The sequence below is a fragment of the Equus quagga genome, chromosome 6 (assembly GCF_021613505.1).
Source record: "Equus quagga isolate Etosha38 chromosome 6, UCLA_HA_Equagga_1.0, whole genome shotgun sequence".
Taxonomy (NCBI): domain Eukaryota; kingdom Metazoa; phylum Chordata; class Mammalia; order Perissodactyla; family Equidae; genus Equus; species Equus quagga.
This window is the reverse complement of record NC_060272.1, coordinates 35,782,603-35,854,691: the sequence shown is the minus strand read 5'-3', so window position 1 is coordinate 35,854,691 and position 72,089 is coordinate 35,782,603. Positions and strand designations below refer to the sequence as shown.

The 72,089-nt window shown below is 39.3% G+C and overlaps 1 long non-coding RNA gene across 2 annotated transcripts; it reads left to right on the top strand.

Moving 5' to 3' along the window:
* Window positions 1-18,484: 18,484 nt before the first annotated feature.
* On the top strand, window positions 18,485-66,790 carry LOC124240859 (uncharacterized). Of its 2 annotated transcripts, XR_006889036.1 has the most exons (4): window positions 18,485-18,609; window positions 33,595-33,842; window positions 33,989-34,122; window positions 66,509-66,790. It is a non-coding gene; the product is annotated as an uncharacterized LOC124240859 (long non-coding RNA). The 2 variants fall into 2 exon arrangements; XR_006889037.1 differs by lacking the exon at window positions 33,595-33,842.
* Window positions 66,791-72,089: the final 5,299 nt, after the last annotated feature.

Genomic DNA, 72,089 nt, shown 5'->3' with positions numbered 1-72,089 from the left:
AATAAACAAAAACCTTCCTCAACACTGCATTCCTCCATAGTTACAGTTTCTCATTGCAATTTTCTCATCACATTGCAGCCAAACTTTGCTAAAGAGGAATCTCTGCTTGCTTTCTCTGACTTCCCATTCAGTTCTCCACCCACTGAAGTTGGGGCTCTGCCCACCACAGCTACCACCACTGAAACTGCTCCCTTCAAGACCTTCTGGTTATAAATTTTTTTGGATACATTTCAGGCCCTTCATCACCTGGCCTCTAGACACCATTCAATTCTTGATCACTTCCTCATGAAGTTCTCGTCTCCTTTAGTTTCTGTGACACAACTATATCTATTAGTTCTGTTTCAGAAGAAAGTAGCAGAAAACTCAACCCGAATTGGTTTAAGCAGTAAGAAACTTCACAGGCCGCACAAATGGAAGTCTAGAGGTAAAGCAAGTATCAGGGTTGGCTCCAGCTCCGTATCTCTGTTTCTCCTGGCTTGGTTTTCTTCCTTCAGTTGGTTTCTTTCTCAGATTGGCAGGGAGAGAGGGCTGCAAGTCTGGGCTTAGTTACCTAGGATGACATCTGGAGGAAGGGAAAGCATTGCTTCTAGAAGTTCTTCTAAGAGAATAATGAGGAATTTGTCTGATGTCCCAATAAATTCGTCTTTCTTTTTTTATTTATATAAATATATAAATATTATATAAATTGTATATTTATATATAATTTACATATAATAAAAAATTATATATATAAAAATAATATTTTTCCAGTTTTATTAAAATACAATTGACATGCAAAGTCGTATAAGTTTAATGTGTACAATATAGTGATTTGATATATGTACATATTGTGAAATCATTGACATAATAAGTTTAGTTAACATCTATCACCCTACATAGTTACAATTTCTTGTCTTGTGATGAGAACTTTTTTTTTAATGTTTTGATTTTTCCTTTTTTTCCCCAAAGCCCCCCGGTACATAGCTGTGCATTTTTAGTTGTGGGTCCTTCTAGCTCTGGCATGTGGGATGCTGCCTCAGCATGGCCTGATGAGCAGTGCCATGTCTGTGCCCAGGATCTGAACAAGCAAAACCCTGGGCACCCAAAGTGGAGCGCGCAAACTTAACCACTTGGCCACGGACCCGGCCCCAAGATGAGAAGTTTTAACGTCTACTCTCTTAGCAACTTTCAAGTATACAATACAATGTTGTTAACTGTAGTCACCATCCTATATATTATATCCCCAGAACTTATTTATCTTATCATTGAAAGTTTGACTGCTTTCACCCATTTCGTCAAACTTTTCTTGAACCTCATTGGGTTACTTGCTCCTCATATGAAGTCTCTAACAAAGGGGATGGGATTATCTTTAGACTAGTTAGGTCAACCTTGGAACTAGAGACATTCAGCCTCCCTAGAGGCCCACGGACTTCATGGGGGGGAGGATTACGTGAAGAAGGAGAGCAGAAAATTGATACATATTAGGAAATCAACAATGTCCACCACAATTACTGTCTCTTGGTTTTTGTTTTCTTTTTTTTAAAAAAAACCCTCAGATTGCTCTTCTTGGTTCTCTAATGATTTCCTCTTCCTCTGCCCAGCCCTTCCATGTGGATGACCACCAGAGTGTCACTCTTGCTTTCTTCTCTTCTCACTGTTCATATTATTCCTGGGGCTATGCATTCTCTCTTGAGGCTGTGTATACTGATGATTCCCAAATCCACAACTCCAGTCCATGGAGCTCTTCTAAACTGTAGACTCTTTTATCCAATTGTGTATTGGACATCTCCACTTGATAATCACATATGCATCTCAAATTCAACATGTCCCAAACTGAATTAGTCAACACAGCCCAAAGATCAGCCCATCCTTCTGTATTCCCAACCTCAGTGACTGCCTTGATCAAACGCTATTCCCTAAGTCACTATAGACCCCTTTTACTTCTGACATTGAAGCAGTTACAAAGCCATTTTCATCCACCAAAATTTAACGGGGCCACAGGCTATAAGAAATCTTTTCTGTATTACCCTTTCTCTATAATTGGGGATGTGTTCTTATCTTATGTGATCCTATGGTGCTTTGTATATACAGTCATACGCTGCATAACGACGTTTTGGTCAACAAGGGATTGCATATACAATAATTGTCTCATAAGATTAGTACCACGCAGCCTAGATGGGTAGTAGGCTATACCATCTAGGTTTGTGTAAGCACACTCTATGATTGCAAACTGAGGAAAGTGCCTAAAGATGCATTTCTCAGAATGTATCCCTGTTAAGTGAACCATGACTATAACTCTATAAGAGCACTTCTGATGTTCACTATCTTCATGACTGTAGGTGCTGTATCTTACTAGTTTTTAATATCTCTGTTCTCAGCAGAGTACCTTGAACACTGTAGATGTTCAGGAAATGTTAGATGATTATTGAATGACTTTAGTCTTTAAACACTTATTGCACCACTATTATTTCCACATATTCTACCAAGCTCTGAATGTCTGATGCTCTTCCTTGACAGACTTTGTCCTGCCTTGTGATTGGGGTGGGTGGAGTCAGTAGGAAAATGCCAGAAGCTATGTCTTAAGGCAGTGAATGCCCGTTCAGGGCCAGTATAAACAATTTGAAACCAGGTCAGAGATCCAAATAAGGCTGGATGACTCTAGGAAGCTAAGGCATGAAGCCAATTGGATTGATGTCTGAGTTTTTGAAGCAGCCAGTGGGAAGAAAATCTTAGAGTTAATTCCAGGTCCGAGAGAGACATCTATGGCAGCTTTTCATCCAGTTCAAGATGCTCAGAGTGTCATAGTCATTGGGATACAAAGGTGAATAGGAAATGACTATTAACCAAGTAGGAACCCATAGTTAGGTGGGAAAATAGGTAACAAAAACTTACACTTCAATGTAAGAAGTGATATGGTAAAATATACATATACAGCCTTAGAATTCCAGAGGAAAAAGCTTAATGAATGTGCTTAGAAGAAATTGCAATGACCTTGAGGAGATCCTTGTTAAGGGAGGATTTTTTTTTTTTTATGATAACATCTCAAATTTGGCATTTAACTCCATAAATGTCCTCAGGAAAAACCACTTCCCTTAATACATGTGCAAAAGTTGGTTTGGTCCATTGTATCCATATGTCACATTTTTTTCCAGGGCTCTTGGGAATTCTACCTGTGGAATTCTTTTCAGTAGCTTGGTATTCAAACTATAAATAGGAGAGGTGTTTTTTAGGGTGATTTTTATGCAGAGAAAAGATTATTCAGAGTTTACTTTAGATATATAAAAATTAATATTCAATATATTAAGATTAAATTAACAACTATACATTTAAATTGAGAATTATAAATACTTGATTCTTCCTTAAGCTTTTAAGTTTAGCTCATAAATCTTATTCTACTTAAAAGTCTAAATTTTAGCCTCATTTTCTGAGAATTTAAATAATGTTTGTAAAATAAAAACCTTAAACATTTAAAACTGTATTTATAACTTAATATATGTGATTTTTTCTATTAAATGTTACAGTTGCATGATTTAATAAAGAAGATTCTTCCTAAATTGTTAAATAACTCTTCTAAATCTAATTGAACATAAATTTGGATAACCTTAAATCTTCTAAAATTATGCATAAAGTTAAGACTTCAACCAGCCTAAATATCTAATACAATTACATATTTTAAATTTACACAGTTGACCTTTTACTCTAATAGGTCAGATTTTCTTTCGCATTATGCCTACTTAGTGTAACCAAGTATGCTCAGATTTTTAGATGCAGAAATATTAATTGTAAGGTTTTGGTTTTCTTAACAATTTCTCTACTTAATTGGAAACTTTTCTGAGACTGGGAGATGCTTACTTTATGTGGACAAGATTATAGCTCTGTCTTTTTTTTTTTTCCTCAATGCAGGTCCATTCTTGGAGACTCTGGGACACACCAAGGCCATTTGTAGCTGGAGTGGTTTTGGGTTCCTAAACTCTGCCGTCAAGAGATGTATTTCCTAATTATTCCATCTATTCTTTTACTTCTGCAATCCCCATCTGGCTGGCTTTCATCACGTGCATCCAATCAGAATCCCAATGACATTCTTCACAGAAATAGAAAAAAGAATCCAAAAATTGATATGGAACAATAAAAGACCCTGAATAGCCAAAGCAATCCCAAGAAAAAAGAGCAAAGCTGGAGGCATCACAATCCCTTACTTCAAAACATACTACAAAGCTATAGTAATCAAAACAGCATGGTACTGGCACAAAAACACACAAGTTAATGGAGGGTCATGTTTCTATTTGCTGTGGGACAGTGTTAGTCATCGGAAGCAGGATGATGCAAAGGTCTCTCAAGTACAATAGTCTTTAGATCCAGTAGATGGCAAGACATTTAAGTATCTTATGAGTCAGAGCAATGCAAAATTCAATTACACATCTTCACACCACATAAAAATATCTGTGATTATTAATTACTCTACTTGTTAGTTATCTGCCTCTCCCAGTTGAGTACAATCTCCATGATAAAGGCTAGTCTTTTTTTTAATTAAGCATTTTATTCTGAAGTAATTTTAGGGTTACATGAAATTGAAAATACAGTAAAGAGTTCTGTGTACTCTTCATCCAGCTTCCCCAAAGAATAACATTCTTATGCAACTATTGTACGCTATCAAAACCAGGAAACTAACATTGCCGTGATACTATTGTCTAGGCTTACAGACCTCATGGGGGTATCACAAGTTTACATACACTCCCATGTACATGCGTGTGTGTATACGTGTGTAGTTCTATGAGATTTTATTCCATGTATAAATTCCTGTAACCACCACAGCCAGAATACAGAACTATCCATCACTACAAAGACACTCCCTCTTGCTATATCCGTATATGAAAACTAGTCTGTTTTATTCACTTCGTCCTGTCAGTGCCTGCATAGTGTCAGCTACATAACAGGCACCCAATAAGTGTTTGTTGAATATACTTGTATGTAGCCAAATATTACTAGAGGAATTTGCCTAATTTGTTTGGATAAAGAACTGTTAATCTGTTTACCGGACTTGAGTTACTAAGAGGATATTTGAGGATAAAAATGTCATCAAACTGCATCTCATAATGACTGATTTGCAAAGAACACAAAAAGTCCTCAGCTACCAAGTCCCATAGAAACGGTGCATCACCAACTAATCCAAAACTTATAATCCAGCCTTTGCCAACATGAAGAGGTTACAAGTCTTGAGAGGAGATATATATACACACACACATATGTGCTTCAGATCAATTATGTGAAATGTCATCTCGACATCCTCTGGAGTCCAGACGACAGAATGAAGGCAGCCTGACGGGGGGCACAGGGCTCCGGGGCTGCGAGGACGGGGCTCCAGGGCTGCGAGGTCTTGCTTCCTCCTGGTTCCGATGACTAACACTGTCCCAGAGTAAATAGAAACATGACCCTCCATTAACTTGTTTTAGACTGACTACAATAAAATTTCCCCTAATGGGACTAGGGGGAAATCGACTACTCCCGAAAGATATTTGCACATTGCTGGAGTTTCTTGACCTTGAGATATCTTTTTGGAAGCATTTAAAGAACTAAAGAAAGAAATTGCCCTTTAAGGAGACCTTACAGCAGAAGGAGGTGGGAAAATAATTACACTGCATACCAGCCCTTACCTTTGCACAGAATCACTACATGACAAATGCTAAAGCAAACACGCTGGGAGAATACCATTATAGCCATTCACCTCTCTTCTGATAAGAAAGGCATATGAATTTTATATCTTGAAGACTTTTGTTTTGCAGGGTTTGCTTTTGCAGGCTGCTTTTTACTCACGATGTGTGGAGATTGAGTCACTTTGGAATCCATTTTTGTTTAGTTACTTGAGGTAGAGCGTTTAGTGTATTTTGTGTTAGAAACCACAGGTAAGACCTGTTTCTGTAAATGATTTATTTCCATGGATCTGTTACTTTAATTGATTTGATATTTACTCAAGAACGTTCTTTCTTCGCTTGCCCTGTCAGCCCCCTTTGAGGGCTTTTGGAAAGTATGTGGCCATCATAAATAGGTTGACTCCTTCCCAGGCCAGTTACTTCTCTGAGGTTTATGCATGTTTAAATGGATTCTGGGCACCATTTCATACGGATTTTTTTTGAAGTTCTCTTTTGGAATAAAACCTGTGGCTTGGGAAAGCTTTAACCTATACCTCAACCAGCTCTACAAGTCCCCCCATAGTCACCAGAACAATAACATCAATCATAATAATTAAAAATATGGACTATTGACATATCCTCGATCTCATATGGATTTTAAACAGAGGCATCTTTAGAAACCTTTCCTAGTTTTATTTTATTGGTTTTAAAATTCAACCTAAAACTGGGGCTGGCCCCGTGGCCGAGTGGTTAAGTTCATGCGCTCCGCTGCAGGCGGCCCAGTGTTTCGTTAGTTCGAATCCTGGGCGCGGACATGGCACTGCTCATCAAACCACGCTGAGGCAGCATCCCACATGCCACAACTAGAAGGACCCACAAAGAAGAATATACAACTATGTACCGGGGGCTTTGGGGAGAAAAAGGAAAAAAACAAAATCTTTAAAAAAAAAAATTCAACCTAAACAAAAACAGGATGATTGCTAGGAAAACTCAGCTTTAAGACAAACCCTGTGCTGACTCTCCCAACCATGTTGCCAGCCTTAAGCCGTTCTGGAGTGGCCGCTGGATATGTAACCTGTGAGGCAAAGTTGTTTAGCGGGGCGGCCAGTAAGCCTAGAGCCTCAGTGTCCCCACCCTTCTGGGTAATGGGGATTCCCAGGTCTTTAAGTGGTTTTCGTGAGTTTCGTCTCAGGCCTGGTTCACTCTCTGGGAGTAAGGCAGGTATGGAGATGTACTGGAGTTGAATTTTTCAGCTCCATGGAGCTGGCTATGGGGGACTCAGGGCCAGGGACAAGGGCCTGGAGAAGGGTTGTCTCCATTCTGCACCCTGCCTCCCTTCCTCAGCAGCATCTAGAAGCTGTTCAGTCCCTTTTCACTGCCTTTTCTCTTCCAGTAGATAGAAAAATGCTGCCCTTCTGCAAAATATTATTTCAAGAAGCACCTGTACTGTTTGTCTCAAGCTCCCTAAAAAGAAGAGTGGTTTTTATATGGAAAGGAAAACCAAAGTCCAAGGTCACCAAATCAAAAGAGAGCTAAGAAAGAAAACTGCCTTTCAAAGCTTCCAGCCATTTCCAGTCAGTGGACCCCGTTGGTATCCAGAGTTTATGGTGCAAGCCACTCCAATGCAGAGGCCCTAGCTGCAGTCTTCTAGTTGGCCTGAGAACTGAAGGGAATCATTGAATTTCACCTTTGCTGGGGGGAGGCCACAATGCAGGGGAAACTCTGTTTAGCCTTCCAGGGAACTTCCAGAACTTATAGACTGGCTACGGAATGACTTGGTCAATTAAGTGTGCTTTCCGGGCTGTGGTGCTTCATTTTGCCCTTACCAACATGAATATTTGCCCAAATGTTGCTTTCTGCTTTACCCTTGCCTCTGAGGAGGAAAATATCGTTAATGGAGAGGGCAGACCAAGGGCAGAGAGTTGCTCATTTTTCTGCATCATGGAAAATGTAGGATGTGCAGGAAACTTATCCTTTCAACTAGCTTAATCCTTTCAGTGAGGCTCTTCAATGGGCTGCATTGTACTCAGTCTTTATTTGAACACGATAAAAATAGCACACTTAGGGGACTACGTGTAGAGAACCAGAGTGAAATGGAGAGTTGAAGTAATTGTCCAGATAATCCAAGCAAAAACAAAACGAAACAAAATAAAACCAACCACTGGTGAGAAAAAAGCGGCTTTAGAGCCTGAACGATCCAGTCTGGTTCTCCACATTGTTCAAATTCACTAGCTCTGCAACTATATTTACTTTTTCTACATAAACTGAGCCTAAGTTATGTTGAAGAGATTTTTTTTCCTCCAATGTCATCTCAAGTACTACCTCAACAAATGCCTTTGCTCTAAAGTCTCTCTCTCTGCCCTATTTTCCAGGAAGAAAGAAAGTAGTTCTCGCGATAGAATTACACGTTTTTATATGAGACAACAGTCTGAAGACTAGATGGCTCTGGAGTTTGGGGAGATTTTTTCTCATTTGTTTCTGTGAATTCCCCTTAGCAAGCTGCTAAAGGCTGGAGATGGTTTATCTACACACTCGCATGTTTTAAACCTGGTGCTTTATGCTTGGCTAAGTGCCTGTCATGTGTGTTGGTTGCCAGCACAACAGCTTGGCTCATTTGGAAAATCAAGGAACTCAGTTTCCTCTGATAGCAGCTGGTAATATTCCACTGGATGCTAGTGAGACACTGGTCGGGTTGGACATGACGTCTGAAGCAGAATGCTCCTTAGTCTGGCCTTCCATGTTGGGATTGTGGCTCACCTCTCAGATTACTCTCCCTGATCCTGCTGTTATAAAGACACTGCTTCTCTCACCATCCTTCTCATACAGGCTCAAACTTTTTCCTTCATTCATCTGATTTTTCTTTCTGCCTCTTTCCTTACATAAGCAGTCACCAAGTCCTGTGGATTCTTCTTTCCCAAAAGTTTCCCTACTCTAATCTTTTATTTTATTTCTATTCCCTGAGTTTGGGATCTTATTTTCCTATCCCTCCCAATAACCCCTTGCTTTTTTCACTCTCATCCATTTCTTTTTTTTTAAATTGAGGTCACATTAGTTTATAACGTTATGTAAATTTCAGGTGTAGATCATTGTATTTCGACTTCTGTACATTGTGTTCACCACCAAAAGTCTAGTTCCCTAATAATTAATGGTGTTGAACATCTTTTCCTGTGCCCGTTGGCCATCTGTATATCTTCTTCGGAGAAATGTCTGTTCAGATCCTCTGCCCATTTTTTAATCAGGTTTTTTTGTTGTTGTTGTTGAGTTGTATGAGTTCTTTACATATTTTGGATGTTAACCCTTTATCAGATACATGATTTGCAAATATCTTCTCTCAATCAGTAGGTTGTCTTTTTGTTTTGTTGATGGTTTCCTTTGCTGTGCAGAAGCTTTTTAGTTTGATGTAGTCCCATTTGTTTATTTTTTCTTTTGTTTCTTTTGCCTGAGGAAACATATCCAAAAAGATATTGCTAAGACCAATGTCAAAGAGTATCTTGCTTACGTGTTCTTCTAGGAGTTTTATGGTTTCAAGTCTTACATTCAAGCCTTTAATCCATTTTAGGTTAATTTTTGTGTATGGTGTATGATAGTGGTCTACTTTCATTCTTTTGCATGTGTTGTCCAGTTTTCCCAACACCATTTGTTGAAGAGATTTTCCTTTGTCCTTCATATATTCTTGGCTCCTTTGTCAAAAATTAGTTGTCCATAAATGTGCGGGTTTATTTCTGGGCTCTCAATTCTGTTACATTGATTTGTGTGTCTGTTTTTCTGCTAAGACCATCTGTTACGATTACTATAGGTCTGCAGTATACTTTAAAATCAGGGAATCAGACTCACTCATTTCTAATCTGTCCTAAGTAAATGCCAGAACAACCTTCCTTGAAGCTCTGCTTAATTGAATTGTATTGTCTTGCACAAGCAACCTCACCCCCTAAAAAGTTTTCCTCAAATTCCTCACCCTGGCATTGAAAGCTTTTGTCAGTTTAATTCTGATGACTTTGGAGCCGCATGTGAATATTCAGCTGGGCCTATTGTCCTTCTACCTGAAACACCTTTCTTCCTCTTGCTCACCCATCAAAATCCCAACCATCTCCTAAGGCTGGATTGGACATGCCAATTCTTCCAGGAAGACTTCTCCGACCACCTGGGAAGGAAGTGGCCATCTTTTAACTGGAATCACAGTATCTTAGTGTTTGAAGGCATCTTGGAGGGTACTGAGTCCAACTTTCCACCCAAAACACACCCTTTGACCTTTGCTTGAAGATGTCCAAGATGGGGAGCACATATGGCAGCTCACTGCATTTTTGGATAGCTATTATTTTTTTGTTTTTAAATATTTTATTTATTTATTTTTACATTTTCCTTCTTCTCCCCAAAGCCCCCCAGTACATAGTTGTATATTTTAATTGTGGGTCCTCCTAGTTGTGGCATGTGGGACACTGCCTCAGCATGGCTTGATGAGTGGTGCTAGGTCTGTGCCCAGGATCCGAACCAGCAAACCCTGGGCTGCCGAAGCAGAGTGCGTGAACTTAGCTACTTGGCCATGGAGCCGGTACCTTGGATAGCTATTATTGATAAGAATTTCTTTTTTCTCCTTTTTTAAAAAAACTTTTCTTTCTGTCTCTCTTTTTGAGAAAATTTCTGCCTCCCTGTACCTTACTTGTCTTTGGTCTGTCCTCAGGAGCTATACATAAGAAATAGCATCTTTCTTCTATATCAAAGCTCCTCAAATGTTCGCTGACTGCTATCTTAGCTATCTTGAGTAATCCAAATACAACCCTGATTCTTCAATTTTTTCTTATATTAAAATGGTTTCTAAATCATTCTCCATATTGGCTTTTTTTATCTGGAATTGCTCCAGGATGTTAACAATAATCTTCAAATATAGATTTCAGCAGAAATTACACAACTTTCCTGATCCAATGTATTCAGTCCAGAGAACCTGACATATTTGCATCACTCATTTGGCTCATTATGTACTGTAGTATTTACAGATTCTTTTGGCTGCAGAGGAAAGAGGGACTATTCTCTGTGCCTTTGCATTGTTGTTTGTAAAGTGGATGATCAGTCCTTGGAAAGCAGCAAGTCAAACCTGCAAATCTCTATGTCCTTTAAAGGAGGCCCTGCATCTAGTAGGCATTCAATAATTCAGTGATGAACAGTGCTAAATCTAGTGTTCACTTCTCAGCTCTTGTATTATTTGATCTCTTGGCAGCACTGACAGTCGACCACTTTCTCCTTCTAGGAACTCTTCCTTTGGTTTCCATGACAGTCTACCCTGCAGGTTTTCTACCTAGCGCTCTCCACTTCTCTGTCTTCTTTATAATTTCCCTTTCACATTGGTTTTCTTCAGGGCTCTTTCTAATGCCCTTTTACCTTCTACTTCATCCTCACTGTCACTTCCCTACTCTGGCATCCATCTTCTCAGGCCCAGAATACTGTAATAATCACCTACAATCAGATTTGGGAAGTTTGGGAATGCTTAAAAATTGTTCATCTTTAAAGTCCTTTCCTAGGGAAAAAGACAATTGGAAGAAGACAACTGAGGAGATTTAAGAGATATTTAGGAAGTAGAATTTAATGTACTTAGTGATTTATTGGATTCTATGATGAGAAAAGGGTAAAGAAGGCAAGGGATGGAGAAGATAAGAAGGCAGAGACCCTGGGGGAGCTTGATAAAAACTGACAAGAGCTAGGTCCCCGTATGAGCATTGAAATGCAGGTGAGTCCTGCATACCTGGAAGAGCTGAGAAATTATAACTGGAGGGAGGTGGCCATGAGAAAGGAAATAAAGTGAAGTCAAGGGTAATGATGTAGAGGACTTTTGTAAAAATGAGAATTCCAAAGGGGCTGCCCTTCATGACAGAAATGGAGAGACATAAACTATGATGAACAAGGGTTGAGGCTCCCAGAAGCAGGCAGCCCCAGAAGAGGTGTTCTGAGTGGAAAATCAAGGGAGAGACAGAGGTGTCTAGAAAGGATCTTTAGGGGACTTTTACTGTTTATGGTTTGTAAAAGCACTTTTCCTGATTTATGGGAGTTGTATAGGCTTTACCAGCTTCACTCAGTAGCATGAACTCTGGCAAGAGTCTAGGAACCTCCATGTATCCCAAGCACATAATTTATATGGTTATTTTTCAACAGAATAAAGATTGTAGATGTAATCAATAAAATACAAATGATCAAAAGCATTGCCGATGTCACAGTGACTTCTTGTTCTATATATCTCCCTATCAGTAGACGATGGAAGAAGAGACATTTTTATGTGTGTGTGAGGAAGAGTCCTTAAAAGTTTCAGAAGAAGCAGAGTGACAAACACAGGTCTATGGGCATCCTCAGTTCTTGATTAATCTCCCTGTGTTTTTACAGCTTTATACATCGATGTATAGTGTTGAACTTTCCTATAGAAATGGTGCACAGTTTTCGCTTTTAATAAAAAGCTGGAGGCTATTTCTGACATAAGAATTTGGTGTCTTCCATGAATTTCCTCTTGGAAGATGCGGAAAAAAATAAAAAGAAGTAGATACATGCTTATGGCATATTTTGGGTGTTTTTTCTTTTACTATGACAATGTTAAAAATATAGATGGACAAAGAGAAACTGACATTTCTAAATGAACTCTATTTATTTCTGTGATGATTAACTAATAATGTTGTGTGTGTGTTTTTATTTTTTTAAAGATTTTATTTTTTCCCCCCAAAGCCCCCCAGTACATAGTTGTACATTCTTCATTGTGCGTCCTTCTAGTTGCGGCATGTGGGATGTTGCCTCAGCGTGGTTTGATGAGCAGTGCCATGTCCTTGCCCAGGATTTGAACCAACGAAACACTGGGCCGCCTGCAGTGGAGCACAGGAACTTAACCACTCGGCCACGGGGCCAGCCCCTGTTGTGTGTGTTCTTATACCTAATTCTTATGTTCTCCTTCACAATGCTCTTTTTTCCCTCTCTTCTCTAGTTCAGCTGAGCTAGCTGTTTTATGTATTATTCTTGAAATACTGTTTGTTCATTGTTAGCATTTAAGGATGTAGTATGTGTGTGTGTATTTATGTTCTGGCTTCTTTCATTAAGCATATTGTCAATTTTCCCATATCATTAAAATTTTCATTTAAAACTACTGGCTTCCTAGGTTCCATATGCATCTTCTACAATTCATTTAACTTTTTTGTAGGTAATTCCTAAGTTTTTATCATCAGAAATAATGCTTTGGTCTACAATGTCGTGAGAGCGTGTTTTTATTTTCCCCTCCAGAATTATTCTTCTGGTAGTAGAGTCTGACATCCTCTGGGGCACCACATTCTTGCACTCTCAGCGCATGTGTTCAGGATGGGGCTGGGGAGTTGAGCATATGGCCTCAGTCTAATCACAGGATTTCCCTGCCCACAGTGACGGCCTTGTGATCCAAACAGTGCCAACTAGATGCAGCGAGTCTTTGGCTGAGACTTCTGAGAGACTCACACTCTTTTCTTAAAGGATTTACAAATGAGTGGTCATCAAAGTGATACTGCTGAGACCCTCTTGCCGCCATGGGGAGCCTCAGAATGACATCCACGAGGAAAGCAGAGTAGAACTAAAAGACAGAAACAACAGAAAACAACCAAACAAACAAAGCGTGGTGTGCCAAAGTCTCTGGAACTCTAACTTCAGCCTGTTCAGCACCTAGACTTTTGTTGAACCAATAAATCCTGCATTTACTCTTGCCCCCTCAATACGCACACACACACACACCTACACCTTATTTTTAAGTTTGTTTGCATTGAAGGCTTGGCCTCTCAATGAGAGAGCCCTGTTGTAACCTCTTTGTTCACATATCATTGACTTCACAGTGAATTGTGTCTTTTGGATAATTAGAGCTAACATGAATTGAGTGCTCACCTTGTGTTCAGGCATCATGTTAAAGGTGTTACATACATAATTTAGTCCTTCTGATAATCATTGGAAGTAGCTACTATCATAATCCTCATTTTACACATAAAGAAATTAAGTCTTAGAGAAAAGACAAGAACAAAATGTTAGTGCAGAGTCGGCCTAGCAAGTGGTGGAGCTAGGACTGAATTTTAGGTCTGTCTGTTTCCAGAGGCAGAGCTACATTACAACCTGCCTTTTTGTTACTCCTAATTTCCCTTATTTATTCCCTAAGAACAAAATGCATTCTGTATGCAATCAGAAAGTCTCTTTAAAGAGCAGTGTAGTTAAAGGTTTTGGTCTTGCAGCAAGATACAAGGAAATTAAAGGCTGGATTTTAGAAGGAACATAGGAAGAAGCAGGGTCTGAGAAAAGTCCCAGAGGTGGGACCGAGGTGTGTCACAGGTGTGTGTGTGTGTGTGAGTGCAACAGGTGAACTTTGGGATTCTTTCCAATCACAGAGTCTAGGATTCTAAGAAATCTAGTCCGTCTAGAGCTGAGAAGCCATGTAGAAATGTGAGTTATGAAATTGGATCAGATTTTGAATCCTACATGAGTCTGGATGTGATATTATGGGCAATGGAGAACCCTTAATTCCTTCAGAAGGTGCAGCAGACTGCTGCTTTGGTGGCCGCAAATGAACCACGGCCCTAGTAGTCACGCCCTTGTGTATTCCCCTCCACATTGATTTAAGCCTGGCCATTTAATTAGCTTTGGCCAATATGACAGCAGCAGACATAATGCAAGTGGAAGCTCCATAAGAATTTGCACATTTGGGTCTATTCTCTTGGAAGGTTTTTTCTTGAAACCCAGCTGCCAACTACGAAGAAACCCAAGCAGCCAGAGAAATGTCTATGGAGGAGAAGCGAGGCTCTGGGCTGACAACCCCAGCTGAGCTCCCTGATGGCACCCACCACCCCTTACCAGCCATGTGAATGAGGCCATTCCGGATGTTCCATACATCCTAGTACCCTGGTCATCACAACATGAAGCAGAAGAACTACCTAGCCAGCTTGTAGAATGGTGAAAAATAATTGTTGTTTTAAGCCACTAAGTTTAGAGCGGTTTGTAATGTAATAATAAATCATTGAAATGGTTGAAAGTGGTCTTCCTGCTTCCCTTTCTCTTTCCTTCCTTCCCGCAAACATTATGGGCCTTGTGGATGATGCAAAGATAAAGAGAGGAAAGCTTCATGATCTTTGTCTTGAGGGAGCTTGATAATTCTTGCACCTCTGGCTCTATCCTGCACATTTCTGAGATTCAGACTTTCATTTCCAGCTGACTATCAATATTTCCAAAGCAGAATTCATTTCTTTTCACTTTGAAACTCTCCTTTTCTCCCTTTTTCTCTTTTGATTATTGATATGGCCATGTACCCAGTTGGCCAAGTTAGAAATCTCAGATTCATTTTGACTCTCCCTTCACTCTCACTTCTCACTTTGAAACAGCTATATTGTTCACTTACCATAGCACTGCTGCCAGCCTGGTACCAGCTGCACTGGAGAGGGAGGGGCCTGGGTGCCAGGAGACCTGATACCATAACTGTAGTAGAGGCGGTAGCCACTGGGAGTGTTGCAGCTGCATTGTTGACTTCTTCTAGAAGAGAGGGGGTCACTAGGCCTTTAGCTAAGATGAAAAAATCTCTCTTCTGGCAGTTTTACCTCCTGAACAAGTGGACAGAGTTTTCTGTGCCCCCTGCCCAGCTCCAGTCTTAGTTGGATGAAGGATCAATTGCAGTCCGGGCAGAGGAGGCACAGAGGAGACTGAACCTCCTTATAATTTTGGAAGACTTATTCTGGCATCGTCTTTTGTGCAAAACCTAGACCAACTGAACACATTTTCCAAAAAGTGTTTAACAAAATCCAAAACATATTTAATTAGCATAGAGTTGAATCAGTTGTGCTACATTTAGAGAGTGTTATATTATAACCAGAATGAAGTATCCTGGCACTGTTTTAGCCAGGAAATCTGGTTGCATTCCCTGCTTCTTAGTATACAATGATGCCATAGAAATTAGAAGGCACATACCACTCTTGGTTTTTCTTTTTCCGTATTCCAAAGACAACTTATCTTTTCTATTCAACACTAGAAGAGGAGTCAAGAGACTTGAGCTCAGAGCTGCTGCTGGTCTATGTACGACATCTTAGTACCTGTTAGAGGAAGGTGTCTCTGTGTGGCAGGAGCCCTGTGGGCAGATGCTACCCCTCTTCTAGATGGGTGCTACTCCCATCCCAAAGCATACAGCTTGGCTGAGAGAGTGCAGGCTGGATTTTAGTCATGGCTTGCCTGCTTGGTCAGGGGCCATTGTGCAGTGCAGAAAATATCCCCTTGTTCTTGGATCTCTCCTGGGGATCTGGTGTAGCGCTGCCACCAGCAAGTTGTGTGACTTCATATCTCTGGATCTGGGTTTCCGCATGTGGATAGAGCACTGTGTCTAGGGTGGAGTCTTCCCTCCTCCTCTTAGTCACACCATGACCTTGAGCAAGCCCTTGATTTCAGTCGGCCCTAATTTTCTGACGTGGAAAATGGAGGTGGGTAAATTAGAGAACCTTCAAGAATCTCCTTTGGGATTCAAAAAGCTTGGATACTAATATGTTGCAGAAAGCCAGGCATGTATTCAGAATCTTCAAGTTTCATTACAGGACTTGCTTTTAAGAGTCTGCTGTCATCTTCTTCCTCTTATTGCAACTCAGTCAATTAGTTAATTTCTCTGCATTTTAGTTTGGCTCTATTTGTCAAATGGAGATAATAAGGGATGCCTTAGAGGGATTCAGGGAGGATAAACTAATTAATGGTCATAAAGTCCTAGTCGCCGTGTGCCTGCTAAGTAGTCATGATTCTAAACAGATCTTTATAGTTCCTCGGCTGCTCACTGCCTGAGCATCAGACAGCACCATTTATAACATGATGTTCTTTTTTTTTTTTTATCAAAACAGACACGCTGCAGCATTGGGAAGAAGCATGTCAGAAGCAAAGGCCAGAATAATGGCTAGGAATGGAGGGGAGGAGGGAAGGAGGTGTGAGTTGAGGGAGGAAGGAATCTGTTGCAGTTGAGATTTATGGGACCCGAGTTCCTGGGAGGTTTGTCCTGCTGGTAGGATTAGGTAGTGGCAGAAGGGAGGGCACCGAGATTGGCAGAAGCACATTCTGCCTCTGTATCTGTCGTTGGCACTCCAGCTTTGGGTCCCACATTCTCTCTGCTTACTTACCTTGAATATGTGGGATGGGGAAGGCAAGAAAGAAGCTGTAAGGAAGGCAGAATCTATTTCCTTAAGAGTTCATCTTGCTGTGGCACTGAAGATCCTAACCAGCTCATTCAAAATACCAATATAGTATTTTACTAGTTGATCTAAGTTATGTTTTGGACAAGTTGATACTTCAGAAACTAGACAATATATTTCAGAATAGAACATAAACATGAGCCGCTGTCTACATCTAGATTTTAATTCTTCCCTGAAGTTTTTTCAGATCTTTTCAGTTGAAATAAGTTTCTTCTTCCTAATGTTTCCACATTGCTTTCTGGACTGCCATATAGTATTAAAGGTATTTATGTAACTACCATGATAAATAGTAAGTTTCTTGAGAGCAGAGGACATGTTACTCATCTGCAAGCTCCTTAGTGTCTGGCATACCACTTTCAACATAGAAGGTCTTCAATAACTACTTATTAAGTTGATTTGTGTCATACCATAGGAAGAAAGAATATGGAGCAGTTGAATGACAAGGTTTGAGAATTTCAGGATTTTAATTTTCTTGGATATATTACTCAGGTAAACCCTATCATTCTTTTTTCCTTGATTTAACATTCTCTGTGAGGCCAGAATTTTGAAGTATTAACACAGGATTAGTTTATTTGGCAATCTAATCACAACACCTTGGAAAGCAGAAGGCAGTTACCTAAGGGAAAAAATGAGATGAAATTAATTTTTAGGAGGGCAAGGGATGGGTGGATAGATCTAGAATGGAAAAGGATGGGTAACATGGCAGAAGTAGCAAAGAAAAATTTCACTCACTCTATAAGTTGGCCCTTGGGCAGATTTGATTTTAGTTATGTAAGCTCTCAATCAGATGAGTCCTCTCTGTAAGTCCCTTGATACGGAACAAGTGAAGTCCTTGGTTGCCCTATGTCACTACGAACATAAAACGAGGTAAACACTGATTCTGTCTTATGATTTGGTTGAACTTTGGCTAATGATGTATGTTGTCAGCAGATCCTTCTGCTGTAATTCTTGCCTCACAGCTGGCTAAGGAATATTTATCTTTGCACTCAAAGTATCTAGAAAGTAGAGGTACAAGCTTGTATTTCCATGCTCTTTGTAGGCAGAAGGAAAGTTTGCTGACCCCTGATCATATATTTTTGCCTTTAGTGGGAAAATACATAGAACCAAAGAATTAAAGTATTCCAGATCTGCTTTTGCCTCAAGAAGTTATCTAGTCCCTTCTCGCATGTCATACATAAGGATACTGAGGTCCAGGGAGCTTAAGTGATATGCCCAAGGCAGCAAGGATGGGATCGGAACCCAGGTTTCTAACTCTGAGTCCTGGAGACTATTGCTATTTTTTTTCCTGTCATGATATTGTCCGGCTTGAATTCATAGAAGTGATCATTTTTGTTTGAACTTATATTTTGCTTCATTCAACGTATCAACTACAATTCAACAGATTGCCTTCTGTGTGGACTGCTTACCAGGACTTGCCCTCACGTGGCACTGGAGTCTTTATAGCAAAGATGTTAGGTTCCTCGTAGCTCAGAACCCACACAATCATCCCTAGAGGTTTTAACTTAGTGTATTTAGAAGCTAGTAAAGCATTTCCCAGAATGATCGCATCTGTAACATGTAATGCAAACTCTTTATTGTTACTATTGTATCAGTAAGTAATGCTTTATGCTGCAAATCCTGTCTAACTGGCTTAAGCAATAAAGATGTTTAATTATCTAACACACAAGTGGTGACCAGAGGTTCAACAATGTCTCCAAAGTCCAAGACTCTTCCTAACTCTCTGCTCCACCATCCTCAGTGTATTGGCGTGCCGACTCGTCTCAAGATTGCTGCATTATTTCAGGGCATCTCATCTGTATTCCCAGCAGCAACAAGGGGAATAGGTCAGTACTGGTGATTTTCTTTTCTTTTTTTGAAGAAAATTAATGTTTTTTAGAAGCTTGTCCACTCCTAACCTGTAGACTTCCTACTTCTCATTGGTCAGAACTGTGTCATACATTTTCTCTTGTCTGACAAGGGACTGGGAAAGAGTTATATAGCTTTTTCACCCCTATAGTAGATGTGGGCAAGAGAACTGTACTAGACATTAGCATTGAGTTAGCCAAGCTTCAATGTAACGTAACCCAGGATTAAATATGTACCACGACTATAAGTAATATTCTACATCAACTTCTAATTCTGCTTTATTGTGTGGTCCATCTTCTCTGATGGACAAGTCAGAAGGTAGGCTTCTTTGGTTAGATTCAAGGGAATTTACTGTGGTGCCAAATGTGCCCAAACTTAGGGGCATGCAAAGTTAAAGGGTCAATAGGCAGGCTGGGATCAAGATGTGAATAAAAATGGGTCATTCAAAGGAGAGAAAGTAGATGAAGGTGGTTAAGGTTATGGGCTTTGGAGCCAGATTGTGCTAAATTCTGACGCTGTTACTCCCTAACTACGTGACTTCACCAAGTTAAATAACCTCTTTAAGCCTCAGTTTCCTCATGTATTTAATGAGGATAATAATAATACCTTACTCATTGGGTTGTTGTGAGGAGTTATAATTTCCTGAGCACAGTCTCTGGCTCATGGTAACTGTTCATTATCACCATCATCATCATCATCATCATCATCATGGTCATCATCAAAACAGGAGAGGTTTGAAGGACAGGCATTAAGAATCGGTTTGTAGAATAAAGAACTCTCAGAACCTGAAGTCCGAGGAGGTTAAGTACAAAAGCAAGAGAGTGAAATCCAGCAATACATATTCCCTGCAGTGAGGGTGGGCTGACGCCATTAAAAGGATTGCCTGTTGAAAGATAGTACAAATGACTCATATATGGGGGTATACCTCTTACCTTGTGGCTTAAACACATCTGTAGGAAGATAGTGACTGTTTTGATTCTAGAGTATAGAAATAGGATGGTGGAGGGGAGAAATGCTGGCAGTAGAACCCCAAGGAGACTGAGTGGATGGGAGTCTTCTGGTTATGGGTCTTCAGCCAAAAGCGTCACAGCCACTTTTGAACCCTTGACTCTAGAAGCCTTAGAGCCTTAGCTTCTCCCTTTGTTCTTCCTTGGCCTACTTTGATTGATTGATTGATTGATTGATTTTGTGTATGTATGTCTGTTTTATGAGTCACTGGGGACGCCCATTAGCAGTGCTCACTTAGATACCAGTAGCTCTAAGTAGGGTGGGCATTTGGGCTGGTTGGAATGTAGCTTGGTTCACAGACCTGTGTAACGTGTCTAAGGCCATCACTGGCTAGGATCTAAAGTAGGGTGGAAATGCAAGACTAAGTTTAGGTGGTTTCCATCTGGGGCTGGATAACATCTGACTACCAAATAGATGGCTGTTCATCTGTATGAACAGGTGTGAGTAGTCAGTTACACGGCTTCCTCCCCTTCCAAGAAAGCCCTGATGTAGAAGATAACATTAAAAACATATGCTAGACATTATTATCTATGTTAAATAACTTAATCCACAAAAGAACTCCGTGAGGTAGGTATAATGATTACCCTGATTTTTTTTTTTTAAGATTTTTTATGTTTTCCTTTTTCTCCCCAAAGCTCCCCGATATGTAGTTGTGTATTTTTGGTTGTGGGTTCTTCTAATTGTGGCATGTGGGATGCCACTTCATGGCCTGATGAGCAATGCCATGTCCGTGCCCAGGATTCAAACTGGTGAAACCCTGGGCTGCCGAAGCAGAGCACACGAACTTAACCACTTGGCCACAGGGCCGGCTCCTGATTACCGCAATTTTTACAGATGAGAAAAGTGAGGTAAAGTAACTTACAAAGATCGTAAAAGTGTCTATGTGTTGGAAAGAAGACATGACTAGGTGTAAACTTGCAAGTTTAGACTTATGCTAAGACCCGTGACTTCAGAAAGGCTAGGAAAATTGGTCTGTGGTTGTTCTTACAGATTGCTTTATTCTAACATTTGCATGAAGAAGTGCAGTTTAATGAAGCATTGATCCAAACCCTTTGCACTATGACAGAGAGAGTGTGAAAAGAGAAGAGCGCACATCTGGGCTTTTCCTGACATATGTTAGCCAATGACTCGTGCAAGGCTCCTCTTTGCCCTCAAAGTACACACATAATGAGATGACTGGCAGATGGGTAGATGTGTCCTACAGCTACTAGGGTGGAAGTTTTTAAGAGTTCAGACTTGATGGAGAGGTTCGAAGTGAGGGGTTGTTAAGGAAAATGTTATAAAGGTTGAGTTGGATCTTGTGAAGGACGAATAGAAGGTGGTTGGGCAGGAAACTCCCAGCGTGGGCAAAGATATGGAAGAAGAAAAAAAAAATGCAGTGCTTAAACACGAGCAAATAGTTTTGCCCGGAATATAGGGCATATGAAAGAGAATATTTGGAAGTAACAGGGATGGGAGACAGATCACAGACGACTTTAAACGCCAGGCCAAGGAGTGTGAACTCTACTCGGTAGGCAATGGGGGAACTTATTAAATAAAATCTAAGTAAAGATTGGGGCCCTGGAGGAAGGACAATTTTTATCTCATTCACACCTCCATATAAACTCAGCCTGGGCTATTACAGTCACTGCCTGACTTGTGACTCCAGATTGAAGGCTGTGGCAGAGTAGTTCTTTCAATCCTCATTATTGTCTTCCTGATGACCACCACATGTCTGAAAGTAAGACTTAGGCAAAGAACTGTTAGATAGATGGTAAATGAGTGGAACTGGGATTTATGTTTCTGGCTCTCAGATCAGTTTGTTCAATTAACACATATTTTTGAGCATCTTTTTAGTTACAGTAGATACAGCCATTAGCCAACATGGTTTTAGGGACACGGTCATCCCCAAACTTAATCTACTATATATCTGATTGGCTCAAGCTTTAATTTCTTGGATGTGACTCCTTTATACTGCTCCTGTGGAGCACGCGGGTCTGAGCTTCCATTTATCTCTTGCCCACCTCCCTTCATAGTCTCTTAACTGGGCTTATGGCTTTTGCTCTTGAGACTCTATATGCACTTAGCAGCTAGAGTAATGTCACAAAAGCAGAAGTCAGATCTTGCACTCACTTTCATAAAATCCTTCAAAGTCTCTGATGACACCTAGCTTAAAATTCAAACACCTCTCCACACCCCACAGGTCCTTGTATGAACACCTTCCCCTACTGCCAAGACCTCTGATCTTACCCCCCTCCTCTGTCTGCCTTGCTCACTATGCTCCATCCTCACTGGGTTCTTGCTGTTTTGAACAGTCATAGGGTATTCTTGCCTCAGGAACTTGACTCTTGCTGTTCCCTCTGCTTGGAATCTTCTTCCAGATTCTAGAATGGCTGCACACCTCCTCCCCCCAATGCCATTCAAATCCCAATTCAAATGTCAGCTCCTCAGAGAACCATCCTCTGACTAGCTATCTAGCTATCTGTCAGGCTCTTGGCACTACGTAAAATTATACTTTTGTTTGTCTATTTGTTTATTGTGTATATAGTTCGTTAGAATGTAAACTCTATGTAGAGAGGACTTCGTTTACTTGTTTATTTTGGTATCCTCAGCACCTAGAACAGGGCCTGGCCCGTGAGCGTACAATTAGTATTGACGAATGAATGAGTGATTATTCTTGGGACTTCTTTCACAGCTTAGAAGAAAAGTTGTTTCATCCCTCAAAAAACTTAACATCTATCTATATATATTTTCCTCACTTATCACAGCTTCAAGTCTGCCACTCCTGACTTTTGCAACCCCTGAATAAGTGACATCCATTTTAGGCATATTAATGGGAGTCTGTAAATAGTAGAGTGCATTTCTGACTTTGATTCTTTTGGCTGCCATGAATAGTTTTTCTCTGGTTGTTAGTAATTAAAACAAACAAGCAGAAAGACTCATATTATTCTATCTCATTGCCAAATTGGATATTGCTCAACTCAAAATTAAATGTACACACACCCATAAAACTAGCCAAACTGGCTATTACAATTACATAAAGTTCCTTGTGTTCATTAGCAGTGTTGCCTTTCATGGGTTTATCCTGTTTGGCATGTACATCAAAGTAACAGTCATAAAGACTTCTACAAAAATTTGGAGCATGTAGATGTGGAAAAATTTTTAAGATTTTTTTTTTTGTTTCCAGCTAAATTGCAACAAAAGCACAACCTTGTCATTGCGATATAAAGCTTAAGGCACAGAATAGAGACATTCAGTATTTTGTCAAAATTTGGTACTTTAAACCCAACTGCCAGAGTCATCTAAAAGCAGCAGATATGATTCAGCTTTGTATTCTGCATCTTGGGAATTAGTGTCAGAATACCAGCCCTGATCGCTTTAGGGAATGATTCATTCGCTAACATGATTAACAATTCTGAGACCCAGCAATGTTGGCCATTAACATCAGAGTTTTGGAAGCTGCCTAAGTTTAACAGCATTGGGCATGTGTTTGTTTGTACTCCAGGGGAAGAGGGGGTCCTGAATCTGCTGTTCTAATTTTTAATGTTTTTATTGCATCCAGGAGAAAGAACTTAGGATTTGCACAGCTTTCCATTTTCTTATGGGCAATAACTATTCATGAGAAAACCAAAACAATAACAGATAGTTCAGGGAAATTAAGAATAAAAAAGAGTGACAAAGGCTCATCCAGAAAACTTTGTGGATTAAGTTCTTGGAGGTTTGATGAGTACGTTGAGTAAAAAAATATTTAGTCTCAATTCATTGTTTGATTCAAAGGCGGGACTCTGCACCTTTGATTTATTTTTTTTACTTTTCCTTCTTCTCCCCATGGCCCCCTAGTACACAGTTGTGTATTTTAGTTGTGGGTCCTTCTAGTTGTGGCATGTGGGATGCCGCCTCAGTATGGCTTGATGAGTAGTGCCATGTCTGTGCCCAGGATCTGAACCTGTGAAACCCTGGGCTGTCAATGCCGAGTGCGCGAACTTAACCACTCGGGCACAGGGCCAACCCCTGTACCTTTTTGAACATAAGGAATTCAGAAAGACTGGGGCAGATTGAGATTGGTGTTATGTTTGTTTACATGCCTGTCTCTAAGGGTAGACTGTGACCTTTCTGAAGTTAGACCTTATTCATCCTTATTTCCCACTGTCTGGCCTGGCAAGTTGTGTAGCTTAATAACAATGATGATTCTGATGATGCTGGTAATGGCTACCATTACTCAGCTAACCATAGGCCAGACACTATGCTAACTGCTTTTCATATATTACCTTATCTAATTCTCACAAGACTATATTCTATCCATATTTTGTGAAGTGTCCTAAATCCATGCTGTTAATTACTACTCTATAGTCTGTTGCCTGGATGAATGAGAGTGTAGTTAACAAAGGACTCCCTCCTCCACCTGGCCCCCATGACTCAGTCAAGAGTTAAAAGGTGACAAACAGAACTAGGCAATGCTAATGTCCCAGAACTAACCACGGTTTCACCAACCAGTAAGAGAAGAGAAACCTTCAGTGTAAGTAACCAGAGATGGAGGAATTATCTGTCAAGGTTTACCTCCAAATGTGAGGAGCACGGTGGATTTAACAAAAAGGGGAGAGAAAGAAAGTGCCACAAAAGGGAAACCTGAGCAAAGAGAAAAGTAGGAATTTTTTAAAAAGAGGAGGTAGATTTTCATTCTCGGAAGCTTCCAAAGTGATGCTTTTAAACCCCCATCTTGTTCAGATTCCTGCCAGTATGCATGAAGCAGGAGAACAAAAAAGCCAATGGAAAGGTTCGAGCACGCCTCTGAACACTGAGCTGTCCTCCCCATCCGCTTTCCCCGGAGGAATGTGAGCGTTGGAAGCAAACGGGTGGAAAGTTTTGCCCATTTCGGCTTCCTTGCTTTTGCGCGTGGGCGTCAGTTTGTGCGCCCGACTCTTTTAAGGGGAGTTCAGGTTGCTTTACCTGCTACTGAGTCTTAACAGGGCGAGACATGTGCCTGTGGTTGCAGGCCTGTCCCAAGAGAACTTGTCATACTGGATATGGAAATCGTTAAAGCAAAGTGGGAGGCCAGCTTGTCTTATTTTCATGCCGATACTTGGGTTGCTTTCCTCCTGCCCTGCTAGAGCATGGCATCGCTGGAGCGAGTGGGACCAAGAGGAAACCATTTGCATGTAAGGCTCACCTGGCAATTCTGGAGCAGTTAGCCAAGAGTGCCACTTTCACAGACAACAGGCGTTAAAAAGATATGTCCCCCATCAAAAAACAAAGGAAAAGAAATCACAGGTTTTCCCAGCTCTTGCTCTCTCTCCTCTCTGTGGATCTCACAACCTTGAGGGCTCTCCAGCTTTCCAAACTGATTCTTTCTAGGTTTCCTTCTCTGGTCCCTGATTCTGTCAGGACTGTCCTCTGGCTTCTATTTGACCAATGGTTTTAGAAGAACTGATTTAAGCCTCAGTATTAGCGTGCTGCAGGTCTGCTGTAGGGAAACAACTCACCTTCGTGAAGCCTGCGTCAGCAGCCACGGATGGAAGGTGCTCCTCCGATAATGTGATTAGGGAAGGGTTAAGGACGGGTAAATTTCAATGTTAGGAGATTTAATTTGGATAAACATTATAAAACTTTTCTGCTTATCAGAATTTATCTGATCCTTTCTGTTTTTTCTTTGTTCCACAAATTTTCCAAGAACAGGTACCAGAGTGATACCCTCCCTCCTTCCTTGTCCGGAGCAGATAGGAACTTCATGAGACTTGACATTCCTGTGATACATTGATAACTTCCACTTCAGGGGAAACAAAGGAGGGTGCAGACGCATACAAATGCAAAACCAAACAAGATACCAACAGAATGACTTAACAATCCCCTCCTCCCCGGAAGGTTCTAGTGAAAGAAGCAGTATTTCTAAGGAGTTCAGTTGTTTTTTCAGTCTTAATTTACTCTTTCCTAGCAGGTAGCAGTGGATCAGTGAGAGGTTTTTGCTTTTGAGAGCTCCTATCCAGGGGACAGACAGCAGATAAGGCTGTCTGTCCCCTCCTCCCAACTTTCATGTTTTTCTGAATCCATTTTTAAATTTTTTTTTTTGAGGGAGATTAGCCCTGAGCTAACATCTGCCACCAATCCTCCTCTTTTTGCTGAGGAAGATTGGCCCTGAGCTAACATCCATGCACATCTTCCTCTATTTTACAAGTGGGATGCCTGGCACAGCATGGCTTGATAAGCAGTGTGTAGGTCTGCGCTTGGGATCCGAACAGGTGAACCCTGGGCCACAAAAGCGGAACATGTGAACTTAACCACTCTGCCACTGGGCCAGCTCCAGAATCCATTTTTAATTTGCTGTAGTGCACATGGGCCAAAAATAATCCATATATAATGCACAGCTAATTTATATGCATCCTTCTCAAGGAGGATAAAATTGTCATTGCTTCCTGTCTCCCAATGTGATTTCTTTTTTTCTATGACACAACCTAATTTCTCCCATTTTTTCGTGTTTACTGATTGATGGTCTATTGTCCCGCCCTCTATTTGTGTGTCTTATATTTCCTGTTGTATGGAAAGGCTCATCAGTCCAAACCACAAGCAGGCAGAGCCAACGGGACTTTTGGGGGAAAGGAAATGGTTTGGTGGAAGCTCTTATTTTTTGTTTGATAACTGGAGTGAATACTTTTTAAAGACTATTTTCTCTTTTGGGAAAATTGGAAGAAGAATTATGTTCATTTTATAGTTTCTACTTGTTGGGTACGTATTTTATCCAAAAAAGAAAAAAGGAAAATTCCACGCCCCAGGAATCCATCTGTTGTTACATTTCACGAGAACTAAATGCACTGAAAAATATGGCTAAACACACTTTGTTCACGTTTTCTCCACCTTTGGACTGATGCCAGTCATAAAACTCCATCTTGTATAGACAATCTGTTAAAATAAGTTACTAAGAAACCCAAACAGGTGTAAAGGTCATTGTTAGTGTGAGTGGGCTTTCTTTTGCTTTGGTTATAACCAAACCCAAACTCGCTTCGAGATGGTGTTTTATAGTCGATGTTTTAAACTGTAAACCACATTATATGGTTGTAGAGCCACACCCGCAGAGTCAGTTTTCCTGTTTCGGAACTCTTGTGCGATCCAGTGCATAATTCATACTCATTCGTCATGTTCTCACTTTGTTCAGATCTCAGAGCTTTATGAGCAGGTTGCTCCACTGCATTTTAAACATGTCATCTTTCCCAAGGTGTATTTTAAGAAATATATGGGCAATGAAAAGAAAGCCAAATGTGTCCTTAGTATGAAAGACAGAGGATGTTGGTAACAAACTGGAAGAGATTCTATTTCTGGAGAGCCTGAAGAAAATTTATCAAATTATGGGAAGGGCATAGGTTTGAGAGCAAAAGTAAATGCATTTAAAGTGAAGAGACTACTCTTTTCTACCATTTTCTGAGCACTTATTAGATACCGGCCATTTTGTTAAGCACTTTACATACATTATCTCATTAAATCCTTGATAAGCTTCTGTGAAATATCAAGAATGTGGGTTAAGATAGGTGAATGACTTGCTCAAGTTCTCATAGCAAGGAATTAGCTGATGTACAATTCCAGCCTAGTGTGGTTAAACTCCAACAGAGCCTGCGTCCTAAGGCCACCTCCTTGATGGGGTTCTCTCTGTGGTGGTCCCCCACATACCTGCCCCCCTGAGCCTTAATGTTACAAGGGCAGAAGAACAGAAGTGTCCTTTTGCATTTGGCCTGGATTTTCAATGATAAGATAACGAACGGCTGGTGATAGTGCTGAACATTTAGATGTTCTTGGTTGGCTCAGCCCAGCTGAAGAGCTTCTATGCTCATCTGGATAGAAAGGAAATATGTGACACATAGACTTGTCTTGCTTTTCTCTAAGTATGAACACTGGTGAGTCATTAGTTTTAATAAAGTCAGACCACACCTTTTTTTTCTTTTCTGTGCAGAAAAATCTATTGATTTTCACAACCCATTCCTACCTTAAATGAATCTGTTAAATTGCAGAAATTTTAAATGAAACTTTTCAAAATCCTTTATCTACCAGCCTAGAAGCAGGAATGTTCCTTTTTTTCCTTCAGTCTTTCCTAAGGAAAAAGGACGCTGTCAGAGCTTGATATGTGAAGTTGCCTTGGCTGACTTTGGAGATTTCTAGACCAATGCTCTTTTTTTCTCCCAAGATAGCACATTTATAGCAATAATCATTCTGAGATGTAGTATCACTTTCCTTCATTCATCTGTGCCTATGATTGTGTAACTTTCAATCAAATGAGATTAAAAGAAAAAATCATATTCTTGTGAATTAGAAATTAGACCTCAAGGAACTTATAAGTTAGTTGGGGTGTCACAAAAAACTGTAACACTTTACCAAAGGATGGGATTAGTTACCAAAGGAGGGGCGGAGTAGCTGCAGGAGTGTGTTTTGGTGGGGGTTAGGATGGAAGGGTAGCTTGTCACTGCTGCCTGGAGCAGCTGGAATAAATGAATGAGTCAGCATTTGAGCTAGATCTTGAGGGAGAAAATGAATTTGGTGAGGTGAAAATGAGCAAGCAGAAGAAGAAATTGCCTTGCGTGAAAGGAACATGAAAGGTGGAACATGAAAGGAAACTCAAGGACAGGAATGAATACTACATTTGGAGGGAATGGCAAAGAATATTGGGAAAGATAAAGATGTGTGTTTGCCATACAATGATTGGACCAGATCCTTTGCTTTCTGCTGCAGGGGTTTTCTAGACCTGTTTAAAGAAGAAAATAGATCCCGGCAAGACCTCCAGCTGGCTACTGCAAGATATGGGAGGAAAATATACTTCCTTAATTTTTTCCTACTTTCCACATCGTAATCAATGACAGGACAAACCTTTCTTACTGCTATTGCTGCTAAGACAATAAATGGATGAATAAATTGGCATATTTTATAAGGAAAAAATGGCTATAATAAAGACTGTCTAAAGTAGGTTTCTCAGTCTCAGCACTATTGGCATTTTGGGCTGGGTAAGTTTTTGTTTTGGGGCATAGTGACTGTCCTGTACAATGCAGGATGTTTAGCAGCATCCTTGACTCTACCTACTAGATGCCAGTAGCACCCACGACCCACTCCCCGAGTTGGGAAAAGCAAAAATGTTTCTAGACCTTGCCCAATGTCCCCTGGGAGGCAAAATCATCTCCACTTGAGACCTATGCTTTACAGTAGATAGAATGACCTAGTACAGGCATGGTTTCTTTATGCCTGGAAACGCGCTGAGCCGGGGTGAAGATTTACGACCTGAGAAAAGGCAGCCACAGCAGGTGTGGAGCTTGAGAAAGGATAGTGTTTCTGCTCTGAAAGGACCTTAGGGTCAAGAACATGTCTTGTTCATCTTTGAGTGCTCTCCCTAGGGCCTAGCACAGTTCCCACAACCTAGAAAGCGGTCGATAAATGTTTGTTGAATAAATGGGATATTTGCTTAGAGTCTCAGAGAAGAAATCATAGGAACAAACAGCTATTTCCTTATAGCTGTATCTACTTATTGCCTTTTTGTGTTCTGTTTGAGGGTCTCCTGAATATTGCAAAAGTAACCAAAGACACCAGGATGATCACATGCAGCAAACGTGGGAAAAAGGACAGAGTGACAAATATCACAAGGCCTATTTTTCAGATTTGTTGTCAGAAAGTGTAGGGTTTGGAAGAGAGGGTGTATGGAAGAAGTTGGGCTAGAGCCCTGCAATCTTCCAGCCTCCCTTATAGTGGAGATTTGTTACAGTTCTCATTGTTGCAACTTACTAGTTTGACATCTCTTGCCTTTGAAGTTTATGTCTTGTCTTAACCAGGGTTCTATGTATCTTCATTGCAAGGGAGCAGGTAGGGATTCCTGAGTCCTGAGTTGTGGAACCTCTGCCTCTTTACTGAAAGACTTGGCTAATGAGGAGTGGAGGGAGATGCAATGGAGAGTCCTGGGGTGGGAGATGAGCTTGTTTTGGCAAAGATGTGTGTGTCCATCTCCTTCCGACCAAATGACGACAAAGTAAAGGATGAAAATAGCCAGCTCACTTTTTATCCTCTTGGGACTCTTGTTTCCACCCTTTACTCACATCTTTCATTTTTGATTAATGTGTCATTTTGTATTTAACATATTCCTCATTACTAATGACTAGTCTTAAAAATTCCAGGGTTAGGATTTAAATGAGGGAACTTCTCTTCGGAAGATCTTTATGTGAAAAATAGAAGTTGGGGCGCTGGCCCCGTGGCCAAGTGGTTAAGTTCGCGTGCTCCACTGAAGGCGGCCCAGTGTTTCGTTGGTTCGAATCCTGGGCGCTGACATGGCACTGCTCCTCAAACCATGCTGAGGCAGCGTCCCACATGCCACAACTAGAAGGACCCACAACGAAGAATATACAACTATGTACCGGGGGGCTTTGGGGAGAAAAAGGAAAAAAATAAAATCTTTAAAAAAAAGATTAAAAAAAAATAAAAAAATAAAAATAGAAGTTGGGCATCCTCTACTACAGGCACCTTTTGCTGATCTCTCCAGAGTACACCATGGCAGGCATCCTTTTCATCTCGTTCTTGATACTCCATCAGTATTGGCATCTGCTGAATTCCAGACTCACATACTCAAGCTCCTAGTTGATATCTCCACTTGGATATCTTTTAGACATCTCAAGCTGTATATGTCCCCACAATGAATGATTTTCTGCCTCCCCTGCCAACCTGCTCCTGTGTCCTTATCCATATCATTCAAAGGCAATTCTATCCTTTCGGTGGCTTAGGTTGAAATCCTCTCTTCTTTGTCTCACACCCCATCATCACACTCTAACAAAGCTTGTTGGCTTTATTTTCAAAGTATATCTAAGATTTGAACATTTCTCACCACCTACATTACTATCATTCTGGTCTGAGCTACCCAAAACTCAACAGAGTGGCTGGGATGCCATTTTAAAATTGTAAGTTAGATCTTGCCGCTTCTTAACTCAAAATCTTTCAATGTCTCTCTGTCTCAGAGTAAGAGGCAAATTCTTTCCATTGTTTGATAACTCCCCCCACCCCTTTATCTCTCACGCTTTATCTCCTCTAGTCTCTCCTCACTCATTCACCAGCTCACCTCCTACTTGCTGTTTCTTAAACACGTGAGACATGCTCCACCTGTTCCCTCAGCCTGCAACCCTCTGCCCCAGGTATCTGTGTGGTTACATTTGGCCTCTTCAAATCTTTGCTTAAATATCACCTTATAATGACACCTACCCTGATTATGCTACTTAAAACTAGGACTTGTTTTCCACTCCACTTTCCCTCCATCCTTTTTTTTAAAAATAGCACTTATCAACTTCTAACATACTTTATAATTTATTTATTCACCACATTTATTTTTTTGTTTCCCATGCTAAAATGGAAGCCTCGCAAGGGCAAGGATCTTTGTTTATCCCAAGCACCTAAAACAAGGCCTTGCACATAGTTGTTGCTCATAAATATTTGTGGTTGAAAAAAATATCTCTTTCAAAGCACATACTTGCTGTTTACTCAGTCTCTTTTCCTGCCCAGATAGTAACCTTTTTTGGGGAAAATGGTCAATACAATGCACTATATTGCGGTGGCTAATAGTATTCTTTTCCTTAAAGCGTGCTCCTCAAATTGTATAAGCTTCAGACCCTGTAACTCCTGGCCTGCTCCTGTTCCTCATAGGGTTATTTTGAGAATTAAAGAGATGATGTGTGTATAGATCTTGGAAAAGTGCCTGATACTTTAAGGTTAAAGACTGTTATATTTTTCATGCCCCCTCCCCCACCACACACATTGTGATTAGCTCAATACCTGGAACAGAGTAGAGGGTCAAAGATACATCTTTGCTTATAAACAAATCAGTTGAATGAATGATTATATTTTGATATGATAGTTCAACCATCTTCTTAGGTTTTTATTTCTAGGTGCCGTCTCCTTCCTGTTTTTTTTAAGACACTTTTTTTGAGCAGTTTTAGGTTCACAGCAAAATATAATTGGAATCATACAGTATGTAGCCTTTTCAGATTGGCTTCTTTCCCTTAGTAATATGCTTTTAAGATTCCTTCATGTCTTTTTTTTCTTTTTTTTTTTGAGGAAGATTAGCCCTGAGCTAACATCTGCTGTCAATCGTCCTCTTTTTGCTGAGGAAGACTGGCCCTGAGCTAACATCCGTGCTCATCTTCCTCTGCTTTATATGTGGGACGCCTGCCACAGCATGGTGTGCCAAGTGGTGCCATGTCCACACCCGGGATCCCAATTGGCGAACCCCAGGCCGCTGAAGGGGAGTGTGCGAACTTAACCACTGCACCACCAGGCTGGCCCCCCTTCATGTCTTTTCATGGCTTGATAGGTCCTTTCTTTTTAGAGTTGAATAATATTCCATTATCTGGATGTACCCTAGTTTATTTATCCATTTACCCCTCCTTCCTTTTTAAAGTTAGGTTTCTCTTTTCGGAGATTTGTCTAAAGAGTCATACAAAAAAGCTCACGTTTGGTTCTGCTTGCATTTTATTACGTACCTATCAAGACGATATCAAATGACATGGTGTTCCATGACATTTTTAATTTGTGAATAAGAGTGAAGGTCAGAATCGTTTATTTTCTCAGCTGTCCTTGACATAATGTAGTGCTAAACCATATAGTGAGTGTAAACACATGACAAATGGCAATGAAGGTGAAATACGACTTTTTTAATGGCCCCTTTCTTATTTTGTTAAGTGCCTATGTTAACAATATGTGAGTTTTCCTAAGGTTCCTGCCTTCAGTCTTATCTTTTCCATCATATTGATTTCTTGTACCTGCCATGTTTATATTTAACGCACTAGCTAGATAAATATATTTTAAATATCTCACTGTGATGGCTGTTTCTATAGAGTAAGGCAAACTCTGTGAAATAAATCTCATGGGAAAAAAATAGTTGAGACAAGGGTTTAGAAATGACCTCTGAATTGTTTTTACTTTCTTACTTCCCTTTATCTCTCAGTGCAGTATAATCTGGTTTCTGACTTCACCATCTCTGTAATTGCCTTTTCAGCGGTCAACAGTTAGCTCCCAACAGCAAAATTGCCTTCTGATGAACTTTCCTTCTACTTGGTGTCTGCAGCATTCTATAGTGTTAACTATCTTTCTGAAACAGCCTCTGAACTTGGACTCTGTGGCAAATTTTGTCCTTTCTTCCATCTCTGGCCATTCTTAGTGTCCTGCCTGGGCTCCTCGCTGTTCTCCAAATATCTGTCATCGGTCACCTTCTTGGTGCTTAGTGCATTTTTGCCAGAGGTGAAGTTCATACTTAATTTATGTTTGAGTGGCTCCAAATTCTGTATATTCAGACTTGTCCTGAACTTCAGATCCGAATTTCCAACAGGCCCCTGGACATGGCTGCAAGAAAATCTTTCAGGTATCTCAAACTCAATGTTTCATGAAGTAGAACAGGCTGTCTTCTAACACTAGCCCTAATTTCCTTTCCTCTGTGTTCGCTATCTCAGTTCACGGTGACGCCCTGGACCAAGGCTCCTAAGCTAGAAACAGTGGAGTCCTCTTTGAGTCCATTCTCTCCTGACCTCTCCCCTTTCCAATATCCCCTCCACACAGTTGCTATTATCCTTTCTAAGATATTAACTCTAAAACACCAAAATGGTCTCCTGTTATAAAAAACCTTCACTATCTTTCCATTGAAAAGGACATTTTAAACACGTTAGAAGGGTTTGGTGATGAAAAAGTCCTGACAGAAAAATAACTGAAGGGAAGACCCCATGACACTACAAAACACTTCCAAAGGTAGCAAAATAAGAGCTTTTGAATATGGCACAATGAGATAAAAAATATCTCTAGAATTTTGTGTTTATCCTCTGAGACTGAGAATGAACATAAATTCTCTTTACATTTTGACATTATAGCCTAGATATTTTTTAGTGTTCTTCCTCATATTTTCTCAGTTTTGTGTGAGAAGATTTGAAACAAAGAATGCTTCTACAAATTGTGATTTTTTTGTTACCGTTATTTTTACTTTACTCCAACAGATGAACACCTGTTAGTCTTCCATTGGCTCTTTTGAGACCAGTATTTGCCAAATAAAGTTGGTCTGCGGTTTAGTGAACATCTCAGTCATCCATTTCAGAGCTCAGGAGGGAGGAGGAGACAGGAGTCAGAAGAGAGGAGCTGGACAGGAATCACTCCACTGAGCAAGGGGCCGAGGGGGAATAAGGAGGAAGGGCGGTACAATGCAGCTTGGCTGGTCTACGCCCCTGTCACAACACCAGAGGAAAAGGTGAGAAATCCAGTCCATCACCAGAGTAATGTTAAATTTCCATTTATTTGGTAACTTCTGACATTGAAGCAAGCATACACCACAGAATTTTCCTACGTTGTACATGTTGTGAAGAAATGACCTCATTCTTTGTTATATTGTTCTAGGTCACTTAACATGGAGTGATTTAGCATAGACAGAATGGAATCTCTTCCAAAATTCATGCACCATTGAAGAAAGAATCTTCCATATCAACCAGCTATTCAGTGTACCGTGGATTTTCTGATTCACGTCTTAATAGGTACAAAACTAAAAAAAAAGTTCTGTGTCTATCTTTTACCACTTACAGAGTTACCTTTTATAGCCTCACTCTCTATGAAGGCTGTTCTATCCTTCAGGAATATGTCTTGTAATGTCATTCCTGATTCATGTGTTCCTATCAAATGGCACCAGGTATTCTGCTCATTATGTTTTTAAATATTAAATGTCCTCACTCTCTTGTTTCCACAAATCTTAGCCCTCTAAAAAGCAAAAACAAAAGATGTGTACAAGTTTTAGATTTCCCTATGACATAGAGGAATGTCTCCACATCATATAAGTGTACATAGTGGAACTGAAAGTAAAATGCAAGTTGAAAGTAAAACATGGAACTGAAGGTAGAATATTTATGAAGGTGTCTGAAATCTTTTCTGGAGCAAGGCAGTTCTACATAAATAAATAGACATAAGAGGAGAAAATGTGGAAATTCCTGACATAAAGTCTTGTCCGTACATCTGCTGTGTTGGATAACAATGTGGGTTATGATCTTATATCCAAGAGTCGGTAAAATAAATATTTAGAGTGAAAACCAGGTCCCTCCTATGATGTGGAAGGTTGAATATCTTATGTATTTATGCTGTTAGGACATTATTATCCACTGTTAAGTACTAGTAACTTTAATAAAGGTCAAATATCCATTAAGTTTTAAAAAAATCAATTAATTGCTGGCTATGGAGCTGTGAACGAAACAAAAAAACCTGCCTTCACTGGGGATGGTTAACACATAGAGTGCTTACTATCTGCCAGGCACCGATTTGAGCCTTTTACATATATTAACTTTTTAAATGTTCAGTTAACCCTCTGAGATACTATTATTATCCCATTTTACAGATGAGGAAGCTGAGGCATAGAGATGCTAAGAATATTGCCCAAGGATTATGCTAAGTGAAATAAGTCAGAGAAAGACAAATACCACATGATCTCACTTATATATGGAATCTAAAAAACAAAAACAAAAAACCCACAAGCTCATAGATACAGAGAACAGACTGGTGGTTGCCAGAGGCAGGGAGGAGGGTAGTGGGGTCAAAACTGGTGAAGGACATTGAAAGGTACAAACTTTCAGTTATGAAATAAATAAGTCATGAGGATGTAATGAACAGCAGGATGACTATCGTTAATAATACTGTATTGAATATTTGAAAGTTTTTAAGAGAGTAGATCTTAAAAGTTCTTATCACATGAAAAGAAAATTTCGTAACTATGTATGGCGACGAATGTTAACTAGATTTATTGTGGTGATCATTTCACAACATATACAGGTATCGAATCATTATGTTGTATACCTGAAACGAACATAATGTTATGTGTCAATTATACCTCAATTAAAAAAAAAAGAATATTGCCTAAGGTCCATATTAGTAGTTAGTGGTAGAGCCAGGTTTCACACCCACGCAGTCTGTTCTGGAGATAAAACAGTGAAATGATAACCTAGGCAATGGAAGCATAATCCATGAATAATTAATTAATGACTTTGATAAATATTTTTTCCCAGAATATCACCTCATGGGTGGTTTCCAGCTATAATCTATATCTTTAGTTGTTATTGATTTTGAAGAAAACTTAAATCCAGGGAGTTACAATAAACACTGTTGTTAGTCTATGGCAACTGTTAATCAATTCTGCTGTAAATATTAGAATGATAATTGATTCTCTCAGATATTCTTGATCTTACAAACATCCATTATTTTAGATTGGGAAGATAACATAAAGTCTCTAGCAAACGTATTCAAGGGGAATAATAATGTTTGCATCCAGACGATAACAAACGTGTTATTTTATCCCCATGTTGTAGAATACCCATGCTAACTGGATAGGTTCTTCTGTTAAAGTAAAGCAAAACATGTCATGGCTTGTCTGAACTTTGGACCAGCATGTAGAAACCCAGTGGCCTGACTTACCGCTAGGGAATGCTTCAAAAAGCAACTCTTGATAATAATGTCACACTGATTTGCTTTGAAGGAAATATGTCACTTGTGTTATACACTGAAAGTGCTTTCAAATGAGAATCAGTTTCACACATAACCTTAAGGACAACATAACCTAATCCAAGCCTGAATAACTCAGCTGTTGAAAGCATACAACAGGTGAGGTCAGGTCATATACAAGCCAGTCAGCAGTACTCACTGTAACATTCTATGGCCTGAGACCACACCTCTGAGCAGACCAATCAAGAAAGACCATGTGGTTGATCAGTGGAAATCCATCACACTACTGGAAAAACAACTCAAATACAAGCCTTAACGATGAATCAAGTTTCATCTTTATATACGGAAGATTGATTTATTTATGGGAGAAGTCTTTAATACTTACACAGTTTGTAAAAAAAGAAAAAAGCCTTTGTGATATATTTTCAAGAAGCTTCCTTGGCTTAGTTATACCGAGTTTAGGCAAATAGATTTAATGGATTGGAACTATTGGCATTATAAATTTCAACAAAATATCATGGATATGACTCTTAAACTTCAGATTACTATACCCTTTCAGGCTACATGGTTATTAATATTGTCAAACTGATGTTAGAATTTTTCTAAGATCAACCCCTCCCTTCTTCTAGGACTAACAGGACAGTCTTTCAGGTGGAGGCCAAAGCGTGTGTGTGTGTGTGTATATGCGTGTGTCTAGTTCCTGGAGTCTCTTATCAATGGTATTAGTAAATAGAGAATAGGTGAATTGTAGCCAAGAAAGAAGGAAATTGTATCCAAATAAAGGTTGTGCTGATGGAATATTGTCACGGGTTGAATTGTGTCTCTCCAAAAGATATCTTCAAGTCCTAACCTTTGGTACCTGTGAACGTGACCTTATTTGGAAATAAGGTCTTTGCAGATATAATCAAGTTAAGATGAGGTCACACTGGAGTAGGGTGGGCCCTAAATCGAATACGACTGATGTCCTTATACAAAGAGGGGAAGAGACACATGCACAGAGGAAAATGCCATGTGAAGACACAGACACAGACACAGACACACACACGAAAGAAGGCCATGTGATGATGGAGACAGAGATTGGAGTGAGGCAGCTGCAAGCCAAAGAACACCAAGGACAGCTGGCAACCACCAGAAGCTAAGAAGAAGTGAGAAAGGATCTTCCCGTAGAGCTTTCAGAGAGAGAACATGGCCCTGTGGACACCTGAACTTTGGACTTTTAGCCTCCAGAACTGTGAGAGAATGATTTGTGTTGTTTTAAGCCACCCAGTTTGTGGTACTTTGTTACGGTAGTCTTAGCACGCTAATACAAGTATCATGTCCCAGTGTGGTGTTGTGGGTCAAATAGGAAAATGAGACACTCCCTGGATGAATCCTGAAATGTCGGCTAACATTAATGTTTTAAGCACTCTGAGCTTGCAGGGATAGTGTGGGTCTATTAAAAGTCCTTCTTTTGCAGCCTTCCTCTCTGTGGAGCCAGTTTTGCATTTCTCTGAGTTTCCATGATGGATGTGCCTTACGCACGCCTACAAACCTTATGAATTGGGAGACATTACTCTGACCACTGTTCTGGACCCTTCAGTCTCTCAGTGGGCCAGTTTTACATATGATGCCGTTAGGTTGGTGGTAGTGGGTGAGAGTCCTTGGGCAGGTGAGGGGCAGATTGTTGCAAAAGTCTTGGCCACATAGGTGGAGTTGGGAGTGATGAAAATGCAGTATGCTGGGGATTGACTGAGAGAGAAGGCTCACTGGTTGATGATTTCTGTAACCTGAAGAGATCCTTTCACTTTTGACAGGGATGAGCAGTGTGTTTATGTTAGAAAGAGAGTCACATGGTCTCTTCCACCTAAATGGATGTCTTTTTTTTCTGGAGCATAAAACCAATTGCCATGCTTATCATGCATGATGCATTTTGATGAGGTGAAGTTGTAGCTTGGGGTTTCTGGAAACAGATTCTGAGGTGAAGGTTAGTGTGCAAGATGGTTATTAGAAATTAAGACTTGAGGAAGGAAAGTGGAGAAAGCAGAAATGGGCAGTGGAAGAAGTCAAACCATAATACAGACCCAATTAAGCCTTGGCCAACCCAGCAGGGAGCTCTGGAGTAAATCAGAGTTGTCCCATGTTGGACCCAAATGACTGCATCTTTATATCTCTACGCTTCTTAGTCAGCATATGTGAGCTTCCATAGGAAAGGCTGACCTAGTCAAAGGCTTTCTCTGCAGGAGGAGTTTACAGCTATAGTCTGTCTGCTGATCACACCCCCTGTAACTGGGCAGCAAGTCCTTCCTTGAAGGGAGATTGGGTGGTGTATCGCTGTGTCTACTTGATTGACTTGGGATCCTAAGATCCTGGAAGGATGTTGAGGTGTTGGTGGTGTTGGGGATTGAGGGAAGTTATAAGGGAGTATTCTGGTTGAAGAATATTGTCAGTTGGTAGGTAGACTGGTCATGCTGTATATAGGCGATGTAAACACAATTTTTCTTCTAGAATTTTTTTGATGTGCACCATCTGGTTGTCTTGAAATGTAGACAGCGGGCAGATGGAGAAAGCATTGAACAGCCACTTCAGCAGTTGGCATATAAATTGGAAGATCATATTAGTAACCAGGTGATTTAATGTGTAGAGGCAGAAGATCTCTTTGCAAAACAAGGTAATAGAGAAATGTGGAAAGGTAAAACAATATAGATGAAGAAATGTCCATTGTAAGATGGCATTATGGTCAAAGAGAGGTGGATGTCATTCACACATTTATTCAAAAGATAAGCCTCGAAGGGTGAGTGATGATTAACTAAGTAAAGAGAAAGGAGAAGAGAATTCTAAGCAGAGGGCCCTGTAGCACAGGACCCTGCATCCTTGTTACGGGCCTCTGTGATCCAGGTCTTCCATTTTCTTTCCATTTGCTGATGAAAGCAACAGAAATCTCCATAGAGGACAAGAGGGCAAAGCTGAGTACAGACCGTGACCTGATGGAACAACTGAAAGAAGTTGGTGCACAGAGCATTGGGGCACATGTGGTGTGAGGTGAGGCAAGGGCCAGGCAGGATTCAGATGGTGGAGGGCCTTATATACCACTTCAAGGGGTATAGACGCCTCCTAAGGGCAAAGGAACATCTTTGAACAGCTTAGGCAGGAGAGTAACATGAGCAAATTTGTGCTTTAAAAGGTCTTTGATAGTAGAGTGAAGAATGAAGTGAAGGGAGGCAAGCCTTGAGATGGAGAGAACAATTACGAGTATTTTGAAGTGATTTAGCAGGATAACAGTTAAGTGGGCAGAACTGAGATCGAATCAATATCAATTGGAGATAGATTGCATTTTGAAGGTTAAGACCAGGGAGGAGTCAAGGATGAACGTGGTTTCTAGTAGAGAAATCTGAATAAAATAAGCTCATCGAGACTTTGCAAACTTTGCTCTTGGTTCTATTCTCTTCATCCATGGCTACATGGTTTTGAAAGGGATGATGATAATCATGATTATAGAAAAAAGACTTAAATTCTTCCTTCAGAACTGAAGCAAATGTAGCAGCGTGGGGTCTGAAGTTAGCAGATCTGGATGACTGTGGGAAAGTCAATTGCCTTTGAGTCTCATTTTCTTCTTTGGTAAAGTGGGAGTAATACTGCCTACATCACTGTACTGTTGTGAGGGCAAATTGAAATAATTATTAATGTATAATACATATAAAAACTTTTAGCCAGTGCCTGATACAGAGCTGACGCTTATGCATTCATTCATTTGTTTAACAATATAGTCTTTTAAAATATGTTATTTTTTTATTTTTTTATTTTTTGAGGAAGATTAGCGCTGAGCTAACATCTGCCACCAATCCTCCTCTTTTTGCTGAGGAAGACTGGCCCTGAGCTAACATCCTTGCCCATCTTCCTCTACTTTAGATATGGGACACCTGCCACAGCATGGCTGGACAAGTGGTGCGTAGGTCCGCACCTGGGATCCGAACCAGCGAACCCCAGGCCACCGAAGTGGAATGTGCTAACTTAAGCACTGTGCCACCAGGCTGGCCCCAAAAATATACTGTTAATGTTAACATTATATCATAAATCGACATTTATTGAACAATCTGCAAGTCACTTCAGGGGATAAATACATGTAAGACATTGTCTCTGTTCTTAAGGATTTTGTGGTCTGTTTAGGAAGACAGGATTTATATCTGTGAAAAGTGTAAAACTAGTAAAATCTTTAAACCTTTTTCTGGGTTCAGGCAACAATAGAAAAAAATCAGACAAGATAATAATGACAGTTGTCAGCTGGGTTGACTAGATGTATTTACTTAGAGGAAGAGGCTGTCCCTTTAATCTGAGAGCCTTAAAGGAGGCTCTGAGGAGGAGGTCGAATTTCAGCCAGATTTTAAAGATTGGTTGGATTTCGTAGTGCGGATCAGGAGCTGGCAGTCTACTGCCCAGCCCACCGCCTGTTTAGTCTGGACCTGTGAGCTAAGAATGGTGTTAAAATGGTTGAAAAAAATTTGAAAAACAGGAGCATTTTGTGACTCATGAAAATTATATGAAATTTAACTTTTTTTTTCCTGAGGAACATTTGCCCTGAGCCCACGTCTGTTCCAGGCTTCCTCTATTTTATTTGTGGGCCATCGTCTCAGCAAGGCTGCCGACAAGTGATATAGGTCCGTGGCAGGGAACTGAACCCTGGGCGGCTGAAGCGGAGGTGGGAAGTTAACCACTAGGCCGAGGGGCTGGCCCCTGAAATTTAAATTTCAATGTCCATAAATAAAATTTTATTGGAAAAAAGCTATACCCATTCCTCATGTATTGTCTGTGCTGCTTTCAAGATACAATGGAATTGAGTACATTGACAGAGACCCTAAGGCCTGCAAAGTCTAAAATATTTACTATCTGGCCCTTTAGAGAAAGCTTGCTGAACCCTGGTGTAGAGGATGGAGGGAGAGATTCTGGGTGTGTGAAATGCCAAGAGTGCGAATAACTCCATTGAAAGAAACAGAAAATGAGTAGTTACAAAGGGAGAGGGAATTAATATACAGGGGCCTCATGGAAACCGAGAGGGGAAAGAGGGGGCATCTCAAGAAAAGGCAGGTATCAACAGTGCCAAGTGGGTACGGAGAGAGGACCTGGGCTTTTGCATTTTTGCCGTCACTTGGGAGTTTTGAATCCTTTAAACGCATATTTAGAGATCTACAATATGTGCGTGGAATTCTTCCTGGAATTTTGCCATTGGGATCAATAGATCTGGACTTGTAGTTTGGAAGTTAAAATGTCAATCTTTTATGTACACTCCTACTATCCAGTAACGTCCTTTATCTCATGGTATAAGAACCATGCTGTCATATTTGTCCTCTAGGTAAGTTTTTAAAAAATTTCATCTTTTAAAGGTATCAGTGACTTTGAAATTTCAGAATGAAATTGAAATGAAAAGTAGTCTAAAATTATACTCTTCTCCTTCCTCTAATCCTCAGGGAACATTTACATCATTTGTAGAGACGTAATTCTAAACCTTGGTTAAAGTTATTGACCAAGTTTTCCTCTCACTTGAATATGCGTAAGATTTACTGAAATCAAATAAATGTGTATGAGCGAGGGTAGAAATTATATTCTCTAAAGCACGTGATAAAAGATTTGCTCACAGAGCAGATTGCCATTCCTTGCTTTTCAAATTTTTGTGTCTGTTATGGAAGAATTTTGTTTGTTCTGTGTATGAAGAAAATATATGCTATATTGGAGTGTGGTGATAAGATCATGTTACTATGGTATCATTTTTTTCCAAGTATTTCGGTATTTTAAGATGTTATCTTTTTAGTTTTCATGGCACGCTAGGAAGAAGGAAGGACATGTTGTTCTCACCTAACAGTGAAGTTGAAGTAAACGATTACTCACTCTCTTGCATAAGTCACTGATTGAGCTGGGGATGTGATACCAAACAGTGTTCTTCTATTCACCGGTCCATTGTGACCCTGCGGCATTTCTGGTCAATCCATTAATCCCATTTTCTTTTTCTTAGTTAATGACTACACAGCTGATTCTTGCTTATCTGCTCTGAGGGAAAAGGGAAGAACAGAACATAATCTCAAGATAATAGAAAAATAATTGGGGTTTGGCGATGGAGTATGTTTTTGTACTTCATTGGAACTTGGGTGTATCTGGTGTTCTGGAAATTTATAGCAGTCTAATCCAAGTGAAAAAACTATGCAAGGAGACCCAGGGTGGGGACAGTCACAAGTGCACCTATTTTGTCTCTTTTGATTGCCAGCCCGCCTGCTCTACCCACTTTCCTATGCTGAGGTCAGACAGCCTCATCTCTCAGTTTGATACATGGAACCAACCTAAGTAAATCTGTCTTTTCTTTCCTCTAAATCCTGAGACGTTCGTCTCATCTTTTTCCTGGGTATGAGAGAAACTGGTATCTTGTATTAAAAATTGTTAATCATTTCTTGAAAATTTTTTTTAATGCAAAGGCACTGATAGTGTACTATGAAAATCTAAAATAAGATTTTTGTGAATATATAATTAGAGGAAGAATGTAAGAAAGAAATTGAAAGCAGTATGAGTGCCAGATAACGACAGATGAGTGAGAGACATTATAGGAAAGTGAAAGTATCTTTTTATTCTAAATTTTGTAACTGATGAGAATAAATTCTTTTACAACATTTATTCGCCTGTTCATTCAAAAAAACAAACATTGCTTAATATCCACTTTATGCCAGGAACAATTAGTGATTAAATTGATGATAGGAATTTGCATAGAGACAAATACTAGAAGTCGAAAGTTAAAAGAGCTTGATGGTATTTTTGTAACATTCTTTTTTTGATTCATTGTTATTTATGCATAAATTTAATTGATTCACTTATTGAACAATTCTTTAATCGATTGACTTAAATATAATATTAGAGATAAATATTAATTTTATATTTTATTTATTTATTTATCCATAAAAATATTTAAGTATCTGCTTGAATACATAATGAGTATTAATTTTTCTCTCAGTTTATTCTCTCATTAACCAGGAGTAGTCTGAAATAACATTGTTTAAAATTATTTTTAGGGGGCTGGCCCAGTGGCCTAGTGGTTGAGTTCATGTGCTGTTATTCGGCAGCCCAGGGTTTGCTGGTTTGGATCCCAGACACGGACCTACACATCACTTATCAAGCCATGCTGTGATAGGAATCCCACATATAAAGGAGAGGAAGATGGGCATGGATGTTAGCTCAGGGCCAATCTTCCTCAGCAAAAAGAGGAGGGTTGGTGGTGGATGTTAGCTCAGGGTTAATCTTCCTAAAAAAAAATTATCTTTAATTTAGTTTTTGTGTTTAACAAAATTATAGATGCACATAACTCAAAGAGTCAAATAGTGTTATAAGATTTGTTTGGAAATGGTCAGTTTTCTTCTTTCATCCCCTCACTCTCCACATAGCTTCCCAACATCCTATCTTCCTCCTCCACTACTGTTCATTTTCCTTTCTTGTCAGGCAACTACTCTCAACTCAATCTAATATAGCTGATTTGTGGGGTGTGGTATTTAGGTATCCTTGTCTCTAAATAACATGCTTATATTCTTATCTCTTTATTTATTTACTTTCACTTTAGGAATCAGCTATTGATTTTCCACAATGAGGATTTAGCTCTTCATGCACACTTTCCACCTCCTGCTATAGACACCCACATTTCCCATCCTTCTCTTTTAAGGAGAGTTATATTGTTATTTTGGTCAGATTAAGATTCAGTCTTTACATAATATAATTACATAATACATAATGTGTTATACATAATACGATACACTCCATACAAATCATATGCAATGAGCCAGGTAGTATATCATTAGTGCTTTTCCTTTCCTACCTCAGTCTCGTTTCCTTGTGCCATCTTTTTGGGATTCCTCCATTTTCTTTTTCTGTGGTTACCGGATTTTGCTCTTACTTGGCTTGTTTCCTCATTTTGACAGAGCATTTCCTCCACTTACTTTCTGTTCATCAAGCCAGGGCAGACAGATATTCAGCCACTCTGAATGTATGAATATGTCTTTATCCTTCCCCATATACAGTCACCCCTCCATATCTGTGGAGATTGGTTCTAAGACCTCCTCGGATACCCAAATCTGCAGATGCTCAAGTCCTGTATATAGAATGGGTTAGTATTTGCATATAATCTATGCGCATCCTCTTGTATACTTTAAATCATCTCTAGATTGCTTATAATAATTAATACAATGTAAATGCCATCTAAATAGTTGTTATCCTATATTGTTTAGGAAATAATGCCAGGAAAGAAAGTCCGTACGTGTTCAGTACAGATGCAACCGTCATAGGTCTTTCCACCTGCAGCAGTGGAGCCTGCGGACACAGAGGGCCGACTATATAGTTAATAGTTTTCTTGTGAGTGGGTTTCCAGATTGAGATTCATTTTTCTGCAGAATTTTGAATGTATTGTTTTGGTTTTTTTCTAATTTTTTTGCTAGGAAGTCTGATGTCATTCTGATTCTTGGTCCTTGATATGAAACTGATACCAAACCTCTTAATCTCATGTTTGTGTGCCCAATGCACAGTAAGGCAAACACTGAGACACTGGTGCTTGCAGATGGAGAAAGGTTTATTTGAATTGGCCAAGACACAAGGTAGGAGCATGGATTCTCTCAAACCTACCTTAACAAGAGATGAAAGCAGAGAGTTTTGTAGAGCTGAGGGGTGTGGCAAGAAGAGTTTCAGAGAAACAGAGAGGTAATCATGTTTCTTTCCCCCCTGATAAGTCTCTGGGCAGTCTGACTTCTGGGTGTCAACAGCAGCTGGGGCTGGTTATCTGGTGATTCTTGGAGGCATTCTCTTTCTTCTGTAAAACAGGCTGATAAATCTTTGTGACCTTTGAGTTACTCCTCACGTTAGACTAGAAAACAGTAAATTAACGAGATTAACTTCTTTTCATAACAAGGTCAAAAGGTAATCTTACTGAATATTTACAGTAACCTTCAGGTACCCAGCTTTAAAACTTGTTTTTCTCTGTGGAAAACGTCTTTTTTTCTGGCCCTATGTTCTGTAATTTTACCATGATGTGTCTTGGTGTGCAGCTATTTTTCTCCATTGGACGGGGTACTCAGAGGACCATTCAATCAGGAAACTTATGTCTTTCAGTCCTGGATAATTTTCTTAGATTATTTTATTGCTGACTTCATTTCATCCATTTCCTCTGTTTTTTCATTCTGGAGCTTTTATTATTTGGATAATGAATTTACTGAACTAATCCTCTAATTTGGACCTAATCTCTCAATTTTCCGTCACTACCTTTTTTGCTTTTCTTTCGGGGATATTTTTTCAAGATGATCTTTCAATCTTTTACTGAATTTTTCATTTCTGCTATTTTATTCTTTAATTTCCAAAACCTCTTTATTCTCTGAATTGTTGTTGTCATTGTTAGTTTACCTCTGTGAGGATGTTAATGGTGCTTTGTGGTAAAGGTTCTTCTCATTGCACTGTCTCTGTTTGCTTTGCATTGTTTCTTTCTCCCATGCTGCCTTTTACATGAGATGCCTTCTCAAATGTCTAGTGATCTTTGCTTGTCTGTTCATATTTAAGAGTGGGGCCCTAAAAGCTGTTGTGAGTCTCTTGACATCGAGGTGGGCCTTACCAACTATCTACCTCACGAGACGTTTCATTGGAGAATCCATAGTGTTAGCATCTTCAATTCTTTTACTAAAGCTGGCTAGATTCTCCCAGAGAAGCAACTTTTGATCTTTTTCTTGAAGAATATAATTCTGGCTGTCAGCACTTTGGGAGCTGGTGGGAGAAGACTCAAGTTCTCAAAGTCCAGTTTGTACACTTTCACTTAATCCCTTTATTTTCAGAATGTTCTCAATGCCCTTGACTTAGCTTGGTGTCCTCTGATCCACAGACCCTCTCTTTACCCTCTCTAGAGAATAACCCTTCAGTTTTCTCCTGGAGTAGGATAGGAATTTGAGAATTTTAATTGCTTCTTAATCATACTTCAAACCAATCCTCTTGGTTTTTAGCCTTCTTCAGTTTCTAAAATTTAGTAGCTGTCATCATATCTCTCATTTTTTTTGTCCTTTTGAGTTTTTACCTTAACAGATCACTTTACTGTTATTTTGATGGAATTTGCAAGATAGTGGAGGCTTAGCTCTACTTCTAAATGGATATTTTAAATCGTTAAAAGCTTTTATTAAATGCCTGTTTGCATCATGTGGTCCTGAATTCTTTAATGAAAATTTACATAGATGGTCTCAGAGGAATACATGCTTACCCCAAGAGTAGAGGAATGCAGGAAGAAGATGTGGCAGTGAAAGCATTGACTGAGGTGCTCCACATTCAGAGTACCACATTCAAACTGGTACCCGTGGGCTAAGTCTGGAAGCTATTGTCTGGCCTACATAGCATTTAAAATTTTTTAAAGGGCCTTATTTTATAAGTATATTTTTATATTTATTTATTTTATAACTCAAGATTTCCAGCTTCTTTTCAAAATCAAGCAATCTGTCCATACTGGGTCGCATTTCCGTATGCAATAACTGATTGGAACTGAGAAGATAAGGCATGTCTTTTGTGTTTCAACAAGTCCCCTCTACTCCTTCTGAGTCCCACCCAGCCCTGCTTCTCATTTACATTAAACACTGGACATCATCTTCTTTGGGGGTGAGCAGTTAAAGACCAAGGACTTGAAAACCAGCTGCAAAAGCAGGAGCAGGAGGGATCCCAGTCTCCTTAACCTCCACTTAATCTCTCTTAGAGGAATTGTCCAATGGACCATGTCAAGAGGCACTTTGGTGAATACGGAAACAGAGCAAGGGAATAGTTCATGTGAATCAAAAGAATATATCCCTTCCTGATACTATTCAGCAATTCAGATGTGTTTGTCTTCCAAGAGGACTCCATATTTATGTTGTCTTGCAGGGACCGGCCAAAGTATATCTCTCTAATGAAACCCCCTTCAGATGAACATACTATTTCTTTAGATATGTTGTCAATACCTAAGCTTATGGTCAAGTCCTGTTCTGACCGGAATGCAACTTTACTCTTTTAGATTGTGACACTAATGATAAGAATAACAACAAAACTGCAGCAACAAATCTTTATTGGATTTTTATTGATGCCATCATCTGGCATGTGCGTTATATCAAGGAATTCCCACAGACTATGCAAAATAAGTGTTATTTCTTCCCATTTGAGACTAAAGGAAGCTGAGAGTTAAGTAATTTATCCAAGGTGACATGATAATAAGTGCAAAAGTCAGAATTTGAACCCAGGTCTGTCTGATTCCAAAGCCCATGATTATTACCAAGATTCTGAATTGATATACCTCGCTTTTCATCCTGAATTGTCAAGATTCTTGGTTGCCCTGATAGAAGGCCACTTCAGCTTAACCAACAAAAGGAAATGTACTGACAAATGTAGCAATGACTAGGACTGGAGACCCGAACAATGTCAAGGCTCTCTATTTATCTGCTTTGTTTCTGCTTCCCTCTGAAGCCAGCTCCGTTTTCTTCCATGGGAGCCTGGCTCCATGGGGGAGGGGGCAGGGGAGAGACTGATTTGTCTGCAGGCATGTCACTTTGATTTAGCGACTTGAGCAACAAGTGATTCTTCACTTGGCATTCCCAGCAAAGAAGTCCTGGGAACACCCTCAGTAGTTCTGTTTGGTTCATGTGCCCATCCCTGGACCAATTGCTGTGTCCAGGAAGAGATAAGACTCCAGACTGAGTTCCATAAAACCCCTTTGTGAAGGTGGTAGTGTCTATTAACATACAGAGGAGGAGGAAAGAGTAATGGGTAGACAAAAGTATTAGCCACTATGTCTCCATTTATGTTGATTTTAAATACAGGATTCAGTTGTACAATAAATTTCTTACTTTTATCAGAAAAAAGTAAAAAACTGCAAGGCAAAAGTCTGGTATTCACAGGATAATCTTAATGTCCTCCTCAAAATTCTTGGAGAGCACCTCTCTGCTGCCCCCTTGTACCATTCCAGAGACTTTATAGGGGTTGGTGGACCGGGTTCACTAGGTCATAAATTGCCAGCATCAGTTACATAACTAGCACCTGACCAGGGAGCAGTCTTGATTTACACATTTCCAGGTAAGCCAAGTTTTATACAAAGAAAAAGATAAGTGGATTTAGTGGATTGATGAGTAAAAATGGAGCTACTATTGAGGAATCATCACCAAAGGAATCTCATCTTTTCTTTTTGCTATGCAGCAGAAAGATTCGTAGAGGCTATAAGATTGATGGTATTGGAAATATGAGAGAGAAGAAACCTGTGAGTTAGAACAAAATTCTGGGGAAGAGGAAAGAGATTTAAAAATGGAAAAAATAAAAGTGCTCTTAATTGGCAAGTTTAAGTCCTTCCCACTCTCTTCGACTACTCTATGGAAGGAAGACTCAAGAAGAAAATTAAAGAAAATAAAGAAGCTACATTTTATTTGCAGTGCGAATGGGTTAAACTGGAATATTGCTGCCGTCAGATCAGGTTTACATTTTAGAAAGATAATTCAATACATTTTAAGAATGTATTGGGGAGCAGTGAGATGAATGGCAAGGAGACAGTTTAGGAGTCTTGTGATAATCCAGACAAGAGTTGATAGTGGTCTGGACCATGGAAAAAATATCAGAAAGTAGGAGAAAAGTGCTATATTTGAGAAATAATAGAGGAATATTAGGACTTGCTGATGGATTGGGGGTGGGTGTGAGAGAAGGAAGAGTGAAGGATTGGCATCATCCTCCATCTAGGTTTCTGGTTCGGGCAAGTGGATGGATGAAGAGACCATTCACTGGGATAAAGAACCAGAAGGAAGAACAGATTTGGATGGGGGCACATTCTGAGCTCAGTTTTGGACATATTAAATTCAAAGTTTATACTTATATTTACATATACACCCAAGAGCTGTCTCAAATTAGTCAACAAACAAATTCTGTTGATTCTTTCTTTGATTTTTTTCTATCTATTCTTTCTTTCCTATTTTTTCCTACCACTGTAATTTAGATTCCCATTTTCTATCCTATATGTCTCCTAATATTCATTCTGTACAGAGTTGCGGTATTAATCTACTCGAAAGCTGGTTTTGCTGCATCATCTTCCATCTTACTATGTTTCAATGCTTTCCTGTTGCCAACGTAATACTTTCAAGATTTCTTACAGTGGCTCCTAACTAGTCTAACCTTATCCCACTCTTCTCTAACTGAGAGTTGCCTCAGTTTGGTCAAACTACCACTTCAAATACAATATATTCCTTCTTATTTCTGCAACCGTGCTCATGTTGTTGCCCTTTCATGGCCTGAAATTGCCTCTCCTATTACCCACCTGATTCTTTAATCTCAGCCCTCAAGGCCCACATCTTGCCTGGAAACCATCAATTCTCTCCACTCCAGCTCAGCCTGAGCCCTTCCTTCTCTGAAAGTCTACAGGATGCTGTCGGTGCCCCTCCTATTGGCGCTTGTGCCCATATTGTATTGTTTCGCAATTTCATATTCATTTAATCTCTCTATACAAGATTGAGAACAAAGATCAGGTATTCTATTACTTTGTATTCTCCAGGGCACCTAGCACAATTCTTTGTACAAAATGGGTACTCAGTAAGTATTTGTTGACTTGAAATATTAAGGTGCATTTTTTTCTTTCCCACTCGTCTTATCTCTGCCTGAGTAAATGAGGTCGATATGTGAAAGCAGTTGAGATTAAGCAGGTAAAGTGGAAGAATAAACAGAGACAGAGGAGATTTTAATGAAACTTTATATGATATTTTAAAAAAATCATCATTAAATCTATTTTTTAAGCTTTTCAAAATTTTCAGATTCCTGCCCTCTCATTCTGATAAGCAATTTGGTGTATATTTAAGTAGTAGAAGGCATACAAGTGCTAAAAAAGTAGAATAATTATTTTTTAAAATATTTGACAATAAAAATAAACTTGTTTTAATCAAAAAGTTCTTGTGATTTTTTTTCAAATGACTTCATAGTAAAAGATTAAATTTTAATGTAAGTCACCTATTTCGGCTCCAAATTGACTTTGGGTGGAAAAAAATCTTATTTCTTTAAAAAAAATCAATGATAAATAAAATACTTAGATCGAGTTTGTTGGCATAGACAGTAATAGATTTAGTTATAAATCTAAGCCTTCAATAAATATCTAAGTTTGGAGTTAAAAATTACCATAATATGCACTAATAAAAAAATGAAAGGGAGGAAAACACTCAAACTATGATTCATGTGAACATTTTCCATGAAACAAGCTCTGCTATTTTTATTACAGAGTTAGAGAAGTCAACTTAAAGCGTCTTTAAGTCAACAGAAACTGTTCTAGGGAAATGAATCTCATCTTCATGGTCACTGACACACAACATAATCTTGTTTCTCTCAGAATTTTTATTCTTTAAGTAACTAAGTGACTCATAAGCTCAGAAAATATTTTCTGGTACAGGTAAGTCTGAGCTTAGCATGAAATATTCTGAATATTTCTTCTCCTCTTCAGATGAGTATTTCAAAAATAACAGCTCCTTCCTGGAAGGTGTAATTGGCTTTTGGTTAGGAATGTCTAAAAATGATTGTCCTTTTCTGGAATGCGTTTTAGGGCAAACTAGAATATACTTTTTCCTTTTCCCATCCATCAAAATCCTACCAATACTTTAGGGTTTAGTTCAAATGCCACCTCTTTTATACAACTTTGCTTTATTTTTAGGCAGAATTAATCACCCACTACACCTTTTTTGGGAGGAGGAGTAACATCTCTTATAGTATTTATTTTAGTTTACCAAGTCCCATAATTGGCATGTCTCTTTGTTTTCACCCCAAGGAAACTATAAATTATTCAACTTTGTGTCTCCCTTTGTACCTTAACATAGTGCTTTACATATGGTAAGTGATCAGTAAGTGAATATATTTTATTTTTAAATATTTAAAAAATTTGATCAAAATAGTACGTAATTTTATGGTCAAAAAAGTAAAATGCTATAAAAGGGTGTATAATGAAATAATAATAGCACCTTTGCCCACCTTTCTCCACCACTAACCTTGCTTACTAGAGGGGACCACCTTTAATTTTTTATGTTTTTGACTTTTCTTCTGATGGTTACCTTCGTTTCACTAAATAATATACGTAGTTCTCGATTTCTTTTTTACTTTAGTCATTTTCTATCGATTTCTTGTTATGGGAAATAGCTATTATGGGAGAGGAGGAGTGTTAAAACTACGTATTTATCTACCTTTATCTCAGGCTTAAGTTGCTTTTTTTCTCAAAGATTGTATCGAGTCCCTGGAATAAAGGGAATATTCTTGGCTACCTTCTGTCCTCTTGCTGCAATATGGACGGTTCTTCCCTCACAAGGGGTTACACAGCTGGCGTTGGGGGACTTTTCCCTTTTGTTCTACTTAGTTGGATTTACTTCTTTCTAAATCTCACATCTTCTTACTTCTTGGTTTTTTATCTACATTTTTTCGGAATGCATCAAGGAACTTCCTAATAAGGGACATGCGGGAAGGAGATTTTCTTCGTCCTTGATTTTTACTTGATTTATAGTTTGGTATTGAAAATCATTTTCCCTCTGAGCATTGAAGGCAACGTCCGACTGTCTTTTGGTGTTCAGAGCTGCCAAAGAGATGCCCCACACCAGGGTGCTTCTCGTTCCTTGTAGATGAGAATCTGTAAGATGTAAGAATATTCCCGTGATCCTTGGGGTTTGGAAATTCCCCAATGACATATTTAGGTGAGGGCACTTTTTGGTTCTTCAACTCTGGGATATTCTCTTGATATTTCCTTGATGATTATATATCTATCTATATCTATATCTTTATTGAGACATGATTCACATACTATACAATTCACCCATTTAAAGTGTACAGGTCAATGACTTTTAGCATAGTCAAAGAGTTCAGCCAATCCCCCTTTAGCTCTCTCCCCAGCTCCTGGGACACACTAATCTGCTTTCTGTCTCTATGGATTTACCTATTCTGGACATTTCATGTAAATGGAATCATAGAATATGTGATCTTTTGTGTCTAGCTTCTTTCACTTAGCAAAACGTTTTCAAGGTTCATCTAGGTGTATCTCCTAGGAAATGATCGACAGGCAAGTGGTAATTCATACCGGTAGCCATGAAGGGAAAGAATTGCATCGCTCTCAGGTTTGCCCATTGTTTCTTTTACAAGGAGTTTCATGGCTAGAGCTAGGCATCAGGAGCACTAATCGTCTCCTCACTAACTCTCCCACTCTTTTATTTTTGAGAAAGTTCTCCTTCTGAGCAGGTAGGGCCAGGTACTTAGTGCTTGAATGGCCAATACTTTCTTAATACTCTGCTTGGTGGGATGTGCTTACTAGAAATTTTGCAGTGAGTGTGTAAATGAGTCTGACAAATGCTGACTGATTTCCTCCTTTCCAAGGTTGAGCTCAGTTTCTTCAGGGAAACTACATGTTTCTATGTGTGTTCTTGAGAAAGCTTTCATTGTTCATTTTGATTTCCTCATTGGCAAATAGGAATGCCTATGATGGCTTGATCAAATAACCACCGTGGCCTGATCAAATAAGGAAACTCAGAAAACGAATACTCCATATGGCTTCATTTGTCAATACTACTATATTCAAGGGTGGCACAAACACACACACACACATACACAGAGTTACTAGTGTGAGGCCTCATTCCTTTGCCAGCTTTAGCATCTATCATCGCATTCCAGATCCTATATGATTTAAATTGATAATGAGTTACAGGCTTAAAATTATATGCTATGAGATGACTCATTATGCACAGGCATACTTCTATCATCCAAGTGGGCTTCTCTTAATTAAAGGACTGGGAAACTTTTAAAATGTGGATCTGTTAGTCTAAATTGTGGGAGAATAATCCTTTCCTTGGTGAGCCTCTAGTTGTGTTGCACACGGTGTCAGTTGTGGTTTTCCCCAATGAATCTCATTTCCTTTTTTCTAGTTTCTGGTTGGTGTTGGTTTGATGTTGCTGGCATTTTAAACTTAGACAATCCTAAATTTTAAGCTACTTTGACTTTCCAGGAGGGCACATCTGAGCCAGGATTTCTACAAAGGCAATTCCATGCAAGAGTTTTGGAGAGAAATAAAACCTGGGTGTGATAGCTCAAGCCTCAAGAGGTCCTAGAGACTAAATTCCCTGGCAATCTTCCTTCTCTGGTTTTTCCTCCTTTCTCCTACAGTCCTCTTTATTCTCTCTTCTTTCTTCTCCTTCAAAATGCTGCCATGGTGGCTTTTAAATGCATCTAAGTCTCAATAAATAAAGGCACTCTGTAGTTCCTAGGGCTAATGTCCTGTCTGTGAGTTGAGACCAGGTCATCTCTGCTTTCAAACCTGTATGGTTTTCCATGGTAAAGGTATTCTATGTTGAATAAAGAGTCCCACTGCAGGAAATCTAAGAACTGTTGGCTCTTAGGAGTCCTGGGGTTATGAAAAATGAAGTGGCTGATCCTATGAACTGGCTAGGAAAAAAGATAGCAAAAGTCTTAAATTATGTATTTGTTCATGAAAAAGCTTAAGGGCTTTGAGCCACATTCAGCCCCTTAATTCCACACATACACCTCTCATTGAAGCTAACAGCTACTGTGGTATCTCAATTGAAGTCTTTGGAGAACATACAGAATGTGTTGATGGTTCATATTATATCACACTGTAACTTGGGCGCTTGGCAGGGAAGCGTACTTCTCTCTTTAGAAAAAAATTAGTATTTGCTTGATTCCCTGATAAAAGGAATACTACAAAAGAATATTGCAAAACCTTGAAGGTTTGGCAGGGTTTTCCGTGTGGGTGGAAAAATGTTTTCCTGAAGCCAAACTGGAACTGCTCATTGAAATATAACATAAAAAATACATTAAAAAAAGGAGCTCAACTGTGGAAAAAAATACATATATAAATGTATAAAACAACAAAGCTTATGGACTTTACCAGCATACATTATATACACAATGACATCATTGTGATGTTATGAAATGGCAAATCTCTGATATTAGAGATGATTGGAATCTCTTTGTTATGTTGAGTTTAACCCTTATCAGATTCCCACTGTACTTAGATCTATATCTGCTGGGTGTTGATGTGTTTATATCTCGCTCCTACTCTCATTCCACCTCTACCTTTGTTATATAGCATAGCACTCTTGCTTCTTAGAAAGTAAAGCTATTTAAAACTGGAAGACTTGTTAGGTTTGTCTTTATTCTTATTGGGCTTATAAAAAATTTAAGCATTGTTTTCCCAAGTCTAGAGGCAAAATTTCTCTTCTTACTCCACCTTTACTCTTTGAACTCCTATTTTAACAGATTTCCGTCTGTCCCCCTTTTACCCAACCATCTCTCTTATAAAAGCCTCGGCATAATAATGCTTTTCCCCTTATGCCACATCATAAATATGTAGGACAAGGGAGGGTGAACAGGGCTATAGACAACTAGTTGGTTGGACAAAAGACTTAGTGTTTCAATTAATAATTTCTTTTTGGTTTTGTTTGTATTTTAGTTGAGGGAGCATATGTTGAAGTGTTTTCCTAAGCATCTTCCATAGATATCTACCAGTCTTTCCACATATGACTATCTGTTCTTTCTACAGAACGTGACAAATGCAAGGGATATGGCTTCAGGAATTCCCCCTGAAGGATAGATAGCTAGTATAAATTGCCTTTTTTATCCTATCTCATGGATCCTGGGGCTGTGTGTATTAATGGTGCTTCTTTGTTAGATGGCATATAGTCAATTTCCTCTACATTAGAGAAACTGTTTCTTGATAAATGAAGGAATGGAAAGAAAAGACTTCACAGAGCAGGTTGAGAATTGTTCCAAACAAAGGGTATACTATAGCTTAGCAGAAGTGGGAGAAACATATTATTTACTTTCCTGAGTAGTAGTTAATGAGTAATCAATGAAGCATTTATTAAGTCCTTCCTATAGGCCCCACAGTGAAACAGGCAGTGTGAGAATCAATGATGTCTCTGACATGATATTTTGCCTTAAAGGAACTTACGATCTGGTTAGGTAACACATATTTTATACATCAAATGAAAGGGCTACATTCTTTAGAACTGTCTGGAATGCATAAAGAATTCAGAGATTAGTGATGTATAGAGAAGCTAGAACAAAATGAAGGAAGTTTTAAGATGATCATTGGGAAATTTTAGGGGGACATGGAGACTGCTGGCTCGAGAGATGAGACCAAGTGGTCAAATTTGAAATCTGTTGAGAAGATGAGCATTGATGTGTAGTGGTATTGCTGTAAAATAAGTTTGGGAACCCTGATCATGGAAGGCAGATGAATTTAACATTGATAAAAAGAGAAACCATAGCAAGTTCCTAATGAAAGTGATATTCCATAAAGATAAATCTGCAGCGGGGGATAGAATGGAATGGAATAGGGAAATACTGGAGGTTGAGGGACTTGCTAGAAGTCTGTTTTTTAAAAAATAGAAATAGATGAAATCCACATAGCATAAAATTAATCATTTTAACATGAACAATTCAGTGGCATTTAGTACATTCACAATGTTGTAAAACCATCACCTCTATCTAGTTCTAAAACATTTCCATCATTCCAAAGTAAAACTCATTACCTACTAAAAGCAGCTTCTCCCCCTTTTCCAGCCTCTGGCAACAACCAATCTGCATTCTGTCTCTATGGATTTATTGATTCTGGATATAACATGACATAGAATCATGTAGTTGTAACCTTTTGTGTCTGGCTTCTTTCATTTAGCATCATGTTTTCAAGGTGCGTCCACCTTGTTGCATGTATCAGTACTTCCTTCTTTTTTATGGCTGAATAATATTCTGGAAACCTATTTCTGGTTAATGTGGAGGAAGGTAGCTGAAAAGGCTAATCTAAAATATGTTTTGAAGCAGGGAGTGACCATTAAACTCTACAATTCCATTTTGTCTACATGAAAGCATAATCTATGATGTTTATTCTGGGTGAATGGAGATATTATCTTACTGATAGAAATAGAATAGTTGAGGGCTGGCCCTGTGGTGTAGTGTTTGGGTTAGGTGTGTTCTGCTTCGGCAGCCTGGGTTTGTGGCTTTGGATCCCAGGCATGGACCTATATCACTTGTCAGCTATGCTTAGGTGGCAACCCACATATGAAATAGAGGAAGATTGGCACAGATGTTAGCTCAGGGTGAATCTTCTTCAGGAAAAAAAAAAAATAGAATAGTTGAAGGGAGATTAATTTTAAGGAATACGACCTGGAGTTTAGAATAAGAGTGAAATTAGTAAGTAGAGATATCCCACAGAGATCTGAAAATTCAGGAAAGAATTGTTAGTCATTTCTTAAGTTAGAAATGATAGTGGTAAAGTTAAAAACAGCCTGGGAATAGGAATTGAATACTCCACAGAATGTTAAAGATACATTATGTTGGCAAAGTGTTTTGCTCTGCCTGTGATGGGACAAAGTTGAAAGCTGGTGGCAGAGGATTTATAGAGACAAGGAGATATGCTGAAGAAGTATTGTTCAAGCTTCTACCAGCTAGAGTGGCAGAGGGAATACATAATGATGAGAAGCTCAATGGTGTTTCAATCCTGTTAAATGCCAAACCTGCAGAGATCAGAGAGTTGGGGGTAGTGGTGGACAGACCATAAGATTTTGAATCAGATAGACTGGGGTTCAAATTTGGGCTCTAAATTACTACTTGAAGGCACTTAGACAAATAACTTTTCTGGGAGATGATTAAATGAGATAACATTTGTGAAAGTGAAAGGTACATGGTACTCAGGCAGGGAATTACGGATGTCTATGTTTGGAGGAGTGGGACAGGCAGAGAAGGATGCTGAAAACTGTATTTAGAGCTCATGCTTTGGGGAAGGTGAATGCTGAACCTTGAAAAGTGAACATAGAGGCAGTTATTTATTTATTTGTTTTTATTCACTTATTCATTTTACTTTGTCTTGTTCCTAAAATGGTTTATGAAGATAGTTTGCGAAGACGCATATCATAAAAAAATGGCTTACAAGAATAGTTTATGAAGGTACATATATTACAAGATCAAAATAAGTAAAAATTTGGTTTAGGAAAAAATGAGACAGGAAAAAATAAGAAAATAGAACAGAAGAAGCCGCAAATGGGATTGGAACATAAACTGAGAGCCATGAATTTTATACCCTTGCTAGAGACAGGCTATAAATTCAGCTTGAAATCTTAGATATTGTTTCTTTTGATGTAGAGGCACCTAAGAGGAACTCTTCTGCCAGTCAAACGCTGAGAGAGGGAAGTTGGCAAGGAGGCTGACATGGTAGTTAACTGCAGATATTAAATGGTTTTCTTCTGATGGATATTCCACTTTATTGCTGCAAGCACATCTTGCTGTCACACCTGTTAACAGCTTGTGTAAAACTTTGCTAAATTTGTTTTTCAGGGGTGTGTTTAAGTAGGTAAAGACTTTGTGAACCTTTCACGCTGTTCTTCTATTACTTTCCGTCTCACGAAGAGGTTCTTTTGAAACCCACATATTAAAGCTGTCTGAGGGAGCACTGGAGACAAGGTGGCCATGTTTGGTGGTGAAGGACAGCAGAGATTGGGTTATTCGTTCCTAGGATGGACTGGTTTGCAGAGAGATGCTGAGTGGGGATCACAAAGAGGAGATTGGATATCTTAGCACCTTCTGGATTAGATCTTCAGTTTGGCATCAGTATTTGGTTTGAATGAAATTGCCAGAATATCAGACACACCCATATTTAAATATAAACACACTTCAAAAATACCTTTCTAAGCCAACTATACATGTTTTGATTATCAGATCTTGTCAGTCACCCACACCTTAGTTCTATTTCTATTAACAATAAATGATAACTTTAACACACAAAATAGTAAACTCTGTATTTGTGCAGCCTTAAACATTTTAAAGTGCTTCAGGCTATCTCCCATAGTCTGAATGTCCCCCCGCCCCCCCCCCCCGCCCCCAAATTCATATATTGAAATCTAACCCCTAAGGTGATGGTATGAGGAGGTGGGGCCTCTGGGAGGTGATTAGGTCATGGGGACAGAGCCCTCATGAATGGGATTAGTAACCTTATAAAAGATGCCCAAGAGAGTTCCCTTGTCCCCTTCTGCCACGTGAGGCTACAACGAGAAGCCTGTGACCCTTAGAAGAGAACCCTTATTCAACTATGCTGACATCTTCATCTTGGACTTCCAGCCTCCAAAACTGTGAGAAATAAATTTCTGTTGTCTATAAGTCACCCAATGTATGTTTTTTTTTAAATAGCATCCTGAATAGACTAAGACGGTACCCATGCTGTATGTTTATGATTCTCATAAAAGCACACTAAATAAGGCGGAGCTGATACGATTATCATTCTCATTTCATGAAAGAAGAAATGCCTTCAGAGTGTTTAATTTAGTCCTGAGTTCACATTTCTGGGAAGTGGCAAAGATAGAGTGAGATCTTTGCACTCTGCTTTTCCTGTGAAAAGTAGAGAAACCTATGGAATCCTGGATTAGATCCTGGAATAGAAAAAAATCACATTAGTAAAAAAATTGGTGAAATCTGAAGTTTAGTTAATAGTCATGTACTGATACTGGTTCTTAGTTTTAACAAATGATACCATGGTCATGAATCTAGAACCAAAGGGGGAAGGTCTGAACGATTCCTATTTTAGAAATACCTGGAGTCTGCAGGAGACATAAATAGGGATTTTAGAAAAAGATGCTGAATGAGTGGTCAGAGAATTATGGGGAAAAAGCAGGAAGAATATCACCTAAAAACATAAAGTTAGAAAGAACTGGGGCTGGCCCAGGGGCACAGTGGTTAAGTGCACACGTTCCACTTCGGCGTCCCGGGTTCCCCGGGTCAGATCCCAGGTGTGGACATGGCACTGCTTGGCACGCCATGCTGTGGTAGGCATCCCTCATATAAAGTAGAGAAAGATGGGCATGATGTTAGCTCAGGGCCAGTCTTCTTCAGCAAAAAGAGGAGGACTGGCAGCAGTTAGCTCAGGGCTAATCTTCCTCAAAAAAAGAAAAATAAAAAAAAAAAAAGGAAGAACTGAAAGGAAAGCATTAGTGTTAGATGTGATATCCCACTGCCAGTGAGTCTACAACTAAACTCATTCTTTGCTCCCCAAACCTGCTGTGCCTTTGGGGTTCCCTAGCTCTATGAATGGCATTACTACCCACAAGTTGCTAAGTCAGAAACCACAGACTCTCCCTCTTCCTGAGTCCTCTACCCAATCCGTCACCATGCCCTGCCGACTCCATTTACCCAATATCTCTTCCGTCTCTTCATTACCGAGTTCGTGCCTTCAGCACCTCTCTCACCTCCACTATTTACTGCCGCAGTCTCCTATCTGGTCCCCCTGCTTCCTGTCGTCTCCTATTTCCTGTTCTCTAAGATCATTTTTTCCCCTTTCCTTTTTTATTTTTCTTTTTTCACTTTTGGAATTTTTAAAGATAGAGAAAAATCCAAGAGAAGAGAATAACAGTCATCCATTATTCTAATCACTCAGAATTAATCACTGTTGACATATTATTTACTTGCTGCCAGTTTTTCTTTTGAAAGAAAAATCACTCCTTTGTTTTTTAAAAATAAAAAGACCTGTATTCCATATAAAGTATTGAAACAAGGTAAAAGAATTACAAAGATGAAAGTTTAGAAATCACTTCTAGTCTCATATTACAGAAATTATCATCACTAAATTAGTAAGCAACATTTTAGTTCTCTCTCAATGCACAGAGTGGTCTTTCTAAATGAAAACTTAATCAGCATCATTCTCACTCTTAAAATCCCTTAATGTTCCAATCTTGTCGTGAGAAAAACATCAGGCAAACCCAAATTGAGAGACAGTCTACAAAACATCTGACCAGTACTCCTCAAAACCGTCAAGACATGTAAAAAACAAGACAAGACTGAAAAATTGTCTTAGCCAAGAGGTGCTTAAGGAGATGCAGTTACTAACATACAATGTGCTATCCTGGATGGGACCCTGTAAGAGAAGAAGAAGGGAAAACAGGTGAAACCCAAATAAAATCTGGAGTTTCGTGGGTAGTAATGTACCAGTGTTGGCTTAGTTTTGGCAAATGTACCATGATTATGTAAGATGTTAACGTTAGGGGAAACCTGGTGAGGGGTATACAGGAACACTTTGTACCATCTTTGTAACTTTTGTGTAAATCTAAAATTATTTCAAAATTTAAAAAGTTATATAAAAGAGCAAGTTATGCGGAAAAAGAAAATCTTCAGTGGCATCGCTTAGCTTTCAGAAGGAACTTTATATTCCTTAGCTTAACAAACAAGGGCTTTTCAAGGAGTGGGGCCTGCCTTCTTCTCTCTAGCCTCATCTCCCATAAACCTCACCACACCCTTCACCGGAGTCATATGGAACCATATGATCATGACATGCTCTCCTTTGCAAACCTGCTTCTCCTCTTGTGTTTCCTTTTTTAGTGTCACCTCCTAATTTTTTAACCTCATATTGTTTTCATACCTGTCTACTCCCTTCCCATGCCACCACCCTGACGGAAGCCACCCTCACATCTTACTGAGATTATTAAAATGGCTTTCCCACTAGTTTCCTTGTACCCACTCTTATCCCCATCCAGTGCATTCTCTATTCTGCAGCTACAGTGACCTTTTAACAGTACAGATTTAATTTTATTTTTCTTAAAACTTTTCATCGGATTCCCTTTGTTCTTAAAATAAAATCCAAAGAAACTCTGCAGCCTCATTGCATAAGAGTTCAGGGTTGGCGTTTCCATGTTAACCTTGGTGCTGGGGGGCAGTGGACGGAGAAGGGGTTTACCTCTTCAAAGCTGTACTTCCCTAGGTGCACACTTGTCCCATCTCCTTATCTGGTTAAGCCATACTAATTATTCAGCAACCGTTTGATAAAAACTCTCCCTGTCACCTCACACACACTCTACTGCTTTCTGTCTGGTGTGAGAGGAGAGGCTACCACCTTTTTTCATGGTTAAGAGTCAGATGGCCTGAGTTTGAATTTGGTTTTATCCGTTAACAACTATGAGATCACAGGCAACCAACTTGACCTCTCTGAGTCTGTTTTTTCATCAGTTATTCTAAGAATTGAATAGTCGTAATAAGTAAAGAGCTTAGAACATCACCTGGCAGCAGAGTGGGGTTCAGAAATAGCTGTTGCTGTGCTGTAATCTGTTATTTGCCTTTGTAGCCCTGGACACAAATACAGTTAATGCATTATATTGGTATCACTGGGTTTCTAGTGTCTAATACAAATATTTGTTGAATAGCTGTTGTTTCCTTTGTTTGGAATGCACCTTCGCTCTTTCTCTTCCCCCTTCTTCATATAGTTAATCAATGCATGCTCCTTGTTCCCAACTCAGCTCAGGTCCAGTTCCACCAAAAGCCTCCACTGCTCATGACACTGTCCTCTGAAATAGAGATGCCTCCTCTGGCTCCTACAGCTCCTATTGTTCCCACTTTGTTGGAGCTGCCTGTCTATCTCCTTAGACTATTAGCCCTGTGAGCACTATAAGCTTAGAAAAAAGCTCCTGAAGGCGTCAAATAAATAAATAAATAAATAATTGGATTACTGTCTCCAGGATCACTGTGCTATTGTGAGGCTCGAATGATAAGTTCTGTCATTTTCCCACCTAAAGAGTCAACCTGAAGTGTTTCAAGAATAGGGAAAAAGTAAAGATTCTTTGATATAATACTGGCAGTTAGTAAAGATTTGAACTCAATGATATCAGGACTTTCGGGCAAAGGACAATGGAAAGCTGTTTGACAACTTTTAGCTGAAATGTGGACAGCAGATAAGGCTGGGGAAATTTAAGAGGCACGTACTCACATTGTGTGTGTATGAGTAAAATTGTCCCGAAAACAGGTAGAGTAAGCATCTCAAAGACTTTCTCTTTTTAAATACCTCAAGACATCCAATGTGTTGTTTGTACACCGTAAATGCTTAACAAATTCCTAGTGGATGAACACAAATTCATATCATGGAAGATTAGAGCCAGAAAGAATCTTAGAGGCATCTGGTCTACCTTCATGATGAATGAAACAATTCTCAGAAGGTTTCAAAACGAAAGAGAAAAATTTTCAGGTCTCAGGGATATTATTAAAAAATTAACTAGGACTTTTCTAGACCATGAGTAAACATCATTTTCTAAGCTTAGTCAGAACTTTAGTGCCAGAGAAAAAGTCAGTTTCTGGGTTTTCCTCATAAATGGAGGATGGTATTTTTACATTTCAAGGACCTTGTCCTTTGAATGTTTGTATTGCTCTGAAATGACCAGCTAGTCTTAGATCACAGCAGGAAATTCAGCGTGCATCTTTCCCAGTTGTGACAAATTCCCAATATCCTATGGGGAAGTCTTTAAACACCGAAAAATTCTGGTCTCTTGTAATCCTCAGTGTAAACTTTCCTGCCTATGGGGTAGTTTTGGAGTGACTTGTGATTTCTTTCTATTTTTTTTCCACTCAACAGTAGAGAATAAGATTCAATTCATATGACCATGTAAGGCCAAAACAAGTTAGAACCATTTTAGTTTAGCGGCAACTTCTAGCGCAGAATGCATAAATCTAGAAAAAACAACAAATAAACCACCAACCATATTTTTGGCTCTGGCACATCAGAGAAAGATTAAAAGAATAACTAGATTACTCACTTATTAGTAATATGAATTTGTGTTTTATAACTAAGTTAGTTGTGACTAAAACTGTTTTTTGAGGGAATTTAAAAAGTATTTAATATAAAAAAAATCTATTTCAGATAGGACCCAAATATTCAGCACTGAAACCTTGGTCTTTATTTTTTTCTGTCTACTTTATGGAGGAGCAGTCAGTTGATTGGAAGTTTGGTTAAGAGCAAATTGCAATGTGAGCAATGATCTTTATATCACAAATGCCAACTCAATAAGGAGTTGTTCACCCATTTCTATGCCGAACACATGATCAAAAGGTGGACTGCATTAGGGGAAGAAGAGTCAAGATGTTGTAACTGATGTTTTGGCGTTAACGAGCAACTTCAGCAAAGTTGTAGAGAACTTTCTTCAAAAGTGAGATCAATCTAATCACAAAAGATTATATTACTCTGAGATTTAAAAACACTTTTCAGGAACAGACACCAAGAAATTGAAATCTGAGAGTGCCAGCTCTCCCAGCAGGACAATCATGAGGGCATATTGAGGCTTACTTTTCTTTGGAATACTTTAAATGAGAATTCGGGTTTACCTGAGAGATTTAAATCTGATTGGCAAAGCCTTGGAGGCATTTTCCTCAGCTGCAGAAACAAGAAGAGTTAATTGGGCAAGATAATGGAGTCAATTTTGTTAATTCTTCAAGTAGTACAGTTTCTTTTTCTGTCAGTTTGGGAGATAATTATGAAAGCAAGAAAAATCAAATTTACAGACTACGAGTCTTTCTAAGTGACTTAAATACTGTTAAACAATGACCGGGCAGCATAATGGATCCCAAGATTTAGAGCCACAGTAAACAATTGAAAATATTTAAATTCTCTGACAGATTTCTCATTAAAAAGAAAGGTCACAAGTTAAGTTTTGCTTAGTATTTAATAAGTATGTGCTATCCCTGAGCATGACATGGAATTGTATTGAAAAATTACCAATTGTCAATGTGGAATTTTGGTCACACGACAAAACAGAAAGTTGATATAGCTTTCATTTTTATAGATAGAGAGAGCTCTGTTTCATTTGTTGTAGGCATTAACAGGAGATGTTAGAAAAAGGAAGGCAGTGAGGAAAATCTACGCAACAAAAAACCTCAAACAAACCACATTATTGACACTGTTATACCAAAAGAAGATAAAAAGAATAACTATATTACTTATTTGATAGTAGCTATCAAAATTCAAAACCTGCACCCCTATCGACCCTACAGAAATATTTGCACAAATACACAAGGGTATAGGAACAAAGTTGTTTGTGTCTGTGTGATTTATAATAGCAAAAAATTACAAACACCACAGTTGTCCATCAGCAGGGAGTTAATAAAATACATTATTTGTACTTGCACAGTTAAATAGGTAGACCCATAGTATAGATATAAAAAATACTTATCATATGTTATTCATTAATTCATTCAAAAGATTTTCTTGGGTGTCAATTATATGTTAGGGATAAGGGATCTTAGACATCAGGATATTCAAGGTAACATTTCTCACAGAGTGAGTGTGTGAAGAGAGAAAAGAGAAAATAAATAAGATGATTTCAAATAGTTATGTTATCGAGAAATAAAACCAGGTGATATGGTAATAGAGAGTGAATGGAGAGGCTATTTTGACCAAGGAAGGCCCAGGAAGCTGCATGTGAACTGGCCCAGGAGACCAATGTTCTAGGTAAACAGAAGAGCATGTGCAAGGGCTCTCAGGCAGAATGAGCTTGGTGTGCTCACAGAGAGGGCCTGTGTGGCTGGCACCACCTGCAGCTGGAGAGGTGCTCAGGAGACAGATCATGGAGGGCTTTGTAAACCATGGTGAAGAGCTTCGATTAATTCTACTTGCAAGGAGAAGGAAGCCATTGAAGGGTTCCAGGCAGGGGAGTTACGTGATCTGCTAAATGATATAAAAAGATCATGCTGGTAGTGCACGCTAGAAGGGGAAGAACAGAGGCAGAGAGCAACATCAAGTCAGAACTGCAAGAGCCTAAGTAAGAGATGCCTATGACGTGGGCCGTAATTCAGGCTGTGGAGACGGCAAAAGTGGATTCATTTGGATTTTTCTTTAGGAGCATGACATCGTTTAGACCTCAGGCTGTATAAGTCATTGCTTCAAGTCTCTTGACTTAGATGGAACTAGATTTGGGTTCTTAAATGGATTTGTTCTAAAGTCTCATTTTCCTCCTCTGAAAATGGGAATGAATCATGCCCGCGGTATCTCTTTCAGGGAGCCATTGTTAAGATTAAATAAGATAAAGCCTGTGAAAGCATTTGGTAAACTGTAAAAGTGTTATGTAAATATCAGGTATTATTCATATTAATTCAGAGAGATTCCAGATGGAAAGGATGACCGCAGCTGGGGGCCTGGGCTGTCTCCTTCCCCAGTGTCGCAAGGATAACATTGACCATTTCAGTGAAATCTTCTAGATTGCAGCTTCCCTACATAAAGTGGATAAAAAGCATCTCATAACCTCAGTCAAGGCATAGTAGTAAGATAAAGCTGAGGGAGGACAAACCAATTAGTAATTACAAAATAATTGGCTACTATATAAGTGACAAGAGTAATAAAATATTTTCCAAAGCATTTCTGGCATGCTGGAGTGATTTCCTTAAGCTCAGCTTCTCCCAGGGCTTAAACTATTCCTGCTGGTGAATTAGTACTCTGTCAGGTACTAGGGGAAAGCTCAGGAAGTTCTGGAGGCCCAGGTTTTTAGTAACTTCTCAGTTTCTTAATTGACCAATGGAAATGGCTAGAATCTTCAAGGAATGTAATTCATTCCCTTCACACTTTGACCTCCAACTTCAGAGAAGGAATGAGAACTTCAGTCTTAAGCATAATTGCTGTGACATAAACATAGGGTATGAAATATGGGCATTAACACAGACATCCTCTCAATTCACTTCGTATATTTTTGGGTTGCCTTCAAGCTGTGGATATTGAAGGACATTTGGTTCATGTTTTACAACCAGTATAGAGAAGCATTTGAAAACATGTTCTCTTCGCTCTCTCTTTTTTTTTTTTTTCCGGAGTGGAGGGCAATTCCAAGTTACCCAGGAGATGGTAACTTTTATACGAAGGGCCAGACGGAAAGAATGGGAAGGAAGACTTCTATGATCAATAATGATTTATTAATCTGGAGCCACATGCTATAGTAATTTTTACTGTAAAAGTCTAATTGACGTCAATAACTTTGAACGTTCATACACATTGCCTTTGAGTTCAATCTTATCTTGGTTTCATCATACCGCCCACTACCTCCCCTACCTTCAAACAATGGCCCCATCAAGCCAGTTGTGAGCATGCCCCAGGCTTCCTTTCCTAGGGGAAAATTGAGCATTACCTCACTTCCTGAAAATGCCTCCAAGAGAAACAAAACAGCTCTCTCTATGAAAAGCAGACAGCAACGTTAACATTTGCCAATTTAGTTGGCGATTTGCTCAGTTCAAGGACCGTAGAACGGTTGTAGCAGGGCTAAATGTGTACCAGTGTAGCCTTTGGGAGGGTTTTTTTTTCTCTTACGTATATTTTTAGCAAGTGAGAAATAGTGACCTTCTATAATAAAACAGAAACGTGGTTTGCACAAAATTAGCGTGATTTGGCCTTCGCTAGGCAAAATGAAAGTCATGAGTGATGCAATACTTCATTCCACTCAAAGATATTTTATGAAACATTAACATATCAAGTCAGAAGAATGCTCCTTGTAACTAAAAATATTGATTCATTAAAAAAAAACTTGGTGAAATAGAGTTGTTCATAAGTTATTATTGCTGTTCCCATAAAAATATTTTCTGTTTAAATTTATAACAAACGTTCTGAGGAGGAGAAATGTCTTTTCTATGTCCCATTTAACAATATAATAACTTTGTTTTCAAAATCTCATTTTATTCCAGCTGGAAGATATATGATCTTATTATACAAAACAACCACTTCATCTCTACAGAAACTTATTATTGGAATATATGATTATAATGTTCTACAGAGGGTGTGAGGCATAACCTTTGTCAAGTTTAGACTACATGCCATGGAGCTGGAACCTCGTCTTCAGGAGTATTATTTAGAAATTACTTCAATAAAATTATAAACACCATTTCAAGTTAAGACATTTACAACATTTGATAGAAATGTGATTATTTGTATTATTCTATGATGAGACTACTACGTATTATTATTAATAAGTGATCCATCCTAACTGCATCTGTTTAATAAAGAAATGGGGAAAAAATAGAATGTGGCGTAAAATCATGGGTGCATGCTTTGAAAAGGGAAAGTATCATTGAGGCGCAAGTGCTGAAGCTTGAATGTGTGACCTTTACAAGGTCCTGTGACAGGTGATTCCATGGAGACATTCTGCTGATATTATCACACATGAACATTCTTGACCCAAGATCCTCCTGCCTCTAGGTGTTTGAGATGCCCTTCTCTCTGACTAAATTTTTCCTTCCTTTCCTCTACCTTCCTTTGGCAAAATCCTAGTAATAGTTCTAGTCTTGCCTTAGGCATCCTTTGATCTGAGGACTGTTTTGAGAACCATACCCCTCTGACCCCCGGGCCCCCAGTGACTAGGTGGGGCTCTATACTTTGAACTTCCATTATACCCTGCTCCTCCATTTGTATTACCTCACATGAAACTTATTACTGCTTATAGTCTCCAAACAAGAGCAAGGATTTGACTGTCATGCCAACTCTATACCCAGCTCCTAGCAGGGGACCTGGAGTATGGTAGATACTCACTATATGTTTTATGAATTGAATGAACAGATCTTCATTTTTGTATAGAATTATTCACGGTCCCATTGTCACCAGGCCATTAAATATTAATTCAACACTTACTTGTTTAGTTGGGAGATGGCTAGTTTAAAGAAGAAAAAAATACCCTTCCCAGTTTCCTCGTATATCCCCTTAAACTTTAGCTTGGTGGATATATTTAACAAAAACTCTAAGTAAGTTGGAAGCAATAGGAAAAGTATTTAAAAAAATAAGATTCTTTTTGCCCCACTTAACTAGGAAGTTGAAAGATTAATCTTGTTTTTGGGAATGAATCGGTCTAGGAGTTCTTATTATGCAATTATAAAGCCATCTTTCTCTCTCATCTTTTATCATTGCTTTCTCTGCATTGACTTCGTTCTTAAGCAGGATCTCCCCACACAGAAACAGAGTTGGCCACAGGCAGTTTACATCATTTGTACAAGGCAACAACATCAACAACCCCTGAAGGTCGTGATCGGCACCATTTGGGCCACATATCCATCCACAGTAGTGTGGAACTTTGGCCATCTGAGGAGGTGCTCACCTGCGGTGGAGAAGGAAAGATTCCCATAATAAAGAGGAGTGTGTTACCAGAAAAATGGAGAAAGAGAGTGTGGTGGGCAGACAAAAATCTTAGCTACCATGATTCTCTGCCAAATAAATAGTGGATATCCTGGAAAATCATTAACCTTGGCTCAGGTCTGCCATCTTAATTTTACTTGGTTGATATGGAAACTGATGGGAGAGCACTTTAAACTTTTGCTTCCTTTCAGGTTTTGACTCATTACACAAAAATAATTGTACCGAGGTCTAGGGATGCAAGAATGAACAGAACAGACAGCAGACCTTGCCTGATGGAACTTATATTACAGTGTGTGTGTGTGTGTGTGTGTGTGTGTGTGTGAGAGAGAGAGAGAGAGTGTATGTAACAGACAAAAACCAAGCAAAGAAGCAAATATGATAATTAAAAATAGTAATAAAGGCTATAAGGGAAACATACTTGGAGGTTCCACGGGCTAACTCTCACTTTGTCTTTGCTCAGTGTCATCTTTTTAGTGAGGCCCCCCAGATCCTCCTATTTATGACCCACTCCATCCTGCCCCATTCACTTCCCATTCTCGTTCCTTTTACTCATAGCTTCTCTAAACTTCTAATATAGTCTTTACTTCCTTATGGCTTACATTTTAAGTTTTCATATTTTTTATTATCTTCCATTCCCCCTGCACTAGAATCCCCACTAAACGCAGGGATTTTTTTCCTGTTTTGTTCACCAATGTATCTTCCAGTGCTCCGTACATAGTAGACGCTTGATAAATATTGAATAAATGAACGAGACAGAGAATAGTGGAGATGATGGAGATAGAGTTTAGATATGGGGGACAGTGATGGCCTTGAAGACATGAGATTTAAGCTAAGATGTGAATAGTGAGCTACTAGCCTTTAGGAGATATGGGGGACAAATACCTCAATCAAAAAAAAGCAAATAAAAAGGAAAGGACTTGGAGAGTTCAAGAAACTAAACACAGACCAATGGGCTACAGCCTAGGGAGCTGAAGAGTGAGTGGCATCAGTAAGTTGGAGAGATAGGAAGGGGCCAAATTATCTGAGGCCCTGTAGCCCACGGTAGAGAGTTCAGATTTTTATTCTAGCTTGATGGAAAGGCATTGAATTGTTCTAAAGAGAGGGAGCACATGATTTGAATTACATTTTTATGTAGTATTTCCTGAATTTGTCCAGAGTTATTTTCCTTGTCCGAGCCACCTTCACATCTCACCTGAATTACATCTAATGGGTTTTTCTTCATTCCCCTGTGCCCTCCGAACCCCTCTCCCCACACAGCAGCTCCAGTGGTTAAATCTGATGTTAGTCTTCAGCTGAAACCTGGAATGGCTTCCCATTATCTCTAGGACAACGGCCCAAGTTTTCCTGAGTCCTGTAAGTCCCTGATTGTCTACCTCTCCTACTCTTCTTGCCCCCAGTTCCCTCTCTCTTGCTCATTCCTCCACAGCCACATTGGCCTTGGTGTAATTCTTAGAACATATCAAGCGGCTTCTTCTTAGACCCTTCCCACAGACTCTTATCCTGCCCACTTGGTTTTGCCTCTTCAAGCTTCCGGTTTGCCTAAATGTCACTTCCTCAGGGAGACTTTCTTTGCTCACTCCCCAGCCCATTACTCCCGTTACACACTCTCATTGTAGCTTGTATTTCCCTTTGATAACATTATATAGGTACTTGGATAATTATTTTTTTATTTCTTTCTCTCAAGACTGTAATCCGCATATGGGCTGAGACCGTCTTATTTGCTGTCTATCTTATTTACTGTCTAGCACGGAATCTGTTTGTTGGGGCTTAACATGTACTTACTGACTGATGTAAGGAATTAAAGAGTAGCTTAAACAAAACACAATTAGACTTGCCTTTTAGCTAATTCATTACTCATTTATAGATCTTTTATAATCACATCCATTCAATCTCATTCTTTCTGCCCCTTTGCTTTAGCATCTTTATTTTCAGTTTTACTGGGCTCTGCTTCCTTCCTGCCTAGGGAGCAGGGTCATTCACCGGGTCTAGGCCACTTCCTCAACGTGCAACTGCATGGCTCCTATTATAGAATAGATTGATGGCTTTACAGTGGTAAGGAAAGCGACTCCCTCTGGAATTCTTGGTTTTTAATAAATATCTTCCCACTCCTGCAATCAAGGGAGAACTTTGACGGTAGGAAGACACTATGTGACAATAGTGTCACTCATTGGGACGGCTCAGGCAGAGATGGTGTCTTTGGGGAGAGGAGGATGTGAGACCCTTTCATGAAAAAACTAGGCTAAGAAAAATGTAAACGCAGCATAGTATGATCAGGCCAGGCTTACTATTTCTTAAGGAGAAACGTCAAAGTCATTCTAACAGGAGGAATAAATAAATATTCCTTGTAGCAACTAAACTGGAAGTGGCTGTAGGTGTAGCAGCCCCAGTGAACAGGTACTGAAGCACCCACCAACCTCCTTCCCCTTTAGTGAGATCTTGACCTACAAACTCCCCTCAAGGAGTCAGTAAGAAGTCCATTGACATCCAGCTGAAGTGAAAGAATTGTCTATCCCAACGGCACCAGAACTATAGAGAGAGGTGCCATGTCCTTCCGCATGGGCTGGGAGGACTAACAGACAAGATTGTAGGAGGCTGCTGAGAGGTTGGGAAAGGAATTAGCCTTGTTTGGCTTAGTCAAGTTGGTTACATGAGGCTCAGCCATCATCAGCTGAGAGACTTGGTTTCACAAGTACCCCATCCAGCACGGGATAGGACTCACAGTACAGTTTCACAGAGCACTGTTGAACATGAAACATACCTAAAGAGCACGGGTAAACATGAAAACTTTGTGGCAAAAAGGACCGGCTATATTTTTTAGTGAAGAGCTTTTTAACGAAGCCATAATGGGGTGAATCATAGCCCCCCTCAGCTTCTCTTTTTCTCTCCTGTGTAATTTTAATCTTCTTGTTTGTTTCTGAGATAATTTCATCTTCTTTAGCTATCTGCCCAAATTAACCCAAACCTCTTAAAAATTTCAACTTAGTTTTTGTTAATATTTAATATTTCATGTCAGGTTTCCATATTAGATACAAGTGTGCCACAAACAACAGTAACAATATGGTGGACAGTGTGAAACATCGGAAGCTGCTTTTTCTCAGGAAGGAAGGCAAGTGGGTTGGATTCCTTGGAGATCAGTGAATTAACTATTTTTCTAAGGGGCTTCTCCACTGTACCATTTGAAATTTGACTGAAAACTTTATGGGGAGGTGGCAAAGAAAAAAACCCTTAAAGTGATTAAATGTTTGAACTGAAGTGTTTTTATTGTAGGATCTAAAAACCTGAAGAAAGGCCAGCTAATTGGAGTTCACTGTTTAGGAGAAAAAATAAGACAGAAGTATTACCAATAAAAGGCTCTAATCCACTTATTTTTTTATTTTTTACTTACTTATTTACTTATTTATAACCATGTGGGGAGTAGATGAATATTTTAAAATATCTTTAATATAAGTGCCTTTTATTTAGCCAAAATTATTGTGTCCCTTTCTTCCATATTTGAGCACATGTTTAAAACGTGGTTTGTGGTAAAACGGAGCATTTTCCCCTAGTGTCATTTGACTTAGTGGTAGTTGGACCAAAAAGTGAAATTTTGTATTTTGTTCCAGTAGAGGGCTAAGAAAGATGACTAACCCTCCTTATTTGGAGAACAGGAAGTGGTCTAGGATTGAGATCCAAAATAATCAAATTTGTTTGATGTTACTAGTAGTGACCTGCCTTGATGTGGCTTCTTCAGATGCAACTAGAACTGAAAATTGTGACATCCAAGGGTGGTGGGAGAGTCTGAGGAACATTAGTCAGAACCTGTTACCTGAAATCTCAGCCTCTGAAGTCAGTATTCCCAGGGTAAAAGATTGGTGTTACAGAATCTCTGCAATTACGATTACCTGGAGTGGACTGAGAAAAAGGCTGTCTGAGAAGACCAAGAATTAATTAAAATAGCATTTTAAGGATTTTTTTTCTAAGCCATTCAAATTTCTTTGCTTGGTCTTGGCAGCCACCTCCACTCGTCTAGAGAGCAGTTTTAGTCTTTCTACTCCTTGACTAAATAAGAGAAAAACTATTTGTGGTTTATTGACGCTTGCATCAAGATGCTCCGATGTTTGTTAAAGATTTACGTCCTGGACTTCACACTGACCAGAAGAATCC